The sequence below is a fragment of the Suricata suricatta genome, chromosome 4, assembly GCF_006229205.1.
Source record: "Suricata suricatta isolate VVHF042 chromosome 4, meerkat_22Aug2017_6uvM2_HiC, whole genome shotgun sequence".
NCBI classification, from domain to species: domain Eukaryota; kingdom Metazoa; phylum Chordata; class Mammalia; order Carnivora; family Herpestidae; genus Suricata; species Suricata suricatta.
Window position 1 is genome coordinate 94,502,268 of NC_043703.1, and position 62,550 is coordinate 94,564,817.

Genomic DNA, 62,550 nt, shown 5'->3' on the forward strand with positions numbered 1-62,550 from the left:
AATGCCCCATATATTATGGGGTCTTCCTACTCTGGCTGGTAGAAACACAAACTATTCCCAGGTCTATGAATTGTTCTGCTTACTTCTCTCAGGTGGTTCTTTCTCTGACCAAGAGTAGCTTCCTCTTATACATACACAGGTCAGTGCCCAGCCAAAGAGTCAATGAGATCCCTCTGCAGACTTTTGGAGCACTCTCTCTCATTCTCTCTCTCACTGCTGCTGCTGCTCACTCTTCTCTAGTACTCTGCTCCACAAATTCTAGCCACCCTAATCTCCCCTGGCTAAGTCTCTATCTCTGCAACTCATGGAGACCTGCTTAGTTTACCCCCTCAGTGATGTGGACTGAAAATTGCCTCCAAGAAGTAAGTTCATGCAATTGTAGGGTTCACCTCATCCCTTTCTCTTGAGGATTGTAGTACTGTACTACCTGTCTGAAAAAATTGTTATTATATTTTTGTCCATTTTTCTAATTACTTAGAGAAGGAAGACAGATGTCTGTTAGTCCATCATGGCTGAAAGTGAAAGCTTAAGAATTTTAATCACAGGACAAAGGTTATTTTATTCATCATTTTAGATCACTGTGGTTGCTTTGTAGACAATAAATTATATGAGATAAGATTGGAAAAAGAGAGGTCAGTTACAAGGTTTAGCAGTCATCTAAGGCAGAGATGATGGTTGCCTGGTCTAAAGAAGTTGTGATTATTGACATTTGAAAGAACAGATTTGAGATGTATTTTGAACATAAAATGGATAAGATCTGCTGATTACTTAGATGTAAGAAATAAGGTGAAATGAGGATACAAGGATGATTCCCAACTAAGAAGCCCAGCCAACTTTTACTTCCTTTATCCATTTTTAAATCCCAAATTTAGCTTCTCATTCTTCCCTTACCACTCTGCCCTTTGAGCCCAATCTCTCTCTTTCTTACTCCCTTCTCTGAAAACAGAAAATGTATAATAGTCAATCCAGCAACTATGGAAAGGATAATTTATTGGTATGTACCACATGGGCATTGAGCCCCAGTAGAGACAACTTATTTAGTGGCCTACAACAAAGAGGCCCCAAGAAAAGAGGAGGATTTGACAGAACTAAGTCAAGCAAAATGTGTAGGATCCATGGTTATAACCCAAATAGCAAGATTTCAGACAAACAAAGACCATTCAAAATAGGTCTCATAAGACAGAGTCCTCCTGTTGGTTGAGGCTCTGGTTGGGTGAAGTTCAGAGCCACATGGTTGGTCTTACTTTGGGTCTCATCACAGCAAGTATAACTTTCCTAGATGTGAAGTGTTGTCCTGTTTAATCTCAAAAGCCTATGGCATTTGTGTTCAAAAGAAGAGTCACTTCCTTTGGGAGTACTGACCTTCACCTGGAAGCTTTATTGTGTAAGATCCTGAAGCACAGGGCCCAAAAGACCAGGGAGATATAACTCCCTTGTGTCAATGCTATGAATAAAGTAACCCAGTCCCTCCTGAGACTAGGCAAGAGACTAGGGGGTGAGTCTGGGAGTCTCTGGATCTTTTGTTGTTCTCTTTAGTGCCACACAGTTTATCAGTGTATTCCATAATTGCTTTGTGATAGCTGAGTTTTTATACCCTTAATTAGACTATATTTGTTTCCCAGGTTTGCCATTACAAATTACCACAAACTGAGTGGTTTAAAATAATAAATTTGTTGTCTCAGAGTTCTGGATGCCAGAAATTCAAAATCAAGGTGTTGACAGGGCCATGTTCCAAGACCATTCAGAGACTGCCATAATTACTTTATTAGATCAATTCTGAGACACCCTCAAATGTAAGGCCAAATTTTCTTATGGAATATGTAGGGGAGAATTTCTTTCTTTGCTGCTCCTAGTTTCTGGTGTTTGCTGGCCATCCTTGAAGTTGGCCTGTAGCTTCATCAATACAAACTCTGCCTCTGTCATGACATGGCTATCTTTTCCCAGTGTCTCTATCTCTGTGTCTCTTCTCTTCTCATCAGGATGCAATATGAACTCATCTTAACTAATTAAATTGGAAACTACCCTATTTCCAAATAAAGACAGTCACATTCTGAGGTACTGGGAATTAGGACTTCAACATATTCCTTTGGGGGACATAATTCAACCCATAACAACCTCCCTTAAGGAGTAAGACCATGTTGCACAATTTTTTTTCACTTTATGGACACTTAACTCAGGACATTCAGCAGATTTCCTGCTTTCAGTGGATGTGAAATAAAATCAAGAACTATAATAAAAAGAAATGACACAAATTTTAGGTAAGGCAGGAAAATGTATTCAATTGTAGTGAAATTATATTTTGATATTAATTGATGTGTTTTCCTATAATTCTTTTTATTTATCTTATGGCTTTTTCCCCATTTTTGAGATATGGATTGTCTTAGAGAAGGTTGTTACAGAAAAATCAGAGAACATGAGTTTTAAAAGCTTAGGACCAGGAAGAAGACAAAAGGATTTAGAATAATATTTGGTTCATCAAAGCCAGTTCATCCCTTTTCCCTTCTGTCAACCTAAGATTAAAATCTACAGAACTGCGCAGGGAAGAGGAGGAGCAGCTGAGAGGAAGCGGGACATTATTGGTTCCTGAGCAGGGGTCCTGTGGCTTATCCTCAGGGCTAATTCCTGGGGCCCATGAAGGAAGTAGAACCTTCCTAAGAAAGGTACAGGGATTTAGAAGAAGAGTAAGGTTGTACCTTGTTTCCAGGGAGGTCACAAGACTTGTAGGATTTTCCTGTCCAGAAGGGGTAGAGGTGCAATTAAATGTCTTCTGTACCCCTGAGAGGGATGCACAAGTACCTGAGATAGAACCAGGTTGGAGGGGCCAGAGGTGAGGTGTAAGGGGCTGAGAATGACTTTAGGACTGAAGATAGGCATCTCACTGTCCCAACTGAAGACAGACAACTCAACAGATGCAGGTACAGGCAGATAGTAACTATCGGCCAATGTCCCCTTCTCCACCCAGGTCTCAAGTCAACCTTAAAGATGGCTCTCTGAATTGACATACTATGTTTCTACTCCTATATAGAAGGAAGCTCATAAAATAAATTATGTTTGGTATCTAAAAAATAAAGTTTATTTCTTTCAACCTTTAATTTGTGGTCTGAGGTTTATTTCAGTGACATAAAGAAAATAATTATTCTAAATGTGCAAGTTGCTTCTTATTTGTAGGTGAGCAGTAGGAACTGAAACTGTCCTCTGGGCAGCCAGGTACTCCCAAGTGTGACTTAGCATTTTCCCAGACTACAGAAATTATTGCCGAAATTTCACTGATTGGGCCTTCAGGAGGGAGGGAAAGGGAAGTGGAAGAAGGAGTGGGTGGGGGTAGGGGTGTGTGATTAAACCACTCAAGTTATATTTTAAACTTTGGATATATTGTTCTGAGAGTGACTCTGGACCTTTTAGAGGGGAAGTTCTGAGCAACTCTGAAACTGGAGGCTCCTGAAGGAAACTCAGTTGTTACCAAGGAGCAGGTGTGCTGAAATTGTGGACTTAATATCACCAGTTCCTGTTCAGAAAGCTTCAGGGAAGAAGAGATAGTTCCATGGGATAGGCCATGGGTCATCAGTTAAAAATAATCTATTTTGGAAAAAATATGACCTCACATTTGAGAGTTTCTCATCATTGGTACAATAAGGTAAAATATACCAGTCTCTGAATAGTCTTTCTTTTTGGGGGTAAAGAAATGGAGAGAAAAGTAGGCAGAAAGAGAAGAAAGGGAACAGAAGCCATCTGAAATAAATGATCTCATTAAAGGACTTTTGGAGGAAAGGTCAGAGTCAGTTTGAGCCTTTGAAATTAGACTAAGATTTGAGTGTTGCCACTCGCTAAATAACCTTGGGCAAATATTCTTAACTACTCTGTGCCTTGAGTTTCCAATTGGCAAAATGGGAGGTGTTATGGGAAGACCTGATGAATTTTTCTATGTTGGCTCTTAATGTTTATTTCTAAATCAGTTGTTCATCATTTTCACTTTTTTTAAATAACCCAGTATGGTTGACAGTGGCTGATGTAGTCCCCAACCAATGACCCCTATTTCCTGGTAGTCACAGCCTTGTGTAATCCCTTCTCCTGGAGTGTGGGTTGGACCTAGTGAGTTGTTTCTAATGAGCAGAGTATGGAAGAAATAATGGGATAACACTTATAAAATGATTGGCTTCAGTCTTTTGTTCATTCTCTTTGTCTTTCTGTTTCTTTTGGATCACTTGTACGAGGAAGCATGCTGCCCCTCAGTGGAGATGGCCCTGCGGTGTGATAGAGAACTGAGGCCCGCGGTGAAGCAATACAGAGAAACTGAAATTTGAAATGACCGAATAAATGGGCCCTTCATTCCCAATCAAGTCTTGAGCTGATTGGAGCCCCAGGAAACAGCGTGGTTGCAATCTCATAAGTGATCTTGAGCTAGAGACATTCAGCTAAGCTGGTGATACCTGACCCAAAGATAATGTTTGAGATCACATTTGTTGTTTTCAGCTTCTAAGTTTTGGAATAGTTTGTTATGCAGCAATATATAATTGATACATGGCTCATATCCATCTCACAGTAGGCCCAGCTGTGTTCACCTTGTGGTTATTTTTCCAGTTTCAGAATGTATGATTAGAATAGATATATTTAGCAACTGGCAGAGTCCCCATGGTTCTCTGACACATGGAATGAGGGCTATTGTGGTAGGAAAGACCAAGTGAAAGCCACTAGAAACTATCTTCACCTATGAAAACAGTAAACTAAAAGCAATGCTGCATTCTTGGAGGAATTGCATAGATTGATAATACTTGGAAGAACTTAAAAGATGCAGGAGTTGTAATTCAACCAGAATGACAAAGGACTGTCATAAATTTAATAGGTTGTGGCATCAATTGTAGTTGCTTTTCCAGATGTGGTTTTGTTGCTGGAGCAAATCAACAGATCTCTAATATGCAGCTATTGATATGGTAAGTGCTTTTATTTTTGTACCTGTTGGTAATGACCATCAGAAGGAGGTGGCTTTCACCTGGCAAGGCAGTAATCAACCCTCTCTGTCCTACCGTGGGGTCTCTCAACTCAAGTCATATGTCACAATCTCATCTACAAGGATCTTGATTGCCTTCTTCGATAGGATATCACACTAGTCTATTACTTTGGTGATTTTATGCTTACTGGATATGGCAAGCAGAAAGTAGCAACTCTTTTAGACACATCAATAAGACATTTGTGTGCCAAAGAGTGGGAGATAAATTACACAGAAATTCAAGGAACTGCCACTTTGGTGAAAGTTCTAGAGGTCCAATTATCTGAGAAATGAAGAGATTTCTCAACTAAGATGAAGGGCAAGTTGCTGCACCTGATTCCTCTTACCATTAAGAAAAGGCACTATGCCTACTGGACTTCTTTGAAATTTTTAAACTTATTTTTGAGAGACAGAAAGAGACAGCACGAGCAGGGGAGGACAAGAGAGAGAGGGAGACACAGAATTGGAAGGAGGCTCCAGGCTCTAAACTAGCTGTCAGCACAGAGCCCAATGTGGGGCTTGAACCCACAAACCGTGAAATCATGACCTGAGCCAAAGCCGGATGCCCAACTGACTGAGCCACCCAGGCGCCCCTTCTTTGAATTTTTGAGACAACATATATCTTATTTGGACATGCTACTTTGACCCATTTACTGAATGCCTGAAAACTTGCCCATTTTGAGTGAATCCCAGAATAAGAGTAAGCTCTGCAACAGGTCAAGTTGCTATGCAAGCTGTTCTGCTAATTGGGCCATATGACTCAGAAGATATGATAGTACTTGAAGTATTAGTGTCACATAGGGATACTATTTGGAGCCATTAGGAGACCCCTATTCTTCAAGTGAATCCCAGTACAGATGCTAAGAGGTTTTTTTTTTGTTTGTTTGTTTTAGCAAAGCCATGCCTTTCTCCTTTTGGGAACCATTTTTGGCTTTTTACTGGGACTTTGTAGAGACTGAGTAGTTGACCATGAGCTACCAAGTTACCATATGACCTGAAATGCTCACTATCAAAATCATCTGATGCAGATCCTGAAGGCACAAATAAATTCCCATGCCCCCTATTCCTGCTACATTTCCTTCTTTCTCTTAACCACTGTGATGGCTTCATGATGAGTTCCCTAGGATTAGTTGACTGAGGAAGAAAACACTTGAAGTTGGTCTACAGATAACTCTTCAAGATAAGCAGGCACCATCTGAAAGTGGACAGTTGTAGCACTATAGTCTCATTTTGGGACATCCCTGAAAAACAGTGTTGAAGGAAAATTTTTCCCATGGGCAGGGCTTTCTTTGTATAGGACAGATAGTTGTTCATTTTGCTTGGATTAATAAATGGCCAGACATATGGGTCTACATCAACTCATGGGCTGGGGCTAATGATTTGACTAGATGGTTGGGGACTTGGAAGGGACACATTGAAAAACTGGCGACAAGGAAATCTGGGGAAGATATATGTGGATAAACCTCTCCAAATGGACACAGAATATGAAAATATTTGTGCCCCATATGAATGCTCACTGAAGAAAGATTTAAATCATCAGGTGAACAGGATGACTTATTCAATGGATATCAGTCAGCCCTCTTCTCCAATCACTCCTGTTATTGTTTAATGGGTTCATGAACAAATGGCCATGAAATCAGGATAGAGGTTATGCTGGGCTCACCAACATGAACCTCATCATCCAGGGCTTTCTTGGATAAAGGCACTGCCGAATGCCCAATCTGCCAATAGCAGAGACTGGCATGGAGACTCCCAAATGGCATTACTTCCTAGAGGATCAGCCAGTCACCCGCAGGTTAATTACATTGGTCTGCTTCTATCATGGAAGAAATAGCATTTTGTCCTTATTGCATATGGATTTGCCTTTTCTGCTTGACTTCTCACAATACTTCTGCCAAAGGTACTATTTGTGAACTGATCAAATATTTTATCCAAAAGCATGGTATCACTTTGACCAAGGAACTCACTTTATATGAAGTTAGGCAATAGGTCCATGCTCATGAGATTCACTGGTCTGACCATGTTATTTATAATTCTGAAGCAGCTGATGTGGTAGAATGGAGTGATCACCTTTTGAAGGCTCAATTAAGGCATATAGTAGGTGGCACACTTTGTGGGGCTGAAGCGAGGTCCTCCAGATTGTGATAAATGCTGTAAACCAATATCCATTATATTGCTGTCTTTCCCATAGCAAGATTCACAAGTGTAGGAATTAAAGGGATAGAAAGTGAAGTTATTGCTTTCATTATTACCCCTAGTAACCTTCTAGTACAATTTTTGTTTCCCATTCCCACAACATTAGGCTCTGCTGCTCTGGAAGTCTTAGTTTCAAAGGGAGGAATGCTTCTTCCAGGAGACACAGCCATGAATCCAACAAACTGAAGTTGAGACTACCACCTGGCCACGGTGGGCTCCCGAGGCCACTGAATCAACAGGCAAACAAGGGATTTACTAGATGACTGTGGGGATTGATCTTGACTATCAAGAGGAAATTAAGTTGCCACCATACAATAAGTATTTCTGGAATGTGGGAGATCCTATAAGACAACTTTTAGTATACCAATATTTTGTGATTATTAAGTCAATGGAAAACTCCAACGAACTCCAATTCAGGTAAGACTGCTAATAGCCCAGACCCTTCAGGGATAACATTCAGAAACAGACAAAGAAATGTAACCAACTGCAGAAAAAGAACTGTAATCTTTTATGAATATTTTTCCATATATATATTTATGTATGCATGTATATCAAATATTTTTGTTTTCCTCCTTCTCTTTCACTTCCTTATCTAAGATGTGTTATGTATAATTAACATCATGTCTCAATATTTAATCTCTAAGATATCAAAGAGTGATGTGTGAATTAGATGGTATAAGGATAAAGATCACTCAACATAAAAAGGACTTTTATTCTCCTTCGCTGAAAGGATTAACACAGGGGCTGGCAAACTATGGCCCAAGGGCTGGCCATCTGTTTTTGTAAATAATGTTTAGTTGGAGTATAGCCACATTCACTTAGTTACATATCGTCTATGGTTACTTTCATACTACCATGTTAGTACTGAATAGTCGCAACAGAAACTATGTGGCCTGAAAAACCTAAAATATTTACTATTTGGCCCTTTAAGAAAGTTTTCTGACCTCTGGGTTAGCATGTTACTGGTTTTGTGGGGATAGTTGTGTTAGGTAGAAGCATGAATTCATTATTATCTTTATTTGGAGATTAAATATAGAGTTAAACATGGGTGCCAAGTTGACGAAGGACAGATTGTGGTGGCTTTATAAAGTGTCATGTTGGGCAGACTATACTACATTTCTCAGAATTCCCTTTCTTATATATTTCCAGTTAGGTTGGACCACAAGAGAGATTCTTGTGGGCAATTTGGTGAGTATAAGTGAAGCAATAGCTTACTTTTTTGTAGTATACATACATTGTCTGCTGGCTCTCTTTGGTGTGGGACAGTGGCCAAGATTGGAACTGCTCCATCATCTCCTGGATCCTCTTTCAGCTTCTCTTTCATTCAGAGGAGTTATTAGATGTTTGCATTCCTGTTGTGACATTCACTATTGATTGCTAGTATATACTCAGTGTGTGTGAGTGTGTGCATGTAGCTTGTGCTTGTGCATGTGTGTGTGTGTGCATCCATGTGCATGTGTGTGATTAGCTCCATAACGAAAAACTGAGGCTTCTGTATGACAAAGGTCAGAAGCAAGAACTGACATCGGTTTTAGCCTATCTTCATATGCATCAGCTTGTCCTCTTCCATTTTACATCCTGACTGTCTGCCCTGAGGACTTCAAGTTCCAGTATCAGATGCAATGACAACAACCTTAGCCAGATCCTACAAATGCATCAGGTCAAACTTCTATATATATGGATGACCAATCTGTTATATACAGATATTTCATAAAGGAACAACTTCTCTGACTAACCCCTAACTGATATGCCCAATAATCATTTATAAAGGTTAAAATATTAAGTAGGTAAGTTTTATTTTTTTGCTATCCTTCTGTTGTTAATTAATTTATTTTTTAAAAGATTTTGGTTGTTTTAATTTTTTTAATTTTTGTTTATTTTTGAGAGAGGGGCAGATAAAGAGGGAGAAAGGGAGACACAGAATCCAAAGCAGTATCCAGACTCTGAGCCAAGAGCACAGAGCCTGACGTGGGGCTTGAACCCACAAACTGTGAGATCACGATCTGAGCTGAAGTCAGATGTTTATTCAACTGTCACCCAAAAAAGATTTTGTTTTTAAGTAATCTCTATACCCAAGGTGGGGCTCAAACTTACAACCCTGAGATTAAGAGATGCATGTTCTACTGACTGAGCCAGCCAGGTGCCCCTTCTATTGTTAATTGCTAAGTCTTATTGGATTTTGCTAGATCAAAGCGCTGGTATGAATACTGCTTTTTAGAGTTTCTGAAGGTTTGCTTTATAACCTAATACATGGTCAATTTTTGAAACTGTTTCCACATATGTTTCAGAACAAGGTATACTCTCTGTTGAGTTTGAAGTTCTATAGAACTTGTTACTATGCTATACAAATTCTGCATATGCTTAGTTAATTTTGTCTATTTGATCTAATTTTTAAAAATGTGTTAACATCTTTAATTATGATAGTGGCCCCATAATTTCTTTTTATATTTCTGGTATTTTTGCCTTATACATTTTTGAAATATATTGTTAGGTACATAAAAGTTCATGACTAATATAGCTCTTCATGGACCATACATTTTATCAATATGAAATATCTATTTTTCACCCCTTTTAATGTTTTTGTACCACCTTACCACCTGTCATTACTACTAATTAGTAATTGAAATGATATGTAAAATGCTTAGTGTCATGCCTGAGAGATAATAAATAGTAGCTGCTGCCATTATTATTATTATCATAATAATTATTATTATTATCATAATAATTATTATTATTCTGGGTCCCCCTGTGTACAGGTTGTCTTTGGGTAGACAAAGAGGGAAAGAAAGGACTGAAGGATTCTAGGCTAAGAAAAAGAGTAACTGCCTCAGAGGCACTGCATAGTGATGCTTAGGGCTTCTTTCCCCCTGAACAATGTGATGGAACTCCAGGGAAGAGAGGCCCTTAGGCTTGGACAAATCACCAGAAAGTCTACCAGGAGAGGTCTTCTAAGCAGCCAAGAGAGAATATCAGAAACATATTTTCTCGTTGGATTTTGGCCTTTCTACTTTCGAGGCCCAGCTGAAACCAGGGATGGAAAAAAAAAGCAAAACAAGGTCAGGCCCAGTAGTAGACATATTTCTGGGGTTGGGAGGTCAGATTGATCTCTTCTGAGGTCCCCTCAGATTTGGGCACAAATAGGCCTATAAAAGCAATGCCCAAAGTAGTGGTAATTCTCCACCCAGTGGAATTCTCACCTCTGCCAACTTAGATGTGTTGAAGATTCTCTTCTCACTGCCCCATTCCTTTCATCTGCATCTCTCAGGTCTGCCCTGCAGTCGAATCCATTTTTATTTTACTAGATGTCCTCATTTCTGTTGTGATGTTCACTATCAATTGCTAACTGTCCTCAATGTGTATGTATGCTTATGCACGTGTATGTTTGCCTGTGTGTATGTGTGTGTGTGTCTGTTTGTCTGTCTGTCTTTACGTATGTATGTTTTTAAAACCCCTGAGTCAGGGTAGCCTTGCTAACTGGACACTTGATTGTTTAAAATCCTTTGACTCCAAAACCCCACCACCTGCCTAAAATTCTTCTTCAGTTCTCTTTAACTTGCTACCTGAAATTCACAGAATCACAAAAGATTAAAGCTTGAAGGTACTTTGGAGATTAACTAGTGCAAGGATCTTATTTCACTAAAGAGGGAAGTAAAGTCCAGAAAGGTGAAGTGATTTGCTCCAAATCACACAACTAGTGGTACTGGTATGTTTTTTAATATATTACCTATCATGTGTCAAGTATCTAGGTAGGTATTTTACATGTATTTTCTCTAATTCTGATAATAACTCTCTAAAGTAGGATTGATTCCCTTCATTTCCAGATGAGGAAATGTGTTCATAGAGGTTAAGGGATGTGACCAGAGTTTCACAGCCAGTGACTGCAGAGCCAGGATTTGAACCCCGGTGTAACTCCAGAGCCCATGCAGTTTCCCAGAGCACCTCTTAGTCAATCATACTGGTGGGAACAATGAATTTAGGGTGGGAACAACCCTAACAAAGACCAGAGAAAAAAGAGTGCAAACAGAAAGTCAGGCACAAAAGAAATCGAAGTGTTTGGAGATGGGAAAAGGCTCAGACCCACACTGAAGCTATCCCCTGAATGCTGTGCATTTCTCCAAACGACCAGAACTGTGATACAAAGTGCTGTTTCCCCTGAGTGATATTTCCCAAGTCTGAGAAGATGTGATGCACTAGGAATTCTTTCAGCCTTACCATTTGAGAATAAAGAAGTAGGGAAAGAAGGGAAGGGGGTGAAATTAGAAATTCAAATGGCAGCTGATGAAATCACTTTGGACTCCACAGTTATTAACCCCAAGTTGGCTCATTCCTCTAAATCTTGAGCTCCCTCTCAAGTGTACTATACATTAAGTGCCAGAAAGTATTGATCTCTCCTATCATACAGCTAGTACATCTCTCCACCACTGAAATGCAAAGAAGCAATAAATGCTGAATAAGATATTTCTTCTGGAAAGACTAATAGTGAACACATTCTAAAGATGAGGCAGCAGTGCTAAGTATCTTTCTGAAAAATGGAGACCTCCTATAGGAAGAACTACCCTAGAGGATCTACTAGGAAATTATTTTTTACTATGGGGATTCACCCCAAGCTCATTTACTCAAATAATAAACTCTGATCTTGTCAGAATACATTATTGCAAAATGTTCCAATAGCTCTTTAGAGCTTCATTTGAAGACCTTGACATGAGTCCAAAGTAAATCTCTGCCTTAGAGTTGTATTGGTAGAATGAATAAGTGCCACATGGTATTCTTTGCAGAGAGGTGTTCGTTTGATGAGGAATTGGGAAAAGCTTTTTCATAACATTTTTGCAGCTCTTTGTAAGAACTTTAGTAAATTCTGGCTTCTGTCCTTGGTCAGAAGTTAACCACTGCTAGTTAAGATAATCAGTAGTATAAAAAACAATGCTTGAGGTTTAACTCAATAGAGGGTGGGAACGGAAGAATGCAGAGAGAGCAGAGACCAAGTGCCAGACATAATTGCCAGGGGCAAAGTGAGTGTGGTTGGTCTCTGAATAGGCCATAGGCCAGACAGTAACCAGAATGATTTTGGTGTTGCTTACTTGTTTAGAGGATTCCTGGGGTAGAAAGAGATGCATAGCCTGCTAAAGCCCTACTTGATTTGTAATCTTTTAAAAGATAGGACTAGTGAATAAGAGCTTGACTTACATTACCCCTAAAGTGAGTCCTAGCACCTCACTCAATTACTAGATCTAGATGATTTCACCATGCAGAACACCTAGAGTGGAGATGTGGTCAAACGTACCAATGTCACAGGAACAAACTGTGAATCTTCCCCCTTGTTTTCCTCCATAGATTTGAAAACACTTACTGGGCAAATTTGAGAAAAGCAGAGAAAAGCAGACACTCAAAACCTTTGCAGGCTCTTCAACACTAACCCTGGACTTACACTAATTTACGGGGACCCAAAACCCCATTAACACTGAGCCTTATTTTTTTTTAATGTTTATTTGTTTTTGAGAGACAGAGAGACAGAGCGTGAGCAGGGGAGAGGCAGAGAGAGAAGACACAGACTCCGAAGCAGGCTCCCGATGCGGGGCTCAAACTCACAAACCACGAGATCATGACCTGAGCCAAAGTCGGCTACTTAACGGACTGAGCTACCCAGGCACCCCAATACTGAGCCTTATAAAGGAGAGTTATTACATAGAATTTAACACAATCAACACATGGTTGGTCCTGTGGGACCCAAACTCTTTTCCCATGGCTATTTTCCCATGATCTAAAGATGTAGATAAAATTAGACAATCTCAGCAACTGGAAGCATCTTTACATTGACTCCTTGACTCAGGAACTATGAGCTTTTATAACAGAGAGGGCCAAATGTAAACTCTTGGAATACCCCCTCATTGGCAAAATACTTACAGAAAAGCAATATTATTGTATGACACCCATTATCACCTCGCAATACATTGCACAATTGTTTGTTTGTATATGGTCTTTTTCCTTCCCTAGAATATAATCTCCTTGGGGGCAGATATTTTGCCTGTCCTGTTCACTGTTCTATTCTCAGTGTTGAGGACAACTACTGGCACATTATAGATGTTCAAGTAATATTTACTGACTACATAGATGACTAAATTTCTGAAGGAAATTTCAGAAGTCAGTGCCATCATCAAAGATTTGAAAGATGCAGGTGTGGTGATTCCTACCACAATCCTATTTAAGTGAATATGAATGGGTCTTGGAATATAAAAGTGAATAATCATAAACTTAATGACTTGACATTTGAAACTATAACTTTTGTTCCAAGTGCAGTGATCTTACTGGAACAAAAAAAAATGCTACTGACACTTGGAACATAGCTGATCATTTAGTAAATGATTTTTTTTATATTTCCTAGTCCAATAAATATAAACACTTCAGACAGGCTGCTTGTAATTGGCAATGAGAACAGTATAATTTCACTGTCCTACCTCAGCTTTACATCAACTTTTTGCCACTGTGCTATATTTGCTAAACCAAACCTTGACCATCTTATTATCCCACAGGACATTATCATGGTGTGCTCTATTGATGACATCATGCTTATAAGGCTGTGTATTAATTAACTACTTTGCATATTAAACCACCCCAAAGTTTAGTGGCTTAAAACAAAAATAAATATTTATTTCTCACAGTTTTTATGGATCAAAAATTTAAGCAGGAAAGGGCAGGGAGGGCTTACCTCTACTGTGATAAAGGGGCCTCAGCTAGAACGCTCTAAGCCTGGAGATGGAATAATATGAAGACTTCTTCATTCATGTGTCTGGCAGTTGATACTGGCTATTACCTAGGAAGGTTCCAAGGGCAAATTTTGAGAGAGAAAGAAAAAAGGGGTGGGAGGAGAGAGAGAGAGACAGAGTTAAGTTGCATGCCTTTTATAGCTTAGTCTTGGAAATCACATAGCATCACTTACTTAGTTGGTTGGAGGAGACACAAGCACCCACCCAGGTTAAAGAGGGGGAGGAAACATCACAACCTCTTAGTGGGAGCAGTAACAATCACATTGTAAGAAAAACATGTGAGGTGTGGTAAATATAAAGTGTGGATATATTTGGAAAATACAATCTGCCACAGATTCAGAAGTAGCAGGTACTCTAGATACATATGCATGCCAAAAAGTGAGAGATCAACCTTTGAAAATGCAGTGGTCTACTAGTGATCAAATACAGCTAATGAACTATGACTGGATCCCAGTTTGAAAAAAACCTTTATAAAACACTGTAGTCGCTATCCATAATTTCTAACTTGAATATAAAACAAATTTTCTGTTCTCCTACTGTTCTGTATAGGTGTATCTGTGGTGTTTAAATTCAAATTTTATTTCATAGGTTATAGAATATCAATATGAAGTTGTATTAGACTAAAGAAGAAATGGGCAACCCAGAAATTCTGAATGAAACTTTGGATTGTCTTCCTTCAGAGAGGAAGTGAGTACAGCTTTGGTTATTATGAAGAATAGATGTATTATATTTAGTAAGTGTGTGTGTGTGTGTGTGTGTGTGTGTGTGTGTCTAAGTATGGAAACAAGGGTGCATGTGGATATTGAATATTCAAAGGAGTGGTGGTACCTGATATTCTACAGGAAAATTAATTTCTTGCTTAAAATCCATTTCTGTTGCTTGCAAACAAAAAACCCAACTGACATACTTCCTCAAGTCAGAGAGAGCAACACAGACACAGGATGTGAAGTAAACTCTATCATCCAGACCAACAGTGGGGATAGAAACAGCAATGGTCATCAGTGATGATGGAAGATTTTGCTATCACCTGAAGACAGTAGGAAAACTGCACCTGTAGCCATTATAAGGATCAAATGAGTCAACCTTTGAAAAGCACTTCCTACATTGGCTAGGTAGTAAAAACCATGCAAGTGCTGTTCAATAATAACAAATTAAAGAGTGCTTGCAAGAAAAAATTAAACAGCATATAAGTTTGGATTTCCACAAGGAAAAAGAGGGAATTGGGGATTAAATATCCCAGTCATTCTGTGATGATCATTTAGAGCCAAAGATACTTTTGCTATCTCTGAAAGGGTTATCCATGCTTTAGATTGCCTTCTCCTGGCAGACTAAGGTTCCTCACTCCATCCTGCTGCCATCACCTTCGTCCGCCTATCATCATCTCTGCCTACATGACTGCACTATCCTAGTAATTGTTCACTGTAACCTCCACACTCAATCTCCCTACAACCCATTTTTCACACTGCAACCAGGATGATGAAATTGAAAGTCTAACTCTGACATTCTCCCAGATGAAAATCCTCCATCGTTTCTGCATTACTGATGACAGTCAATGTCTCACTGCTTTTTCAATTCTCTTTCTAATTTTGTAAAGTTCACTTCAAGTGACCATGCTAAAAGAATAGCAGGATCTAAATATTGAGCATATCTCTAGGGAGTTTACCATTCCTCGTGAAAAACAACATCAACAAAATTAATCTAACATCCATTTAATGACATATGTATTAGTTACTATGCAGTGTGGCAGTTAAATATAATCACTCTGAGTGCATTAGGGTATCAGGGTTCAATGAGAAAAGCAGACCACCTTGAATAATATGGAATATTATAGCAATAAGACCTTTCAGAATTAGGGGGGAAATTGGAGAACTAGAGCCTAAAATACAGAGCTAGAGGATGAGAGAAAATTGCTAATCAAGTCTCCTAACACATTGGCATGATTGAACAAGTTACGGTCTACTGGGGGAACTTGGGAAGCCAGGCACATCAGCTGCTGGAGTGGGTCTGTGACGAGCTGGTGGGGAAATCTATAGTAAGCTATTGCCTTTGCACCTGAGGACAGGCCTGGATTTCTGTTGGTCGGCAGTATCAGCAGCTGGAAAGAAGAGCTGACATGGGGAGGGAGGGCCAGGCTAAACACACCATCACTTCTAACATCTGTCATTGCATCCAACCACAACTTTCAGAGAGTAACTGCTGTTTCACTTCTGCCTTCTAAATCTTGTGCACATTTTTTGGGGACAACTTTAACACAGAATCCAAGGAAAGAGATTCTGGACAAAGTTTTCTAGCTTAGCCACGATGATACAGTACAAATTCATTACTCAATAAACATTTAGATAAATGACTCATTTATATTTATTTTAAGCCATTTAACCAAATTGCTAGGTTTTGCCTTCTTGTTCTGGTTCATGGACTCTTTATGCAGGACAATTTTTACTGTTTTCTCTGATTTTAGATATTCATTCATCATCACCACAATCATATTCATATGCACTGTCTTAGTTAACTTGAGCTGCTGTAACAAAATATCATAGACTACATGGCTTAAAAAAGAAAACATTGATTTCTCACAGTCTGAAGGCTTGGGAAGTCCGAGATGAAGGTGACTGCAGTTTTACTATCTATTGAGAGCTCTCTCTTCCTGGTTTGCAGATAGCTGCCTTCTTGCTGTGCTATCACATAATGGAGAGAGAGATGACTCTGGTCTCTTTGTCTTCCTATAAGAACACCAATCCCATAAGGGAGCTCTATCCTCATGAGTTCATTGACACCCAACTCCCACTCAAATGCTCCAATTCCAAATATTATCACATTGGAGAGTAGTGTTTCAATATATGAATTTGGCAGGACACAAACATTCAGTCTGTAGTATGCATGCACACATTTACATGCACACCGACACATACACCTATACACACACACACACACACACACACACACCAGATAGTTATGGATCTTTTTAAGGTGTGTTATAGATTGGGTTCACTAGAAGAAGATCCTGAAATGGGGATTCATGTTCAAGCGATTTGTTGCAGGAGTACTCTTAGGAAAGATCAGTGAGAGAAACAGGTTAGGATAAGAGAAGAACATGGTCTCAGCTGGACGCTAACCTAAATCCGATCCCCTGGAAAAGCTTTGGAGTGTAAATTGCACCAGATAGCCCCATCTCAAGGCAAAGGCACTGGCTCTTTGTACCCTCATGCCAGTCAGTCACTGGCTGAGGTCTGTTGGTGGGGTGATGGGTGGATGCAACGCATTTGGCTGAGGGCAGTTCTCCAGAGAGCAGGCAGCCTTGGGAGTTATAAGCCCAACACTTACTTTGTAAAGAGGATGGAGTGAGGCCCAATCTCATTCACGAAGAGGTACTTTAGGAGCAGAAACCTCTATATAGACTGGGTGGGAACTAAACCAGCTGAAGCAGAAGACCCACAACAGAATCGTCTGCTCTATTCCCTTTGTTTCTGTTGTGACCTGAGACATGTCACTGATTCTGTAGGAGTTTGGTGTCTTGGCTCCTATTTCTAGATACCCCTCTGTGGCTCAGTGCTTGGTTATAGAGGCTACATTTTCCATTGGATTCATGGTTCCTATTTTCTCTCTTGTGTTACTGGCCTCAGGTTGTCTGGGGCTCATGTTTGGATGTCCACTTCTATTTCACTGTCCATCAGGGTTCTCAGTCTCCCTCTACCCTAGTACCCTACCTCCCATCTCAGCATCATTATGTTTAACATAACAATCACACCCATAAAAAGACAGTTTCCACACATAGCTTGTCTTTCCCTCATTCCACAGAACTGCCTCTGTGGTTTGCTTACTTGCCCTGATCCTATTATTTCTCTCCTTTTTCACTCAGTGTAGATTATTTATTGCTCTGTAACAAATGATCCACAAATGTAATAGCTGAAAACAACAAACATTATCTCATCATTTTGGGAGCTGGAAATTTGAGAGCAGCCTAGGTGGGCAATTGTGGTTCAGAGGGTCTCATAAGGTTGCAGTCAAGATGTTTGCCATGCTTATAGTCACCTGAAGGCTGACTGGGCTGGAAGAACTGATTCCAAGATGGTGCCCTCACACAGTACATTTGACAGAAAGCCCAAGTTCCTTGCTGGCTGTTGGAAGGAGGCCGTGGTTTCTCACCACATGGAATTCCCCATAGGGCTACTTGATCGTTCCCAGGACATGGTAGTTTACTTTTCTCAGAGTGAATGATACAAGAGCAAGTGATTCAATGTCTTTTCAGACCTAGTCTCAGAACTTATAGACAGTTACTTTGTCAAAATTATCTGTTAGACATGAGTCATTAAGTCTAGTCTATACCCAAGAGGAGTGGAATTAAGCTCCATTTCTTCAAAAGAGAAGTATTAAGGAATTTGTGGACATGTCTTAAAACCAACACATACACACCATATTAGCAGGGCCCTTGGGCAGCTATTCCCTGGTCCTCACCCACCTAGGATACTTGCAGGTCTGAGGTAGCAGGTTCTGAACCAAGAGAATGAGATTTACCTCCATGAAGGGAGGGCATGTAATCACATGGCCACTATTCCAGGACACCTAAGAATTAGTGAGAGGAGAGGGATGCACAGTGAGGGAAAAAAGGAAAAAGAAAATGGGCTCTGGGGTCAGATAGATTGGGTTTCAAACCTTCACTATGACATTTCTAACCTAGCTTGGACAAATCATTTTATTCAAACCAATAAATTTTTTTTGAGTATTAATTGTGTGTTAAGCAGTGCACTAGATGGCAGGGATAAAGTGAAGAAAAAAATTCACTTTTATGGTGCTTATATTCTGGTTAATGACTATTAAAAAGCCATTTCAATTGTGATGGAGGTTATGTGCTATTAGAGCAAAACCCAAGGAGATTTAGCCTTATCTAAAAAATAGCAGAAGACCTCCTTGGAGAAGGGACATTTTAAGTTGAAATTTGGAGAATAATTAAGAGTCAGCCACATGACAGGAACAGTTAGTGCAAAGGTACAAAAACCCTTGAACTTCTAAGGAGACAAAAGAAAGTCAGAGGGACAGGAATATTCCTGGTGAAGGAGACAGTGGGGAGAGATGAGATTGGAAAGTTGGCTAGAGACCATACTTCTCTTGAGTCTCAGAGGCCACATTAAAGATAGGGACCCATATCTACAGGTTTACAACAATGATCAGGCCAACTACTGACTTTTAATGTTCCACTAATAACTTGGAGCAAATAATTTAATCATAGCTCCATTTTTAAAGCTTTTTGTTTTAATTCCAGTATAGTTAACACACAGTGTTATATTAGTTTCAGGTGTACAATACAATGACTCAACAATTCTATATATTACCCATGCTCATCATGATAAGTATACTCTTTAATCCCCATTCCCTATGTCCCCCTTCCCCTAACCATCAGTTCATTCTTTATAGTTAAGAGTCTGTTTCTTGGTTTGTTTCCCTTTTTATTTTTCCTTTTTTTGTTTTGTTTCTTAAATTCCACTTATAAGTAAAATCATATGGTATTTGTCTTTTTCTGACTCTTTCACTTGGCATTATACTCTTTAGCTCCATCCATGTTGCAAATGGCAAGGTTTTGTTCTTTTTTTTCTGGCTGAATAATATATATATGTATTTATATATATATATATTATAAATATGTATTATTACACACACACAGACACACATACCATGTTTTTCTTATCCATTTATCTTTTGATGAATACTTGGGCTGCTTCCATAATTTGGCAATTGTAAATAATGTTGCAATAAATTTATACAGAGGTGCATATGTCCTTTCAAATTAGTGTTTTCATATTCTTTGGGTAAATACCCAGTAGTGCAATTACTAAATCTTAGGGTAATTCTATTTTTAATTTTTTGAGGAACCTCCATACTGATCTCCACAGTGGCTGCACCAGTTTGCATTCTCACCAACAGTGGATGAGGATTCCCCTTTCTCCACATCCTAGCCAACTTTTATTGTTTCTTATGTTTTTGATTTTAGCCATTCTGACCAGTGTGATGTGGTGTCTCATTGTGGTTTTGATTTGCATTTCCATCATGATACGTGATGCTGAGCATCTTTTCATGTGTCTGTTGTCCATCTGGATGTCTTCTTTGGAGAAATATCTGTTCATATCTTCTGCCCATTTTAAATTAGATTATTTGTTTTTTGGATGTTGAGTTGTAGAAGTTCTTTATATATTTGGATACTAACCTTTTACTGGGTATATCATTTGCAAATATCTTCTCCCATTTCAACTATTGATTGTTTAAGTAGAGTTGTGGCTTGAGGAGAGTTGTACAAAACCTTGAAAATGAGTTAAAGAGGAACAAAGTGGATGCCCATCAGTGGAGCACTATAGGAGTCTAAGTGGGGAGGTGATGGTGGCAGGGGAAATGAGAGACCATTAGGAGAGTAACAGATAGGACTTGGCCAATGACTATGGGCTGGAGATAGGAATCAATGAACAGAGTCCAAAAGGCAGATATTTTAATGGTGATAGTGGGTGATGGATGGGTGGGAGTAGATTTTATACATTCTGCTTTAGACAAGAGTTTTAGGGACTTGTGATATATGAACAGGAGTGTTGAAAAGGCTTGGAACCCAGAGAGGGCTGGGCTCTGAATGAAGCTGTGAAGATTTGGTATATACATACATGCTGCAATATCTTCCTGAATGAATGAGATGGCCATGATTAGAGTATAGCAAAAATCCAGGGAACTCTCATATTTAAGGAGCACGGAGAAATGGAACCTGCAAAGGTCCCTGAGCAGAAACAGAGATGGGAGGAGGAGGAAACCTGGGGTGGGGGAGTGTAAGGTCTAAGCTAAAGAAATGGTGTTTCTAGAGGAAAAGTTAAGTGGAATTAATTGTTTTAATTAGAATAAATATAATCCTTATCTCATAGGACTCTTGTAAGGATTAAAAGAGAACACAGGCAAAAAATATTTTAGTAATTCATAGAGGTTTGTAATGTTGGGTGTTCTCTTTAGCAGAGAATGGGAGTGTATGGGTAAGGTTTGGGGGAGAGAAGAAGGCCAGAATGTTCCTTCTGAAGTAACTTCCCAACACCTGATGCATCTAAAACAAACTTGCAGGCAATTATTGACATTTGGAGCCACCAGCCTTTGATACAGTGCACTATAACTTTGGAAAACATAAAAAACAATCTCTATCTGCTTAGTATTGCTTAAAAAGTCTTTCCAAGGAAGACCCACAAAGCCATTCTATTCTATAGTAAAAAGTTTTAAAATGTAAATACCCAGGGCAGTTACCACAGCAATGTGAAGGAGAGAGTATAATTATGCTATCAGATCCCCCCCCCCACTTTTTTTTAACTTCAGAAAGCACCCAGAACCAAGAAGGAGCAGGGAGGGGAGGGAGAGTTTGGTCACTGAAGGAGAAACAAGAGAGGTAGGAGACACCCAAGGCGAATTTCACTGACTTCTCAGTTTCACAATTTTGCTTCAGGCAGGATGTGTTTATCTTCGTATCTGTCCAGAAAAAATACAACTTTTGTGCACATGTACATTACATCTCTCTGGGTAGCTGGTGCTAACCCTTACCTTAGCAGAAAGAATGCTGTCTCCTGTGTGTTCCATTGGAGTGTATTTTTCTCTGCCAAACGTAGGTGACCTAATGTCTAGAATCTAAATGCAGATTCCCAACCTCACCTAATTTAGGGCACTGAGGGTGTGGAGTGGACCCAGAAGTTACCATGCTGAACCAGTGCAGGAGTCACTTAAGTTGGCCCTTTAGGAAGGGTGCAGCTGGGAACCCACCCTGGGAAACTGACCTCTGCTTCACCTGTCCAGTAAGCACTCAGGAATGTGCCAGGTTGGTAGGTTTACTTGAGCCTAAACTAGAGTTTCCAGAACAGAGCAGAGGGCTAAGAGAGTAATAAACCTCACTCTCCTCCCAAGGAAACAGGGAGAAGGAACTTCTGAATACATGCATGGGCTCCTCAGGCAAACCCATGGTATGACAGCGTGGGCAGCGGGGCCATTTTCGGGCACTGAGGCCAAGGAAGACTCGGTGAAGGCTGGGAGATTGCTGGGTCTCCATTCATGTAATCTGTAACTAGCAGTGTCCTTTGTCAGGGCCTATGAGGATATTTCTCAGTCAATCACTGTCATATGCACAATCAAGGTATTTCTTTATGCAACCATTCCTTTTCTAGGGACCCTATATATCCTTGCAGTAAATTAAATCCAGGAGGCTGTTTGTTACCATGGGATTCTGAATAATTAACTGAAGATGGCCCTTTAATTCTCCTCAATTGTATTTGCACCCATTAAGCACCTATTATGTGCAGTCTGATTGGAGACCAGAGGAGCAGAATAGTCCTTGCCCTCAAGGGGGCTTGTCTCAGTCCAGTTGGGAGATGTTAGGCTCAACCAGCAACCCTCTCTCAATGCCACACTTCTCTCTCCACGTGCCTTTCTTCTCCAGTACCCACTCCCCTCTCCCAACTCCAGCTCCTGGACTTGCAACAGATCTGCTGAAGCAAGCTCTGGGGAGCTTCAGACTCACCCTGGCGGCTGGTCTGCCTCCTGCCTGAGCCCAGCTCTGGTAACTAGATGCTAGCGCCATCTCCTCTGTGCCTCAGTACTGCCTTGGACTCTGCCTTGTATCTGTAGGACAAACCTCTGCTTTTTCATCAGAACAATGTCATCAGCTCCCCATATCACGCTGGCATGAACCACTCCAATACACAATTACATCGTGTAGTGCTAATGTTGACCTGGCTCACCCCTGTCTGTCACCCTCCTGCTCTGCCTACAGACTGAATTTCTGATGTCTGTAGCTGGGTCTAGACTCTTTGTATGTGACTTGCCTTCCTGTTCCCAATTCTAGTGAACAGACCTAATTCTAGAATTTGCTCCTTTAATAATCAGTCCTACCCCATTTCAGTTAATCATAGATGTGCAGCTGTTTCTTGAGCTATGTCAGGGAAAAGGGAATTTAAAAAAAGACAACAAATGCAAGACAACGTGCACACAAATGTTCAATGGTGTGGTACAAATGTTCAATGGTGCGGTACAGGGCACGTACACACAAATGTACAACATGTGGTACAGGGCACACACAAAACGGAATGTCTCCAACTGAGAGCACAGTGCATATTCTGCTGGACCAGACCTGTATATGCTAGAAGAGGAGTTAGTCATCCAATCATGAGGTTGTATTGTCTCCGAAGATGCTCCCATAAAGCAAGAGAAAATAGAGAGAAAGAACAGCAAAATGCTGAACTCCTCAGCTAAAAGACAAACAAAAAACCCCAAGGTGGCTGGCAAGCCATGCGCTAAATTCCAAACAAGTAAAAGATAATTCCACCCACTGACTGGAAGAATGTTGGTCCCAGGGACTACTTAAAATGCGAAGTCAAAACAGGAATTCATTAGCCTTTCTTCAAGTTTCCTGACTTGGTTGACTATCCTCCAGCCATCCAGACTAGAAATCTGGTGTTAGAACAAAAATGAAGACTGACTCCAAAGACTGAGCACAAAGTGGAAGTCACTACTGCAGAGCCAGGGATGAACCCAGCAGAGCCTAGGTTCTGGAGAATGAAGTTGCAACAGGTCACAGAGCTTCCTGTATTGTGAAAGCAAAATCTCTGAGAGCTGCTGACAAGGACTTGATAGAGGTACATTCTGTCATGTGCATGAAGCACCCTTTTTGGTATAATGACACTTGGCTGCTTCTGTTGTGTGTCTCACATGCTGAGGAGGGCTTACAGCATCTGCCCCTGTCCCCCAGCGGGCCTCTTCTGCTGTCAACAACGGAATCACACTATTGCCTTCTTCCACAGACACCTTTATCAACTGAGAATCAAATCACTTGATCACCTATGTCTTTTCATTTCTCATTTGTCTCTTTCCTCTTCCATCCTACTTGTGTTGATTTAGTTTAGTCCTAATCGCTTCAGATTTTAGTGCACATCACTGTTTCTTTTAAGTCTGTGTGCCCCTGGCACCCCATTGTTTACACATTCTCCCACCACAGTGCTTGGTTTGTGGCTCTTGTCTCTCTTGACTGGTGAGAACATAGATGATCTCATGTCTTAGTTTTCCTTATATGTTCAGAAACTATTATAATCTACATGTCCAGTAGGCATTTAATAAATGAAAGAGAATGAATGAAGACCTGTTGGTATTTCTTCACAAATTACACCATCTTCACATCATATATGTGAATAAAAGGAGTGTGCATTTTAAACTGAGCCATTGATCTCATATGTATGACTCAGCTCATCAGTAATCCTGGATGGTGATGGTAGGAAGATTTTGCTATAGGGTGAATAAAGAGTATTTTTCCTCATGAGCCCTATTTCAGCCTGTCTTGTTTATCAAATACTTGGGCATTCAATTCTTATAACTTATGAATTCCTATATATTCATCATCTGGGAAAATTCATAGAACCTACTTGCGAATGGAAAACAATTTGCTGGTATTTTTTCCCCTTTTTGGCACATGAATAAACGGAATATTCTGACAACTTCAGTATCTCTTGCTTTGCTGACTGCCTTGCCTAATATTTGTCTTCAGCAATTTCACTGTAGTTATTTTTTTCTCACAAAGAAATACGTTTCTTCACATTTAAGAGGCACAAATTGTTGCTCCCACTTCTCAAAAGGAGATGTGGTGTTTCCAGATTTAGAAAGACACTTCCAGCTGCCAGCTCTGTCAGACCCTGCCTTGGCTTAATGAGAAATGTTTCTGTTTTTCTTAGGCACAGAAAAAAAAAAAAAGTAAAGCCCCCAAATTATTTAAGTATCTTTTGGTTTGGTTTAGAGGCCAAGAGAGGCAGTTACATGAAATCTGGAGTAATGAGCTTGGGTTGAAGACTTGGACTCACTACCAAAGGCCGTGCTTGGCTTTCCACAAATGGGAAAGCCTCTGCTTCCTTGCTGGTATAACAGAGAGGTTGATCTATATAGTTTTTGGAGTCTGTTCTAGTTCTAAAGTTCTATGATTTGACATACTATTCTCCTCTATTGCTACATAAGTTTGGGTTGTGTATGCCCTCTCTAAGGGAGAGAGACTATGCTTTATTGTAAGAAAGTGGCCATGGACAATGGAAATGGATTTTTTGACAAATTTTGACTCCCTCTTCAGCACATGGGGAATGACAAATGGGTAACACAGACAGGAAATGAAGAAAGTGTGGACCAGGGCGGGCTTCCTCTCCTCTCTGGGAAACAGACCTGATTGGCTTTGGAAGGGGCCTGGTTTGGGGTCTATCTTGTGGCTACTTTGGAACCTCTATTGACCTGGTCACTCAGGTTCCATGACATTCCTTCACAGGGCAGGATTTTTGGTATGTGGACGTTTCCCTAAAGGTCTAGATCTCTGGTCTCTGGAACACCTGAATTGAATGAGGCCTCGAGAAAGGAGAGTGTTCTCATCCTCCTTGAACTTCCAGCTACCACTTCCAAATTGGCTGTGAACTTCAGAATCAATGGTGATTCCTTGAGGTAGAGGACTGGTACTGGACCACTGGTTTCGGGGCAAAGTAGGCACACTAATCTCAACTCTTTCTGCCACAGACCTCGGCCACTGTAGCATTTCCTTTTGCTAAAGAGTTTGGGGGACTCCCTGTTTTCAGCAGGTCTTCAGGGAAGCCAGAGCTGCAGCAATGGTGGTAAAGAATGTTTTTTTTCTGGCAGACAAACGGGTTTTCTTTGAAGCGATCTGGGTAGGCACCCATGGGTTTCTGGAATGTATCACAGGCAGGAAACCCCAGGATAGGAGAATAGATTTCCTGCCCTTGGAAGGGGGGGGGGTGCAGAATTTTATTGATTTGATTATGAAAAAGAAAGATCTCATGTTGAGCTGCAAATGGGTGAAATAGGACATTTAAATTGTACCATATTTAGTTTCTCCCACAGATTACAGTTACTCATTAAGTGCTTTTTGACTGACTGAATGAATAAATGAAATTCATGTCAGCAAGAAACTGAGGAGAAAGGAGTTCTGCTGGCCATTAGCTGTTGGTCTTGATTCATCCTCTAAGGTGCAGCTGGTGCTAAACAATGGGCAGGGTTTCCAAAGAGTAAGTGAAAATTGGCCCATTTCTTTACTTTCAGGTTTTTATTTCATTCCTTAGCAGATGCCAACCAATCTGAAACCTCCTCTTCCTTTTCTTCCCACTTTCTCCCTTTTCTATAATCCAGTCTTCTACAACCTTGGCCTTCACATTGAAAAACTGGTCAAGAGGAACGAATGTTGGGGTTGAAGGAAACCAATCAGATTCTAGACTGAGCCTGAGAGCATTCCTTTGTGTATCCCTGCATACATACACCTTGAGCCCCGAGAAGGTGAACAGGCAACAAATTTTAAGGACTTAGCCTTCAGGGTGCTGAGTCACGCAAGTCCTTAGGGTTGCCTGGGCATCATACAAAAGGAGCTCCAAGTGCAGACTCAAGATTTAGTGGCTTGAAACAAAAGCCATTTTATTATATTTCACTATTTTGTTGGTTGGAAATTTGGCAGTTCTTAGTTGGGTGATTCTTCTGCTCCACTTAGAGTTGTCTGGATTTGCTCAGGGTATTCAGTGGCAGCTGGTCTAAACTGAAGGGTTCAAGATGGCTTTTCTCACATTCATGGCACCTTAATGGAAGTGGCACTGACTGAAAGGTTAGCTTGACTGCTCCCTCGTCACATAATCTCAGGGACTTTCCACACGGCCTCTGCAGCAGGGGAGCCAGAATTCTGATGCAGCTACTCAGGGCTCCAAAAGAGCAAGGAGGAAGTGGCCTGTTCTCATAAAGGCTAGTCCCAGAACTAACACATCTTTTTCAGAGTACTCTAGTGGCTAATATTACAACCTGACTGGGCTATAGGATCCCCAGATATTTGGTTAAACATTATTTCTAGGTATGTACTTTGAGGATGTTTCTGGATGAGGGCATTTGAACTGGAAGTTTGAATAAAGCAGACTGCCCCTCCTAATGTGAATGGTTACCAATCAATCCATTGAGGGCCTAAATCTAACAAAAATGCAGAAGAAGGAAGAATTTGCATTCTCTGCTTGACTGCTTGAGCTGAGACTCTAGTCATCTCCTGCCTTCAGACTGGGACTCACACCAACAAGTGCTTCTGGTCCTCAGGTCTTTGGATTCAGAATAGAACACCACTGGCTTTCCTGGACCTCCAACTTGCAGATAATAAATATTGAGACTTCTCAGCCTCCATAATCATGCAAGCCAATTTCTTATAACAAATCTCTTTCTTTTATAGTTATATGTACTCTACAGATTCTATTCCTATGAAACCCCTAATACAACTGTTTCAGCTTAGAATCAAAGGGAGAGGAAATAGAGCCCATCTCATTAAGGGAGGAGTATCAATGAATTTGTAGCTATCTTTAACACATCCGGGGTCTATAGGTTTCATGCTAGTGCACACACAACTGGGATTACCCCCTGCTGGGAATCAGCAGAATGAGGACCTATGATTCTTCATGCCAAGGGATACCTGGCATGGGAACATTTGGGTCTATTGAATCAAAACTTGACTAGACAGAATGGAGCAGAGGCTTGTGTGCTATTAGATGTGACACTTACATCTGCAGAAGGTTCTGGCTCTAATTGCCTGACTTAAGAAGAATTTTGAAAGTGTAATCCCTAGAATTAGGCTTTTGGATGATTTTCATTTTATCTCTGAACTGTGTTTTCCCATGTTGGTAGCGACAGAGAGGAACACTGGCTTCTTAGCCTAAATTAGCCATTTCAGTGTGACCTCAAGTCCTTCATTTCGTTTTTATACTGCTAAACTCAACCCAACTTTTCAATAAAGCTAACAGATGCAAGAACTCTCAAGGATAGGGTGCTGGACTCTTTGTACCTTATCTCCAATCATCCTAGTAACTATGCACCATCCATGTGCTAGCCCCATTTTGCAGATGAGGAAGAGCAGCTCAAAAAGTTTACACAGAAAGGGGCATTCTTGCTATTTGAACCAAGGCCTGTTTGGTTCCAAATCCTTTTTCCACTACCCCCATGTGATCTTTGGGAAATCAGAGAGCCTTAGTAAAAATCCATACTGGACTGCCCAAGAAAGCACAAAGCCAACAAGGCTAGACTGACCAGCCAGCAAAAGGTCACAAGATTGAGGAATCTTGAGATACATAAAAACATAAAGGAGCAGATTTATTTGTGCTTTTTCAGAACTATTTTCTTTTTATAAAATACCTCTTTGCTAAATTACTTTGAACAGATAGCCCTACTAGGGTATTTAAGGATGAGCCAATATGCAAAGAACTGTGAAAAAGAATCACCTTGATATTATTCCCTTCTCACAGTACCTAACAGCATTAGTCTGGGTCTTTGGAAAAGATGGTGTGAAAGGAACTGGGGAGGTTGCTAGTAAGCCTGGAAGAGTCAGGCTGCAATGTAATCTAACCCTCTAGTCAGTGAAGGTGAGCAAGGTGGAGGCATCCTAGATGGCTATGTTGTTTCAGGGAGGCTCAGTTTAGCTGCTAGAGAGTCCTTGAGTCAAAATTGGTCATCAACTGAGTCTGTATCTTCTTGAGGAATGGGCCTATGTCAGAATTCCTGTCCTGCTCAGTTACTGGCCAGGAGTGGCCTATGGATTACAGAGTGTGGCAGTTGGGTCCTTGGTCCATTGAACACCCAGAGTTGGAGGCTTACGAGGTGTGTTCTCATGGCTGCCACATTAACAAAGTTATGAGCATATATGAGATGCTTAATAAATGCATGTGGAAACATGGTGTCCAAAGCAATCTTCTTTTTTTTTTTTAATTTTTAATGTTTATTTTATTTTAAGAGAGAGAGAGAGAGACAGAGAGACAGAGAGTGAGTGGGGAAGGGGCAGAGAGAGAGAGGGAGACACAGAATCTGAAGCAGGCTCCAGGCTCTGAGCTGTCAGCACAAAGCCCAAGGGTGGGGCTTGAACCCATGAACCACAAGATCGTGACCTGAGCCAAAGTTGGATGCTTAACCAACTGAGCCATGCAGGTGCCCCCAAATCAGTTTTCTAACACTCTGTGAAATTCCTATTTCTGTGTTTTCACTCAACTTTTCCTGTTTTGCTTGCTCTTCTCTTCTGTATCTACATCCAGGAGCCAGCTCAGCTCCCATCTCCAAGATGTCTTTTCTAACCCCCACTGCCAGAAGCAATCTTGTGAATTCTTCTAGGCACCCATGATACTATCTCTATGTTTTTATCATTGCATCTAATATAGACTAATGCATACTGGATGTATCCATTTGTATAGATGAGATCCTCGAGACCTAGGGTAGGGTACTACCTTTTGTGCGCCCCCCAACCCCCAGAGCAATCTAGTGCAGGGCTTTGCACATAGTAGGTGCTTAATAATTAGTTGTTGAATTTGGTGAGACTCTTGAAATAGGATGTACCTGAATATATCTTTAGGAAGAACTAGTAGTATAGTTCTGCCCAGAGTCTCTTATAAGAACTTGAAATAGTGTGTCCAAAACTGACCACCTTATCATTTCCCTGAACTTACTTCATGCCTTCTATTTCAGTGCTCACTGCCCATGCTCTAGTCCCTAAGTCAGTCAATCTTAACATCCTCCTTGGTTGCTTCCCTGGGTCATACCCTGACTTATGGGGCTACTTTGGAAGGGTCTGCTTGGTCTTCTTTCCATCCTTGAAGTTTCCATCCTCTCTCACCTGGACTATTGTACTGGCTTCCTTGTGGACTGTTCTGATGTGTGCCTTCTCCCTCTCCAAGCCCTTCCATTATCTTACTCACTAATGTGCAGTTAGTAAGGTGCCAAAGGCACAGAACATAAGGAGACACAACTCTCGAGATCATGGAGGTGCCAAGAGAAAAGGCCTCCTTAAATTTTGCTCCCTACATGCTTCACTCACTTCATTCTAGTCTTGGGCCTACCAGAGTCCAACTGTGATAATGACTTTCCTTTACTGAAAGTTCTACTAGCACTCTTCATTGCAGTAGATCCCAACCATGTCTGTGCATTGCCTGCAGACCTTGGTAAAAAGAGACTCTTTGACCCCACCCCAGATTGAATCACATTGGTAGTAGGTAGGGTTGACGAATCTGCACAGCCAGGTTTGGGAACCACTGGCTTATAGGACTAAGTCTAGACTTTGGAATAATATTCACGCTCCCTCCCAATTTGGTATCTGCCTGTTTCTGGCTTTATTTTCAGTCAGTTTCCTCTTGGGAGACACTCAATAGGCCAATCATACAAAATCGCTCATGCACCCAGGTATGCCCTGCATCTTTGTGTCTCCATGCCTTTGCTTGGGTTTCTCCCTCTGACCAGAATGCTTCTCTTGGTCTTGCCCATTCTCCTAGGCAAAATTCTACTTGGTCTTCAGGATCCACTTCAAATGCCATCTCATCTCTGAAATTGTTTAGGATCTTTCCTCCTGCCTTTTAACAGAGCATTTCCATCTCTGCTTTCATGTATTTTACTTATAACATCAGCAGCACCTCTCATGCCATGTCACATTGGTTCTATGAGGGCCCCCCTCCCTGCCCAGGTCCTAGGGGCCAGGAACTGCTTCTTTATATTGGATATGTAGCATCTCCCACCTTGCCTAGAGCACAGTGAGCATCTATTAGTTGTTTCTTGAACTAACTGGAAATAAGTATAACTAGTTAAATTTAACCTTTCATAGCACCTAACATAATGCCTTGAACATAAGTCTTTAAAATATTTGTCAAATAAATAAATGAACAAAGGAATAAATATGGGCCAGAGTTTAACATCACCATTGAGTCACTTCAAGGGAACTTGTGTTTTGATATCACACAATAGAGCTCAAATGTCAGTGTGCATAAATAAGAATCATCTAGGATGTTATTAAATATTCAGACTCCTGGCCACACTTCCAGAGACGCAGATTCAGTAGGTCTGGGTAGGGCCTAGGAATTTACATTTGTAAGAAGTATCTCGGGAAATTCAGGTGGCCCACAGACACTGGGTCTTCTTTAGCAGGTGGTATTTACTCTCTAGAGGGATTCTCAGACCAGCTGTATTCAAGTTCAACCCTTAATGTTAAAGATATTGTGGAGTGTTGTCAGGAAGACATGGAAAAGGCAGCAGGCTCCATGTGGCATCTGATGGGTTTCAGACTCTGGTAAGGCCATTCTTAGGCAGTCATGGAATTCTGCAATAGCAGGAAGAATGGCAGGCCCTGCAAGCTTCACTTTGATTGCAGAGACCCTGGTTTCTGGCTTGTGCCTATTTTCTGCTGTGACACACAGCTCTGTTTGAAAAGCCCCCAGCTCCTGATACTGATTGGATCTTGGCAACTGCCTGGCTTGCTTCTACTCTCTAGGTACAGCCTCTGTGGTGGTTCCCACAGAGCTATTGTTTTCATCACTTCATCACTTCATCATTATACTTCCTCCAGCCTTACCTGAAAAGGGCATATTGGGCAGGTCTGATGGAAGGAGCCCAGGAAGATGAGCCACCAGCTCTAAGTCTTAGTCTGAACTCAGCCACTAACCACTCACCAGACTTAGTGCAAGCTACTTAAAACCAACAAGAAGACACTTAATGACCACCTGCTATGTGCAAAGCATTGTCTGCTGATCCCCTAGGATCCAATTCTCCAGGTGTGAAGTCCCCTGCTATCCTAACTGCTCCAAATTGAACAGAAAGCCAACAAAATAAAGCTAATTTCATTTTAACCTTCTCTTGAGGTCCAGGAACCGAAACATCCTCTCAGAACAAAAGGGTGACTAGAATGTTGTTGGTAAAAAGGACCTCTGAAAGATCCCTTGACAGAGTTGCTGATTCGTCCTCATACTCTCTTCTGTCCTCAGCATTCTTCCAGGCTCTGTGTAGAGATGGAAGAAGCTGTGTGTGTGCCAGAGAAGGGCACTTCTGGGAAAATGGAGCTTGCAAGCAGAGCAGAGCCTTCTGTATTCAGGGAAAACCCTGGACAGGGAAGCAGCACTTGGAAACTGAAAAAGGAATAGGACTCGAGGGGGTTGGAGGAAAGAAGACATCCACACACACCCAGTTCACCAACACAAGCATAAGCCACATCGATTCATCATTGAGCATCTCTCCTCAAATCCAAGGGGAAAGAAGGCAAGTCAGTACAAACATGAATAACCCTTACAGTATGAACCCAAGAGATTAGCCAGTTTTTGAAAGACACATGGGTCAGGGAAGATCTCCTTAGCTTGGTGCACTATACCCACCCACCAGCAAACCCCCAAGCCTCACCCGTCCCTGGACCTGTGTTTCCTTTCCCACACCAAGTGGGTACAACCCCAACTCTGGCATTTTGATCCTGTACCTACACTTCTTACTGAACTGTCCTTGGCCTTTCTCAACCTTGTGTCCTTTCTCAGCTTAGTTTCTGTTCCTCTCCTCCAGGAAGTCCTCCCTGTTCTACCAACTGGCAGCAAGTAGACACCCGGCTGAGCTCCAGTCTAATGCCTCCTACTTTTCCACTCCTAAAGAATCCTTACATACCTTCCTCAAGGGCCACCATATTTGGAAGGATGTCATCTATTGATCACATTTCTTTTGTAGATGTTGACCTACTAAATCATGGCAGACCAGGCAATGATGTATTTCCCCAATTTTATCACTCAGAGAAGATCCAACCTCACAGAGAGTACATCTTTCCCACTTAACCATCCTGGTGCTGCTCTTAGTACCAAAATCATCTCTTACCTCCTTTTACCCTTTCTCTTCAGATTAAGTGTTAAGAAAACATTTAACTTACATACTGCACTCTTATTTGACACCATATGAAAAACAGTTGTTCCCATATTCTCCAATAAATGAAAACGAGTGGATGATCTTTGAAGAAATTTCTATTGAAGTAGACTCAGAAAGATGTTAATCAAAAAACTACCCAGATCCAATCATTTAACAAGTTAGTAATTTTAAACCTTTAAGAGAGAGATGCTTCTGAGGCTATTTAACTCATCCAGGGCATAAAGGAAAAAGCCTCCTCGTTTTATGAAGCCAACGCATGATTGGTACCAAAACTCACAGAGATCAAGCACACACCACACATTTCATACAAGCATTGCCCAGAACACACACACACACACACACACACACACACACACTTTAACACTGCACCACACAGACTCACACCATACCTACACCACACACACACCACACACATATCACATACACATGTACATGTACACACACATGTACACCACACTAAGGTATTCTCACTTTTAAATATGATATTAAAATTCTAACTAAATACTAACAAATAGAATCCAGTAGTCCATTAAAAAAATAAACTGTGAGGAAGTGGGGTTCTTTTCAGGGTGATTCAATTTTAGAAAACCTAATAGTGTAACTCACCCTATTAATAGTCAAAGGAGAAAAGCTATGATTACCTTTGAAGATACAGAAAAGGAATGTAATAAAATTGAACATTCATTTATAGTAAAACAATAACAATAATAAGAGCTAATATTTATTTTGTCCTTATTGTGTCCTGAGTACAGTCTGACATGCTTTGCATGTATGTCCTTATTTAGAGAAATGAGAAGGGGCCAGTGATGAAGGTATTATCTATCATGCTCATTTTACACATAAGAAAACTAAAGCTTGGCAAGGTTAAGAATCTTGCTTCAGGTCACAGAGTGAGGAAGTGGGTTGTATATACCTAGCAGGTAGCATATTCCTAACCACTGTATCAAAATAGGAATTTAGGAATACTTCCATAATATAACAGACATATGTATACCAAGTTATAATTTGGCATCATGATTAATGAGAAAACAAAGGAAACATTTCCACCACAGTAAAAACTAAGACAAGCATGTCCACTATCACTGCTATTATTTAGCATTTTTCTGGAAGAGCTAGCTAATACAATTATAAAGGAGAATCAATAAAGGGTATACATATTGTAAGAATGGAGGCAAAATTCTCTTTACTGCAGATGATATCACAATATATCTGAGACCCAAGGGAAACAACTGAAAAACCATAAGAAACAATATAAGAATTCAGGGAGGTGGCCAGTCACATATTAATATTAATAAAGAGTCAGTAACTTTCCTGCATGCAAACAGCCACCAGTGGAAATTTTAATGGAAATAAGGATCTTATTCACAAAAGCAATGAAAAATGAAATACTTACAAATAAGTTACCAAATCGTATGTGTCATATTATATGAAGGAAAAAGTACAACATTGAAAGACATAAAAGAAGACTTGAATTCATCAAGAGACAGCTCCATTTTTTAATGAAAAACGAAAGAATATAAAGTGCCAATTCTGTCTTTGTTATAAACTCAATGCCGTGCCATCAAAATACTGACAGAACTTGATGAAATTTAAACTTAATCTAGAGGAATAAACTAGTGAGAACAGTAAGGAAAATTGTGAAAAATAAAGGAGGGAAACAAGCCCTACCAGATAATAGGATGTAGTAGAGTAACATTGACAGTGTGGTCCCAAGTCAACAAGAAACTGGCAGGACAGTGAAGGAGAATACGGTGGCCCAGACATAGACCCCCAAACATGTGGCAATTGACACATGCTGCAGCATGTGATGTAGGTATCATTTCCAATCTATGGGGAAAACAGATCCATAAATAGTCTTGAGACAACTGGTAGCCATTTGGGAAAATAATACTACTAGCCCGTCACCTCATTCCTTATACTAAAATACATGTTGAAGGGACCAAAAATATAAATGTACAAATGAAGTCATAGCTTTATTATGAGAAAATATGGGTATATATATATATTTATAATCTTGGGATGGATAAAGACTTTCTAAGCATGAAAATTCCTAGACTATAGGGATGTCTGGGTAGCTCAATCGGTTGGGTGTCCCACTTTGGTTCAGATTATGATCTCACAGTCGCGAGTTCAAGCCCCATGTCAAGGATCTGTGCTGACGGCTCAAAGCCTGGAGCCTGCTTGGGATTCTGCGTCTCCTCTCTCTGCCCCTCCCCCACTCACACGCTGTCTCTGTCTCTCCTTAAAAAATAAATAAACACTAAAAAAAATTCCTAGACTATAAAAAGGGGAAAGTAACTACATAAAATAAGCTTCTGTGTTCAAAAGATAAAATTCCAGTTATAAGATAATTAAGTCCTGAGATGTAAGCCTGATGGCTATAGTTGTAAATGCTAAGTTGTAAACTTGAAAGTTGCTAAGAGAGTAGATCTTCAAAGTTCTCACTGAAAGAAAAAAGATTAAAAAAATAAAAAAATAAAGAAATGTAAAATAAAATAATGAGTTATAAACTTTCACATAGATTAGAAAATAATAAAAATAATAATATCCAATGGACGAGAAGATGAGAACCTGACAATTATTGCCAGTTATCTCATCAATTATTGGTCAGAATCTAAATACAAAAATCATAATTTTTTTGGAAAAGTTTGGCAGCATGTACTAAAATTTTGAAAATCCTTAGGATGTTATGGGTTAAATTGTGTCCCTTCCCCACAGGGGGGAAATATATATATATATAGTCCTCACTACCAGCATCTCAGAATGTGACCTTATTTGGAAATCAAGTGATTGTAGATGTCATCAGTTAAGATGATGTCATAGTGGAGTGGGGTGTGTCTTAATCCAGTATGACTGGTATCCTTATGAGAAGAGAGCCACATTGAGGCGGAGACACAACATAAGAATACCATGTTACATGAAGGCAGAGATCCGAGTCGCCATTTCTGCCAAGGAATACCAAAGATTGCCAGCAAGCCACCAGAAGCTAAGCCACCAGAGGCAAGGAAAAGGACCCCCTAAAGGTTTCAGAGAAAGCCCAGCTTGATGTCTTGGTTTTGGATTTTGAAGCTTCAAAACTGTGAGACAGTACATTTCTGTTGTTTTAAGCCACTCGGTTTGTGGTACTTTGTTACAGCAGCCTTAGGAAATTAATACAAAGGACAAATTCCACATCTAAGAATTTATTTTCCCTGAATATTCAATTCTATGTATATAAAGATGGCCATTTCTTTGTTAGTTGCAGCCCTGAAACATTAGGTGCTATGCAAATATCCAACAGCAGAGAACTCTTCAAGGAAATTATGCTATTTCTTTAATGGAATACTAAATGGTGGTTAAAACTAATAAAGGAACTAAAAATATGTGAATTCAGGAAATGGCCAAGACAAGTTGGTAAGTTGAAAGATCAAGTTGTGGGGTGCCTGGGTGGCTCAGTCGGTTAAGCATTGACTTCGGCTCAGGACTTCGGCTCAGGTCATGATCTCACAGTTCATGGGTTCGAGCCCTGCGTCGGGCTCTGTGCTAACAGCTCAGAGCCTGGAGCCTGTCTTTGGATTCTGTATCTCCCTCCCTCTAACCCTCCCCTGCTTGTGCTGTCTCTGTCTCTCAAAAATAAATAATAAAAAACATAAAAGAAAATTTAAAGAAAGATCAAGTTGTACAGCACAAGTCATATATGAGACTAAACTTACCTTTTAAAAGTCATAATAACATGCTAGGATGTGGATAGAAAAAACACTGATGTACTTTTCACAAGTTGCTATTTGATGGTAGAGGTGTAGATAATAGGAGAGGCTTTGCTTTTTCACATTGTATATATCTAAAAGGGTTAATATTTTAAACTTGACACCTGTTGCTTTTGTCTTCAGAAAAATCATTTTTATTATAAATTCTGTGAGGGAATTCATACCTCACCTTAGCATCCTTCTGAGTTTTCATATCAACTTCCTGGAGCGGCTATAATGATATCTCACCTTTCCAGAATTCAGCTTTCTGACAATCTCCCCATACAGAAGGTACCATACAGGAAATTCAGTGAGGAAATTCAGCAGAAAGTCCTATTTGCTTTCCCTTATGTCCTCCACCAAAGTCTATTTACCTTCATTTTACACCCAAGATAGATACCCTAGTTATTCTAGTTATTCTTTGAAACTATCCCTTCAAAGAGGGGGAAAGGATTGCTCATGGTTAGTGCTCTGACCAGAAAGAGGGAGGTTTCACAAAAAATACAAAAAGCCATTACAAGCAATTACATATCTACAAATCTGAGTCATTTAATATGGTAATAAACCATCATACATGGCTCAGCAACCTCTGAAGTCATCTTTCTATTGTATTTCTATTACAAGCCAATATATAATTGATGTGACTCAGTCAGGAAAATGTTAACTTATGTTCACTGTTTAAAAACCCAGGGAAGAGTGACACATTGGATGTAGATTGCCATTTGAAATGGTTGACATAAAAGCTTCAGGGCTTGAAGAAGCAAATGCTATCTGGGAAATTTCCACCACCCAGAAAGAGTCATTATCCAAGCGCTCCGGACAGTTGAGATTTTCCTCTCTCCTCTTGTCTTCCTAGAGCATTTAATCAAGGCCACCCACAGCCCAGAGGCTTTAGAAGTACCCAGTTGGGCCATTTGCTTAACAGTAAACAGGGAGGAGATGGACAGGGAGGGGAAGGTGCTAGGTGAGGCTTCATTTGCAGACCCTCCCCTGAGACAGATGGGCAGTGAGGGGCTGCCGGGGAGGGCTCCACAGCGGGAATTCTCCACCCTCCTCTTGGACCGCTCTTCCTTAGTTAAGCCCAGATATGTTTGGTTAGGTTCTAAAATAAATAATGCTTGTTAAGCCTAATTAGCATGTAACGCAAAAACAATTATGCAAATCATTTTAAAAGATCAACTTTATTATAAATGTTTCTTAACTTCAGGAATGGCTCTTCTTTCCAGTATGCTCAGCTGTCAGAATTCACTGTTTTTCTAGTCCTCTAGGGTACTTTAATCAGCTCCCTCCAGGGAAGAGAGTGAGAACACTGTCCGTTAGAACATTTCCTTATCAGAAGAGATCTACACAAGGGTAGGGCATGGGCAGCATAGTTGCAGATGCTATAATTAGGCCAAAGTGCATGCACCACACTCCCCCATTACCTCCTTGTTCTAGAACCAGAGGTAAGATTGAAGTTAGGCTGGAATTTAGTGTGCAATCCACTTTTTGCTTTTCCTTCTCATCTCTTTTTTAAAAGCTGGTAACCAGCATTAAAGACAATGTGGTCGGTATCCTTATAACTAAAATATAGCTTCATTTCTGCTCATGGAAATATGTAGTCAATTAGCCATAATGTGGTCCAGGCTCCCTTTGATATTCTAAAATAAAAACATTCCAAGTTATTTACTTGAGAAGAGTTATTTCCAAGCACGCCCAGTAGCTGCTGTTTTTAATAATGCTGCTTTTAATGGGTGTGGGGCATTCTGTGTGGAGAGGGGATGTGTGGCTCAAAGTTCTGAACTATTATCACTGGATTGTTGGAGGAATAATCATGAAAGTTTGCATTTAGATAGAACTATTACTGAACAGTGTTCACTCACACATATTTAACAATCATTGTATTCCTTTCTCTTTTCAGGTCAAGGAAGAGAAGCATGTGGGGAGATCCCTTATGAGGATGCCTTGCCCTGGAAATTCTTCCCACAAGAGCAAAGAAGGGAGCTAACCTCTACATTGAATTGTCTGAGGAGTAGTTCCCAAATGCTTATTCTTGAACACAGCAGGACCAGATGTTCAAGGGTATCCTGGAGAGCATTAGTTATGAAAATTGATTATCCACCTTGATTTGGAAGGAGTAGGGGTGGGGTGTGACACAGGTAGAGGTGATCACTACAGATTTGAAAAGCATGGCTTCTCATTTGTAAGCAGACGTTTAAGACTCTTTAGCATGTCCCTGCTGTGTGAGTTCAAGCCAATAAATCACCTTCTCTGAGCCTCACACTGACCATTTATAAAGTGATGATGGTAACAGTTAAGTTCTATCTCAAGTGTTGTCTTGAGAATCAAATGAGATTATGTATGCAAAAGCAGTTATTAATCTGTCAAATACTTTGCAATTTTGGCTAAACTTAGATACTGAAATCCTACTAGAATTTGTGCTAAGTCATTTGAGGGATTAAAAAAAAGAAGAAGAAGAACCAACACAAACAATTGGATTGGAAGAATTAATATTATTAAAATGCCCATACCACCCAAAGCAATCTACAGATTCAGGCAATCTCTATCAAAACACCAACAGCATTTTTCACAGAACTAGAACAAATAATGCTAAAATTTGTATGGAATCAAAAAAGACCCAAAATAGCCAAAGAAATCTTGAGAAAAAAAAGAAAAAGCTGGAAGTTTCATAATTCCAGATCTTATGATATACTACAAAGCTGGAGTAATGGTACTGGCACACAATAGGCACGTAGATCAGTAGAACAGACTAGAACACCCTGAGATAAAACCATACTTATATGATCAATTAATCTACAACAGAGGAGGCAAGAATATACAAAGGAGAAAAGACAGTCTCTTCAAAAAACGATTCTGGGAAAACTGGACAGCTACATGCAAAAGAATGAAATTGGACCATTTTTTAATACCACATACAAAAATAAATTCAAAATGTTTAAAGACCTAGTTGTGATACCTGAGACCACAAAAATACTAGAAGAGAACACAGGCAGTAATCTATCTGACAATAGCCTTAGCAACATTTTTCTAGATATATCTCCTCAGGCAAGGGAGACAAAAGCAAAAATAACTATTGAGACTACACCAAAATAAAGTTTTTTGCACAGTGAAGGAAACCATCAACAAAAGAAAAGGCAACCTACTAAATAGAAGTTATTTTCAAATGATATAACTAATAGGGGGTTAATATCCAAAATATATAAAGAACTTACACAACTCAACACCAAAAACCAAATAATCTGTTTAAAAAATGAGCAGAGGATCTAAATAAACATTTTCCCAAAGAAGACATCCAGATGGCAAATGGACACATGAAAGATCTCAACATCACAATCTTCAGGGAAAGGCAAATCAAAACCACCATGAGATATTACCTAACACCTTTAAGAATGGCTAGAATAAAAAACACAAATAATAGATGTTGGTGGAGATATAAAGAAAAAGAAACCCTCATGCACTGCTGGTGGGAAGGTAACTTGGTACAGCTGCTATGGAAAACCGTATGCAGGTTCCTCAAAATTAAACATAGAACTACCCCATGATCCAGTAATTCCATTACTAGGTATTTACCCAAAGAATATTAAAGCACTAATTCAAAAAGATATATACACCCCTATGTTTATTTGTAGTATTATTTACAAGAGCCAAGATATGGAGCCAGTGTAAAGTGTCCATCAGCAGATGAGTGGATGAAGAATACATATATGATGGAATATTAGTCACTAAAAAATAAGACCTTGCCATTTGCAACAACATGGATGGATCTAGATGGTATTATACTAGGTGAAATAAGTCAGTCAAAGAAAGACAAAAACCATATGATTTCATTTATATGTGGAGTCTAAAAACAAAACAAACAAACAAAAAGCAGAAACAGACCTATACAGAGAACACATTGACAGTTGCCATAAGGAAAGGGGGAAAATAAATGAAGGAAACTGGGAGGTACAGGCTTCCAGTTATGGAATGAATAAGTCAGAAGGATAAAAGGTACAGTATGAAAATATAGTCAGTGGTATGGTAATTGGGTTGTATGGTGACAGATGGCAGCTACGCTTGTGGTGAGCACAGCATAACACTTGTGGAATCACAATGTTGTATACCTGACACTAATGTAACATTATGTGTCAACTACTTCAATTAAAAAAATAAGAACCAGCAACATATGGTTTGGGAGGAGTTTTCAATCTAACTGGAGATACAAGGCACACAGGAAATGGTGTAAAGCTATATCTAATAGCCTATTAAGCCTTAAGTCATTTTTAGTGTGTACTCTGCTAGGGTAAGCCATTTGGGTAACTGAAAAGTATTATACATAACATGGATACTTTTCTAAAAGGGCTTCCAGTTTTAGTGAAGAGAAGTGTTCCACCAATAAGGGTTACTTAAAAGGCTGTAGGAAGAGATGGAAATATAGTGGATTTGGAGTTAGAATAGCAAAGGGGAAAGAGGGGATTTTAAGGGGAATAGCAAAGGCTAAGCATAGCAGCAGAAATAAATATGGGGTAAGGAGCACCAACAAGAAGACCATCCCGGCTGGAAAGGTGGAGCCCATTACAGAGGGCCTTAAAAGCTCAGCTGAGAAATTTTTACTTGATATATCCACGTATTTTATATACATGAGAGGAAGCTATTTATATACCTACCTTTGAAACGCTAGGTAGGTTTCCAATATGACAGCAACTAGCACTTGAAACATGGCTAGTCTGAATGAGATATGCTGTAAGTATAAAATGCATACTTGATTTTAAAGACTTATTACCCCAAAATTTACTAAATTCTTTTATGATGATCATTTGTTACTATGATAGTATTTTAAATATTATTAAAATTATTTCAACTGTTCCTTTTCTTTTTAATGTAACTGCTAGAAAATGTAAAGTTACATATAGGAGTTGCATTACATTTCTATTAGACAGCCCTGTTCTAGAATGTCAGGATGGGCTTTAAAAAACTTTATTTGTGCCTAGAGGGCTCAGCTGGTTAAGCATCTGACTTCAACTCAGGTTATAATCTTTCAGTTTGTGAGTTTGTGCCCCATGTTGGGCTCTGTGCTGACAAGGTCAGAGTCTGAAGGCTGCCTCTGATTATGTGTCTCCCTCTCACTCTGCCCATCCTCAAGTCATGCTCTGTCTGTCTGTCTTTCTCAAAAATAAACATTAAAAAAAAGAATTTTATTTGCATGAAGATCCAATAGATACAGGAGCCTTAGGAGAAGTAAGGAGGCTTTGAAGTAGATGGTTTGGGAGATGCCCAGGAAGCCAGAATTAACAGTATTATATATCCTTCCACTCACATTCTACACACCAAGAAGAGCCATGGATGACACTGAATTAGAAGAAGGTCAAGGCAGTGGGATTTGGCCTTGGAATAGTGCATATAGATTGGTATTAAGGAATATTTTGTGTGCAATACTGAGGGATAGCCTTCAAAGAAAAGAACCAATAAACAAGAGCTATAGCAGGAGGGCCTATGTCTAAGGACCAGAGCCATGAAAGTCACAAACATGAATAAGGGACAGAGACACCCCCCCTTCTATATCAGGAAAATATCACTGGTTATAAGGACCACATGGTCTACCACTGGGCAAGCCCCAGAGAGCAAAACAGCCTTTGGTCACAAGAAAAAGGTATAGAGGTGGCTCTAGCTACCTGGAAGTAGAGTGGAGCACAGCAGCTCTGACGAAAAAAGAACAATATTCTCCAAGGAGACAAAGCAAGCCCCCAGAAAAGAAAGAGGCTTACAGTAATTTGTCTGTTTGGGTGTGGAGTCAACAGTGATTTCTGGGGCGCTTGGGTGGCTGTCAGTTGGGCATCTGACTCTTCATTTAGGCTCTGGTCATGATCTCATGGTTCATGAGATTGAACACCAAGTCAACTCCCAGCTGAGCATGAAGCCTGCTTAAGATTCTCCCTCTCTCTGTCTGCCCCTGCCCTTCTCATTCTCTCTCTCTCCAAAAAAAAAAAAAAAAAGTGATTTTTTTTTTAAGTTTAATTATTTTGAAAGACACAGAGAGAGAGAGAGAGAGAGAGAGAGAGAGAGAGATTATGTGAGTGGGAAAGGGGAAGAAAGAGTGAAAGAGAGAGAATCTCAAGAAAGCTCCACCTCAGCAAGGAGCCCAATGCAGGTCTCGATCCCATGAACCATGAGTTCATGACCTAAGCCAAAATCAAGAGTCAGATGCTTAACCAACTGAGCCACCCAGGTGCCCCCCAGAAAAAAATAATTTCTAGTGTTACTCACAAGCTATAAATAGATATTTAAATAGATAGATAGAATATCCTGATATCATGAGGAAAGATTTGCTATTTGTAATATGACTGTGCTCTAAAAAGAGTGAATTGTGTTAATGAAGAGGCATTTGTTCTGAGCACTTTGACAGATATGTTTTTTAAAAATTTGGGGTAGAATCTAGCTGTAACTCCCTTTACACCTCCCCCCCCACCAAGCACCCACCCTTATTCAGGGGCAGATGTCAGCACTACAAGAGATTGGGAAGAATTTGGAGAGGTGGTAGGCAGAGAGGAGGGAGAGCAGAGGGGAGGAGCAGCTGGTGAGAGGAGAAAAGGCTCCCCATTTTGTGATGCGATCTTCTTGTAACCACACTCTTATAAAAATTTGACTACACTCACCAAGATTTGGCATGAGTAGATTTCTTGGAAAAACCAGCAGAAACTGAATTTTGCCTCTGGGGTGATCTAGGGAGAAACATGGAACACATTCAAAGGCCCAGCCAGACCTCAAAATGAAAGTCCCTCTGTTTCATTTCATATTAGTGAATAAGACAAAGAAAATAAGAGAGAAAGAGGAAAGATAAGAAAAAAAAGAAAAAGAAAAAAGAAGAAGGAGGAAGGGAAAGGAAGAAAAGGGAGGAGGGAAGGAAGAGGGAAGGAAGGAAAATGAAAAGAAAAAAGCAAATTGAAAGTTTGAAGTTTAGAGATATAAAACTTGTGCCCAAGGATGGCGTGTGAGCGGAGCTGGCCCTCTTGGCCTCCGTCCTTGTTCTGCCCACCTGGGCCAAGCCAGACCCTGGCTGTGTAGACTGTGCTGTTTTAAGGCACTGTTGTCTTCCTGGGAAGGTACACTAAACTTTTCCAAAGCTCTTTTATCGTATCCTTTTTAAAAAAAATTGCTTTGAGTTTTAGTACAGCCTTCATCAGCTCAAAGACCATAACATTGGAAGACTGAGAAGTGAAAGATGCCGGGTCTCCAGACTGAAGAATCAGAGTTGCCTCAGATGGAGGAATTAGAGGAAGAGGAGGAGGAGGCTGGAAGGGTCAGAAGAGGGAGCCAGGGAAAATGGGAGGGGTGGGATCATGACACTTGCCTTCCTGTTCTCCGACTCATCTGTTAGTATTGGAATGAGTAGGCTTCTGGAATTCAGCTGAGCACTGAGATTTTTTTCCTGCTGCTTTTGGGCTCCATGTGTTAACTGAGGATTCCCACACAGAGCTCCTCAGACCTCGAGCCAGCTCTGCAGCTGGCAGTGTGCATTTCTGCCTGGCACTGGGGAAGGAGTGGGCAGGAAAAAGGACCTCAGGAAAGGGGAGGGATCTTAACAGAGAACACGAAGTGTCCTAAATGAAGCTCTCTCTGTTTGAGTTGACCAGCAAAACCGTGTTTACTCCAGCAAGAATCACCTTGGCAACCAGCAGAGCCAAAGAAGTCCTAGTTTTGAGGAATGTGTTGTGATGGAAGATCTTAGAGATGTAAATATGAATTCTCTACGTGCGTGTGTATATACACAGATAATACAGTGTGTGCATTTGTGTGTGTGTGTGTGTGTGTGTGTGTGTGTGTGTGTTGGGCTCTACCCATTTTCTTAGTAAAGAAGAAGTCATCAGTATGACAGAATGAGATTTTCTCAGCCTATTTCTCAATTGCCTGTATTGTCACTCTGCTGCCTATCCTTTGATAATATATTGGGTAACAAAGCGTGGTGAGTTCTGTTTCAGAATATGGTACTATGGTCAGTGTGGTAGAGGGTGAGGGAGAGGCTGGACAGTTGCATTTCCCCAGATCATCAGAACTTTCTGGGGTCATCATGGACTTCAGACCTGGGCCTCGGCTCATCGGGTCAAACAGATACAGTTCTTTTAAACAGTAATCAGGTTCCATGGTTTCTAATCACCAGACCTATTGGTTATTTTTCAGTAATAGTTGTGAATAGTACAATCCAGACTCTTCTCAGAAGGAAGGAAAGTGAGAAATAACATTTATCCCAGGATAAGCACAGAAGGTCAGGATAAAAAGAAGGAGTTATCCCAAGAAATACTGTTATTTTGCCATAACAACCATCTCTGTGTTAGAGTACACCAGCCAAATAAATGACCAGGGACATTCACACCGGCACACGTTCTTATGGTCAGTATTGAAACACAAAGGCAAATGCTCACTTTGGGACTTTCTCTTACCCTTAGATTACAATCTCTTCTTTTTTAAATGACCCAAGGGGAAGGGCTAGATCTAAAGTGGTATTATTTGATATATATCCAGGAGATATTTGAAATATAACAATTAGACTTGAACAATTGGATATGGGATTGAGGGGGAAAAAGAGGATGTAGAGTGGTATACTGATTTCTGGCAGGTAAGAAGATTGGGTAATTATGCCACTGAGATAAAAATTAAAGACTCAAAAACAAAGAGGAAGTGGAGGCACTAGCACACAGGGGATTCCACCAATTTCCTGCAAGTTAGAAAGCTAATGGAGGAAAGAACTGATTGCAGTGTAGAAAGTTATGAATCTCAGAAAGGAACACTTTCCTGCACATCTTGGACGAGGTGTCTTCTGAGATATTTGGCCTATTTTTAAAATTGGTTTGTTACTTTTCTTTTTGTTGAGTTTTAAGAATCATATTATATTTTGAGTAATCGTTATTTTTTAATCAGATAAGTCTCTTGTAATCATGCTGCCCCGTCTGTGGCTTCTTTATTTATTCTCTTGACACTATCTTTCACAGAATGGAATTTTTTGGTGAACTGTAATGAAGTTAGAGCCTTTCTTTATTTCATAGAGTACACCTTCGGTGTTATATCTAAAAAGTTGTTGCCAAACCCTAGTTCATCAGGGTTTGCTCCTAGGTTATCTTCGAGGAGTTTTATAGTTGTGTGTTTCTTTCTAGGTCTGTGACCTTTTTAGAATTAATTTTTAGAAAGTGTGTATAGTCTGCATCTAAATTCATACTTTTGTATGTGGCTATCCAGTTGCTCTCTTGTGATTTTTTGAAAAAAACTATCTTTGCTCCATTGTATTGTCTTTGTTCTTTGTGAAAAATCAATTGACCATGTTTGTGTGGACCTATTTCTGGGCTCTCTATTCTGTTCCATTGATCAATCTGTCTATCTTTTTTCACCAATACCACATTGTGTTGATTATGGTAGCTTTATAGTTAGTCTTAAATTTGGGTCATGTCAGTCTTCCAACTTTGTTTTCTCCTGCAATACTGTGTTGGCTATTTTGGGTCTCAGTTTCTCCATATAAACTTTAGAATCTGCCAACATCCACAAAATAATTTGCTGGGATTATAAGTGGGATTGCATTGAATCTATAGATCAAAGTGAGAAGAACTGATATATTGACAATATTGAGTCTTCTTATCCATTAATATAGAATATTTCTTCATTTATTCAGCTCTTCTTTGATTTCTTTCATTAGAGACTCATAGCTTTCCTCATATAGATCTTGTACATATTTTGTTAGGTAGGTACCTAATTATTTCATTTTGAGACATGCTAATGGAAATGGTATTGTGTTTTTAATCTCAAATTCCACTATTTCACTTCTGGTATATAGGAAAGTGACTTTTGTAAACTAACTTTGTATCCTAAAAGCTTGCTATAATCAATTATTAGTTCCAGGATTTTTTTTTTATTCCTTCAAATTTTCTACAAAGACAATCATGTCATCTGCAAACAAAGACAGTTTTATTTCATTTTTTCCCCTTTTCTTCTCTTGTCTTAATGCATTAGCTAAACCTTCCAGTATGATGTCGAAAAGTAGTGGGAGTGGGTGAGAGAGGACAATCTTGCTCTTTGTGGTAAGGCTTTGGGTTTCTCACCATTACGTATGATGTTAGCTATAGATTTATTGTGCCTATTCTTTATCAAGTTGAAGAAGTTTCCCTCTATTTCTAATTTACTAAGAGTTTCTATCATGACTATGATTTTGTCAAATGCTTTTTCTGCATCTATTGATACAATCACGTGATGTATTCTTCTTGAACCTATTGATATGATTTAATACATTCATTGGTTTTTTAATGCTTAGCCAGCTTCACATACTTATACAAATCCCACTTAGTTGTGGAATGTTTTTCTTTTTCACATTGTTGGGTTTGACTTGCCGACATTTGGTTGAGGATTTTTGCATTTATGTTCATGAGAGATATTAGTCTAACAGAAATGAATACAAATGCTCACGAAAAGATATGATGTACTTAGAGTAATTAAAATCATAGAGACAGAAAGTAGAATGGTGGCTATCAGAAGCTGGAGGGAGGAGGAAACAAAGAATCAGTGTTCAATGGGCTTAGAGTTTCAGTTTTATAAAATGAAAAGAGTTCTGAAGATAGATTTTGGTGATGGTTGTACAAAATTATGAATGTACTTAATGCCACTGAACTGCACCTTAAAAATAAGTAAGGTGGTAAATTTCGTGTTAACCACGATTTTAAAAATTGAAGAAAAAAAAGAGAAACAGATACTAGAATGTTCAGAGAATCACTATTTATGATTCAACATCCATCAAATATCCAACTATTGACTGGATAAACTGTTGTATATTTACAGTGAAATATTATACAGCAAGTAGAAAGAACAAACTATTGGGTGTCTGGGTGGCTCAGCTGGTTATCCATCCGATTCTTGATCTCAGCTCAGGTCAAGATCTCATGGTTTGTGAGTTTGAGCCCCATGCTGGGCTGTGTGCTAGCACAGAGCCTACTTGGGATTGTCTGTTCGCTCTCCCCTGCCCCTTCCCCTGCCCCTCCCCTGCTTATGTTCTTCTCTCTCTCTCATACAAAAATAAAAAACAAACTATTGCTACATGTAAAAACAGGATGTTTAGTGAAAGAAGCCACAAATGAAAGAGTACATATTGTACGATTCTACTGATATTAAACATAAAAATAGAGTAGCAAAAGTGAATTTGTGTTCTTACAAGTCAGGCTAGTATGTACCCTGATGGGAAGGGGGGAAGGCTAGTGACTGGAAGAGGGGTAAGGGGCTCTGGGATATTGGCAGTGTTTTGTTCTTAGTCTGGGTATTGGGATGGTTAGTTAGCCTGAAAATTCAATGGGCTATACATTGATGTATTATGTAAATTATACTTCAAGAAAAAAGTCAAAACAACAAAACTAAACACACACACAAAATGACTTCTATATAACTTCACTTTATTTTACAGATGTGGAAATTGAGGCTCAGAAAGGTTAAATGATATATGTATTGTCACATGATTGTCAAGAAACAGAACTGAAAATGACCAAGGTGTGGGGGCTGCAAGTTCTGTGCACTTTCGCTTACACCTCGGAGTAACTGTTGGTTATTTCCCTAGGAGATTTAGAGGTTTTCAGTTTGTTTGTGTTGTTTTTCAGGGGGGCAGAGTGCGAGTGAGTAGCGGGAACCAATGCAGAGGAAGTGGACCCATGAGCAATATATGTAAAGCACCTTGGTCAGAGCTCAGCACATGGCAGAGCCTTCATAAACACTACTTTTCCCTCACACACACCCTCCTTTCCAGGGAAATGACATGGAGAGAATGTTGAGTGCTGGTGGCTTTGGAGTAGACACGCTCACTCCAGGACAGTGACTAGCCTAGAGTCTTAGGCTTCAGTGCTGAAGCTTCTTGTCTCCACCACCAGGGCAAACTCTATGGGGGGGTGAACAAGTGAAAGGAAACCTTCTGACTTAGGCCAGCATTCCTTGCTGCCTTGTAGGACAAGCAAGGAGCTGACCTGTGGGGTAGAGACCCAGTGTGGGAAGGAGGTGTGTGGTGGTCCCGATACCTCCTGTGCAAAAAATGCGTGTGTGTGTGTGTGTGTGTGTGTGTGTGTGTAAGGAAGTGGGCTCCTTTATGTGCTCTGCACTGACATTCTTGCTGGTCACTCCTTTGGTGGCGTCTGAGTCAATCTGGGCAGGGCAGAGTGTACGCACTGATTTCTGCTTAGACAAAAGATGACTCTGTGCTCTAACCTCCTCAGCAGCCTTAGAAACCTGTGTTTTTAGGTCTGGAAGCTAGTGTCGTCCCTTTATCCAAACGGCGGCAAAGGTTTTCCGAGGAAGCGTCCTTGCCAGCCATGGATTTCACATCATGACAGCGACACCTTGTGGCCTAGCATGAAAGTCCAGCCCGCCCCCCTTCTGTATTGGCTCTGGGACGGGGGGGGGGGGGGGGGGGGGGGGGGGGGGGGGGGGGGGGGGGGGGGGGGGGCGGGGGTGAGGAGTTTAGGGAGGTTCCAGACCCTGCCCTTTACACACAACTTCCAGAAGTCCTTAATCCCTACACTGCCAGTTCCGCACAACTCAGCCCTTAATCACATCCTGTCCTGGGTTGCCCTCTGTTTCATGTGTAATCATTTAAAATCATTTTGTCTACCAAATTAGACTAAGGTTTTGAGGCTGGAATTATTGGAATCACAGACCTTTTAGAGTTGGATGGGAATGTAGGGTCTTCTAATCTGGCTCAGGGGGTTTTCAGATGGGAAACAAAGATGCTCGGGGGTGAGGGGAATTGCCCAGCTACTTAAAAGTGAGGTTTGGACCAGGGCCCCAATCTCCTGAACACTTTCAGTCCAGTGCTTTCCATGGCACCATGCTATTTTGTGTCACCCAGAGTGCTTGCACATAGTAAGGACCTGGCACACAGTGGGTACTCCATAGATACCACCTGACTGACAGATTTTTGCCCTTGCCACCCTAGTTGCCACCAAAGTAACTTTTCAATTGTCATCTGGGCCATCATCCACTTTTGGGTCTCTTGAGAGTTCTAATCAATTAAAGTGGCCACTTTTGCCATAGTAGGCCACTGTCATTTCCATTTATAAAGCACACAGTGTGGATTCAAGGAAAGATGAGATGCAAAAGAGATACACAATTTGAAGTAAAAGTCTGAATGCCAGTCATCCAATCAGACCAAATGGCTACAGGAGACTCCATAAACTCTAGCTCAGTCCTTCTCAAACTTAGATATGCATCTAATTTCTTGGGAATCTGGTTAAAACACGTGTTACCCACATGTTTGGAGTGGGACCTGAGCTTCTGCATTTCTAACAAGCTCCTAGATGTTGCTGATCTGTCTTTTGAGAAACAGGGATGCAGGTAACTATCCCACCTGGCCAAGGGCTTCTCAAAAGGCCACTAGCCCAAACTGAGCCTCTCCCTCCACCTCAGCCCTGCTGACCATGGCTTCAGGGAAAAAGGAAAGGAGCTAAAGCAATGGTGAGCATTGTAGTCCCTCAGTGAGTCATTCCAAGTCCCTTTCCTCACCTTACCCCCCAAGAGTCTGCTCTCAGACGGTCTGAAAAGAAGATAAGGTTGAACCTGACCAAAACACTGCACAGAAAAGGGAAGATAGACTTGCTGTTGACATACCTTACCGTTTTCCTGAGGAATAGCCTTGCTTGGTTGCCATTTTGTATCTGGGTGCTGTGACACCCCTATAAAGCACAGTGTTCTCTTTTTAATTAGAAAATATTTTTTAATTTAGATAGTTTAATTATAAGACATTTGTAGATTATTCATATTTTCCATTTTACTATTCTTCTCCCACCACTAAACACATCAAAAAAAATCATTAATGCTAAATTGAAGAAAGGAAGTACATGGGAATTTACTAAACCACTACTTATGGTTGGTTTAGTAACCACATGTATGACCAAAATTACGATGAATATTTTTATGCATAACTCATTTAATCCTCACAATGCCCTCATAAGATGGTGTTATTACCCTATGCTAGAGAGGAGGACAGTAAAGCTCAGGGAGATTGCATAAATTACCCAGGACCACCCAGCAGCATTAGGAGCACAGATAAGTTTGAATGAAAAGTTTCTTTCCACTATAATGATAATAGAAACTACTATTTGTGCTTACCATGAACCAGACACTGTTCTAAGCATATGCATGAATTTGCATAATCTTTACATCAACTTTAGGAGGCAGATACTGTAATCACTCCTGTTTTACAGATGAAGAAACCAGGGCATAGAAAAGGCCAAATTACTGGCCCAAGTTCACACAGCTAATGAATGATGGAGCTGGTATTTCAATCCAGACAGCCTGGCTCCAGAAAACTACTCTCAAACACCATTCTATATTGTCTATCAATTTCCAACCAAGTTTTTAAATCTCACAATCGATCGAGTGGAAATTGCCTTCCTCATTGTTACATTACCCTTTCTTTCTCAATGTATTCTACTCCCCCTGGAAAAATCCCATTTACCACACTAGTAAACGCCTACATATTTGTTTTTCAACTGGGAATGCCTAGGGCTTTGGACTCTTTTTGTATCTGGCAAAGGCTGTACTCTCCTTGAAGAACCTTCCTCCCCACTGGCTGGAAGTTGGAAAGAGTTTGGAGAGTCATGTGCTTCTCCACTGACTAATCGTTCTATCCCACCTTGTCCAGCTGGCCTAAGATGGAAAGCAAAAAGACAGGGCTGGCTGGCAAACTGAACAAACTTCGACAGTCTGGCCCTATAGGAGTCCACTCTACAGACATAGTAAATGCTGGGTATGCACACAGGACTCTTACCCTACTGACCAGGAATGTTTTGTCACTCTATTTTTTTTTTAACTCATTTCCTATATACCTATCACACTCCTACGTCTTGTTTTCCTGCCTGAAGGACTCCCACGAGGGCAGGTAATTTCATATTTCTGTGTGCACAGAAGTTGCAGCTTTGCATACCTATCCTGGCTCTTCCCTGGCTGTGAAACTATGGGCAGGTTATCTGAGCTTTTTGAGCTCTAGTTTTCTTATCTGTAAAGTGGGGATAATGAAAATATACTTCAAAGGATTGCTGCATAGGGTTAATAACTTATCATAGGTCCATAAAAAGTAGCTATTTATTAATACAATTTATAAATACATTCCTTCTGAGCGAATGAACCCCTTGAATGAGTATAAAGAAAGGTTAAGAAGGCCAACCCGAGAGGCCCCAAACTAACAAATAACTCCCTTAACTTCTTTTAAAAATGCACATCTATATACTTACTATTTTGGGTAAGAACTGGGTAAAAAGAGAACATTAATGGTTATGGGGAGGCTCCCAGGACAAGCTTTCTCAACATTATATCCTAGCAGGGGGCTAGGCTAGCTTAGCAACTGATGGTAGAACAAGTCTCTCAAACTCTCCTTTGCCTCAATCCTGACACAGCTCTGAATTAAGCCCAAAGCTTTCCATTGGAAACTTCTAGAATGACAGGATGTTTCTCTCTCTCTCTCTCTCTCTCTCTTTGAGGGGGTGGGAGGAAGCAGAGGAGCACTTTCTTTGAACAGAGCAAAGTAACTTATTTGTTGTTGCTTTTGGAGAGAAAGTTGTTATTGAAGGAACTTAAGGTACTGTGGTAATATGAGTATGCCTACAGATAAGACTGAAAACACCTTTGGAAAGAAGAAACAAAATCTGAAAACAGAAAATAGTTTTTCTTGTCTCTGAAAGGATAATAGCACTAAAATGATTGTTTTTTATTGGTCTTTTTTAATGCTTGTTGTGTCTAATGAATGGGGCATTTGTCTTGAAAACCAATTTATTCTCCAAATCAAGATACATCTGGTTTATTGACTGCAACATCCCTGCTTTTTTTTAATGGGTTTTGTTTGACTTGTAAAAATGAAATAAAATACAATTAACATCATCCATATGCTCAATGCAATGAGCACATAACTTGGAAGTTTTAAACGCCTGGGACTGGGTTTCTAATGTGATTACAATGGGTCGTAAAAGTGGGTGACAGAACTAGTTTCCCAAGTTAGGGTGTCTATTTACCATCTACTGGCATCTATGACACTTTGGAGTAAGACAGTAATCATCCGGGAAGAAATGACTACTGTTGACTCATCAATCCATCAACTTCGCACTAATTACAGTGCCTCAGTTTCCCTATTTTATAAAGTGAAGACTGCCTCTCTGGAGTGTTTGGAAAGCTGGGGGAGATAATAGTCTTTGAGTGCTTTGAAAATACAGAATATATTATAAATGCTAAATAATAATAATAACAATAATAATAGGGAGTCGTTAATAACAGGGGTCCTTTAATAATACTCATCAAGTATAATAACATTACTAACCAGTGGGAACAAGACAGAGTGAGTCTCTTCTTAATCATTAGTTTGTATCATGGGAAATTGGTGGGGGATTGGCGCCTCGTTCAAGCTGCTCATGATACCTCAGGAGGCAGAACCCCCTGCTCTCTCCTGCACTCTCCAGGTAACGCTTGGTTGCCTTTAGGAAGACATGCACGCGCAACTGGAAGGTGGGGAGGACACAGGCATTACAGGTCAACTTCTGTGCTCAGAACCTGATTTTTATTTTTATTTTTTAAAAAATTTTAAATGCTTTTTATTTATTTTTGAGAGACAGAGAGAGACAGTGCGAGCAGGGGAGGGTCAGAGAGAGAGGGAGATACAGAATCTGAAGCAGGCTCCAGGATCTGAGCTAGCTGTCAGCACAGAGCCCAACGCGGGGCTCGAACCCATGAACCGTGAGATCTGACCTGAGCCGAAGCCGGACGCTTAACTGACTGAGCCACCCAGGCGCCCCAGAACCTGATTTTTAAATGTCCATTGCTAACTGGCTGGGAAAAGAAGGAAAGGTACTTGGGGAGACCCAAAAAGTTGTAGACATGGTGGTCTGGCCCATGCACCAGTGTGACCACCCAATGCTGCCACGAGATGGCGACAATCCAGCTGGAAACGCCAGCCCGGGGGTGGGTTGGTTTCCAAGCGGGAAGGGGCTTCCTTTCTCAGACACAAAGAAGGGATCGTTCGAACCTGGAAGAGGCATTTGGGGACACTACGAGCGGCGACTAAGTCCCTTCGCTGCGACTAATCTTCCCGGAGAAGAAGTAGGCAGCTTCCTTTTCGTCCACCCCGTGGCTTTCTACGTCACGGGGCTGAAACGCTTGGGGGTATATTGTGCAAAAGCGCCCAAGAAATTCCAGGTTTGACCTCTCTTTCTGCCCAGAGGCCGTCCAGCAGCTTCCCGTACCGACGACATTCCCGGGATTCCGGCAGGGGGAGCGGGTGCTTCCCGGGGCGGGGCGCAGCCAGCTCGGCGGAGCACCCGCCTTTCCCGGCCCTGGACCCGACTGGGCACGCGGTTGGGACCTGAGCTCGGCAGGGCGAACCCCACCCGTCCCACTGCTGCGGCCTCGGTGCCGTGGAGGCTCAGGACCCCGGACCGGAGCACGGAGAGCGCTCTGTTCCTAGGCTCTGGAGCCGGGCAGCAGCCGCGAAGGCGCCCGCTCCTCTCCCGCTGTACATTTGCCTGGGAAAAGTCTGCAGGCCTTCCGGGGTTTGGGGCGGGGGTTCTCTTTGTTTTCTTTTCTTTTGTTTCGTTTTGAATGTAAGGAACCGCCACACCCGCGTTTGTCTCGGGCTAGAGTAAACTTGCTTTGAAACCTGGAACTACTGGGAAACACAGATTCCGATCGATCTCCAGGTTCTAGAGAATGAGGTTCCAAGTGAGGTGTATGGATGGAACCCTGCTGGGCTGTAGAGCCCTAGGCCTGACGAACCTGGCCTCCATCTTCCAACCTTGGGCTTGACGGTGGCAGCCATGGTCTGACCCCTGCTCCTCCAGCCAGGTCTTGGCCAGCTGTGGGAAGCATGGGAAAGAAGCCCAGAACAGACTCGCTGGCCCCTGACTGGCCTCGGCCTACCACTTATCTGTTCACCCTTCTGGAGTTGGGGTGGGGGTAATGATAACAGCGAGCACTGATTGAGCAGGTGCCAGGCACAATTACCTCATTTAAGCCTCACACACCATTACTATTAACATTATACAGATAAGGAAACCAAGGCTTAGGGAAGCTAAGTAATCTGCCCAAAGCCATACAACTCTTGAATAGTGGGGTAGGAATTTGAATCCAGATCTACATTCCTCCAAAGCAGGAGGCTATAGTATCTCCTTAGTTAGCTCTTACAGCCACACTGGGAGACAGTGGGTCAAGTATACACGTACTTAGTGCTATGATTGTGCTTACACAGTGGGGCAGACAACCAGGGATGTTTTGGACTTTTTGCTTTTAAATGCTGGGCTCGTCTAGCCAGCTTTCTTTCCTTCCTCACACAAATGTTTACTGAGTGTATATTATATAGTTGGCACTTTTCTAGGCGCCAAGATATTGCAGTGAACAAGATAGACCACGCTTACTATGTGGCCTTGGGCAAGTTGCTTAATGTGCGAGTTAGTAAGCTATTGATTCCCATCCCAACCCACCTTCTGTATATGGCTTTGAAATGCTGCGGCTGGATCTCTCTAAACCACATTTCTCTTTTGCTGCTGCTCCTGTTAAGTTTTGCCAATAAGGGCGCTAGAGGGGGACTTTAACCAGGAGGAGGAAGGAAACCCTCCTTGCTGGCTCTATTCCTGTCAACCTCACAACAGCATCCACGGTGGGTCCTGGCCTCCAGTTTTCCTCAGCAACCCCCCCCTGCAGTCTGAGCCCAGGCTCTGAGCCCTTCCTCTAAGCTCCTAGATTTTCATAACCCTTCCTCTTTCCTTTGTTTCCCAGTTCTAGGGTGTTAGCTGCTTTCTCCATTCACTATCTCTGTGTTACTTTAATTCTCCTCCCCCTTTTTACATACAACCTTTTGTTGATTTTCCAAACTGAATTGTTGTTCTCTCTCACTAACCACACGACGTATACTTAGCTTCTGACAGAAAAGAGAAGGTGCTTAACCTGGAGCACAGGCGCATAGGAAACAATTTTGTTAACGAGAGAAAGAGAGACATCGATGTCGTGGGGACTTATTGTCATGTGTCTGTTAGTTTGGGTGTGCTTCTCTGCAAGGCAAGGGGGAAACCAGGGCTGCTTTTTAATGTTTATTTATTTATTTTGAGAGAGAGAGAGAGAGAGAGAGAGAGAACATGTACCCACACAGAAGAGGAGGATGGGCAAAGGGAGGGAGAAACAGAATCCCAAGCAGGCTCCCTGCTGCCAGTGTAGAGCCCGATGTGAAGTAATGTTCCCTCCCCCCGGCCCCAGTCCTCTAATCCTATAACCAGTGGTGTGCTGGTAAATATTTAATAACCAGGACTCCAGAAAAAAAAAAAAAAAAAAAGAACCCTGATTTGTAATGTGTGCTTATTTTCATAATATAAATAATTTACCATGGATAATTTCCAACATGACATCACTGAAGTCAAGCTGGTACGGATGAGGGACAGAGGCAGAAAAACATTCACCTTCAGCCTAGAAGGCTGACCTGCAGTCTGCAGAGTTGTGATAAGGATCAAATAGGTGTTGGCTTCTACATTCTTCAAGGGTCTCATGACTGCCCGTACATCTCACCGATAGTTAACATTGAGCTAAATGATAAGCACTGGAAAAATCTTGCAAAAAGTAGTTTTATGAGAGAAATTCACAGAAGACATTTATGATCTAATACTCATTGCATGTCTTCTCCCCCTTGAACACTAAGCATATAACCACCAGGTTCATATAGCAAAAGTGCAGCTCTTTCTGCCCACTGATCCTGTCCCTGTGCCATAATGAAAGCACCTTTTTGCATGTGTCTCAAGAATTCTTTCTTGCCTATTCACTCCCAACCCCACATCAGTATGAGCAGTTCCAGTATACAAATGCCTGCAGCCAATTCCCTATAATAAATTCTCTCTGTTGAAGGACCTAGTTTTCTTTCTCTTTTTATGACTGGGCCCCAACTTAAGCTTCTGAGCTTAGTTTTTTTTTTTTAACTGTAAAATACAACTACTAGCATTTCTTCCTAACTCACAGAGTTGTTGCATTATATGAGATGACACAAATTAAATATTCTGAAAACTACTTTTAAGAATTTGGTACTATAACACAGTTCCTGGACATTTCTGCTAGAAGGATATAAAGCTGTGATGAAAAATATTTGTCAGCAAAATATTTTAGTGACAGCTCACAGAAGTGTTCCAGGTGCTTTTAGAACCTAGGGTGACCTCAGGCCAGGTGTGGAACCTGTGACTCAAAATCAGCAGTGGTCATGGCAGTAACTGGGTTATGATATTACAACCTGTGTGTGTGTATGTGTGTGTGTGTGTGTGTGTGTGTGTGTACTTGTTTTTCAATGACCCTCTGGTTCAATATTGTGCAAATCAAGAAAATACACAAAGCCAAGGGGAATACAACTGAAGTCATCAAACTACCACCACATATGCAGGGCAGCATAGGACTTACACACAATGTACTACTCAATTGTATAAAGGAAAGGAAACTTCTTATTTTCCTTTAGCTGATCTAATTTTCCCATCAAGCTCCCTACCCATGAATAGTAAGAGAAAGAAACAATCTCTAAACTTGCAAATCATCAGTATCTCTATTGGTGCCATCTAAATAATCTTTTTTGAATGACCCTAAGTTTACATAAATGCTTAGTTCTCCCCACTTCCTCTTCCACTCCTTTTCAAGATGATGTTTCAGGATATGTGGGAACTTATATGACTTCATGGCACAAGGAGAGAAGAAGACTCAGACCTCTGCTTCCTAGCCTGGCTTGTGGACTTGCTTCATCCAGTCTTTTGTGTCTCACTGGTACCCATACCTGGAGTCTGATTTTTAAAAGCACTACATACTTAGGCATCTTCCTCCTGACTTGAAATTGGCTATTCTCTCAGGCCTTTGTCCCTTTGTGTCACCTTGCTAAGGTGTTTAGGGACTCTTAGATACTCTGTATGCTACACGGGCTGTAGGGGAGCCAAGTATACAGTCTCTGCTCTCCAGTCTTCTCTGAGACCACACTGTCACTCCCCATCTCTGTCGGATGTAGAGAAGATAAAGGCTGGGCTTCTAAAAGCCTGTGTCTGTATCATGCCTGGAGAATGGAGTAATTGAGTCCTAGTGATTTGGGCACCTCAGCACCTAGCCAGATGTCTTTCTACAGTCTCCTCATCTTGAGGCTCAGCTAGGAAGGAGAGCTTAGATCCCTGGCATTGGCTTCTGACCATCTCTATCTCCCTTTGGATTTCCTGTCTCTCCTTTCACACACTTCTACCTCTTCAGAATGAACAGTCCTTATCATAGCCTCCTATCCTAGCTATTAGCCATAGCCAATCATAAAGTGCTAGTGGGGACACCATGCTTTATGGCTAAATAGCTGAAGGAGTATCTGTCTTCTCTACACTATGGAAGAAATTCTGGTTAATAAGGGAGCCTCAGTAAAACCAGGAACCTTGGGTTATAAAGGGTGAAAATATTCTCAAAATATTGTTTACATTATATATATACTTCAATACAATAACCAACAAAAATAGAGTATAGTAACATTCTCACCAATGTTTTACTATTATAAAAATAATAAAGTGTATTTTTATAGTTAAAAATCTAGGTCCTTCTGCTTACTAAAGTCATGCACACTTATTGTAAACCAAATAATCAAAACAACTAAAAAATATATTTCTAAATATTCAGTGAAGAGAGGAAAGTTCCTCAGTTCTGAGTTGGTCAAGGGCCAATGTGTAGAACAGCACAATCTACAATGAGATTCTTCCCTTAGAAAGTGCCAGAGTCTCTTCAGGGGCTAATGAAGTATTGTTCTTTTTAAGCCACAGAGACTCCTGTACAGCAGTAGGAGCCCCAGAGCATGGTTTGGGGGAAGTGGTGGGCATAATCTCATCTTTTTCAACTTCTTTTCTTTGACAACACCAAACGCTGACAAGATTGTGGAGCCAAAGGAACTCTCCTTCATTGCTGGTGGGGATACAAAATGGTACTGCCACTTTGGAGGAGAGTTTGACCAGGTTTTTTTTGGTGTTTTTTTGTCTTATTTTTTACAAAACTAAACATACTCTACCATTTGATCCAGTAATCATGCTCCTTGCTATTTACCCAAATCAGTTGAAAACTTTGTTTATGCAAAACCCTGCACACAATTGTTATGGAAACATCAAGATGTCCTTCTGTATGTGAATGGATAAATAAACTGTGGAATATTAATAAAATGGGATATTACTGAGCAATAAAAAGGAATGGGTTACTGACATTTCTCCAAGCAAGATGTACAGATGGACAACAAGTACCTGAAAAAATGCTCAACATCACTAATTATTAAGGAAATGCAAATCATGGGGCACTTGGGTGGCTCAATAGGTTGAGCCTCCAACTTCCGCTCAGGTCATGATCTAGTGGCTCATGAGTTTCAGTCCCATGTCAGGCTCTGTGCTGACAGCTCAGGGCCTGGGGCCTGCTTCAGATTCTGTGTCTCCCTCTCTCTTTGCCCCTTCCCCATTCACACACACATACTCTCTCTCAAAAATAAATAATAAAAATATTTTAAAAAAGGAAATGCAAATCAAAATCACTAGAAGATATCACCTCACACCCATTAGGATGTTTACTATTAAAAGAAAAACTCACAGAAAATAATAGGTGTTGGTAAGGAGGTGAGGAAATTGGAACACTTGTGCACTTTTGGTGGTAATGTTAAATAGTGCTATGGAAAGCAGTATGGGAGTTCCTCAAGAAATTAAAAATAGAATTGCCATATGATCCAGTAGTTACATTTCTGGGTGTAACTTCTGGGTGTATACCTCAAACAACTGAAAGCAGGGTCTCAAAGAGATATTTTACACCCATGTTAATCGCAGCATTATTCAAAAGAGCAAAAGGGTGGAAGCAGCCATGTGCCTAATGATGGATGGAGGGGCAAACAGAATGAATCGAATAGTATTGAGCCTTAAAAACAAAGAAAATTCTGATGCCAGCTACAACACGGGTGAACTCTGAGGACATTCAATTAAATGAAATAAGTCAGTCACAAAAAGACAAATGCCATAGGACTCCACTTACATTAGGTACTAGATTCATAGAGACATAAAGAAAAAGTGTGGTTGCTAGGAGCTGGCGGGAGGGGAGGATGAGGAGTTGTTTAACGCATGCAGAGTTTTAGTTGTGCAGGATGAAAAGAGCTCTGGGGGTTGGTTGCACAGCATTGTGCATGTACTTAACACTACTGAACCATATGCTCAAAAATGGTTAGAATAGTATATTTGTTTGTGTATTTTAATACAATTTTTAAAAATTCAGCAGCAGTGGTCCAGGTGGTAGATGTATTAGTAATCATATTAGGTATCAAAAGTCTCTGGGTTTTGTTCAAGAAATGAAAAAAAAAAAAAAGAAACTGGGATCAGGCTGACTGAGGTATGATGCATTAACCACGTCATTTGTTATTTAGGTTTTTTTTTTTACACCCACAGACCATTTTTGCTGGCCTCTGGATTTGCTTAGAGTGACCAGAGTAAGATCATCTGTATTAAAATTGCCAATGCAAAAGGAGAAAGACTTTAGAAAGAGCTAAAATAAGAAAGCTGACATATGCCATATAACAACTTTCACAGCAGTAGCAAAAGGCCAGAGGGCCACAAGCCCCAAGAAAAAAATGGACTCTAAATCTACAGTTAGGAAGTATATTCATGAGAAGAAAAAGGAGCAAGAATATCCTTCCTGGGTAGGAGGAAGGAATTAGCCAGCTCTAGGGTACTTTCCCAGGACCTACTCATTCCTCTGCATTATTTTTGAACAACTTATGAATGAGCCACAATACTCAGTTGAGCTAAAATACAACTACTGCCACCACCAACATTAAAAGATTTGTACACTTGAGCACCAGAGGGGGAAATGATGAAAACAGAAGGAATGGCTATAAAATACTATGACGCATTCCCCCCATAAAGAAATCAGAACATTATATATCCAAATGAACATTGTCCTTTAAAAAAAAAAAACAAAACAAGGAGAGAACCAAGATGGCGGAGAGGAAGGGAGCTCTGTAAACTCCGTCTGCCCCATCTATCGAACTGAGAAGGACATTACTCTCATCTGCAAGAGCGGAAGGAGAAAATACGGACTCCAGAAAGAAGAGAACCTCAAAGAAACCTGAGTGAGTGAGTGCGAACTGGGGAGATTGGAAAATGGGCCAGCCCGAGATGGGTAGGGGAGGTGCCCCAGCCCAACGTGGGGCAAGCGTGCAGAGCCTGAGAGACAAAGGGAAGAGACAGAGAGACTGAACACGCTCATAGTACTGTCTCTGGGGGAAGAGGTAAAGAAGGCTTAACCGCACTTGGAGAGAGAAGCTCACTCCATAGATAACTGCTGGGTAGCCCAAATCCTGAACCCAGGTGGCGCAATGGAAAGAACAGCTTCCAGCCCTGTGCCATCTCAGCGGGGAGTCAGCAGCCAAGGCATCAGGGGCGCTCACTTCGACCTCGGTTTTGGGAGTGGGAACACGCACCTCATCTCCATGGCGCATCTCGCTTCCAGCATTGGCCTTGCGAATCCTGAATCCCAGGTGCCAACAGGGAAAAAATAGCCCCCACACCTACGCGATCCTGGCAGTGGGGTGGCAGTCTTGGAGGCCTGGGTGCGCATTCAGGCTGCAGGAGCTTCCAGCTCATTTCCGGCAGCGCATGTGCCTCGGGCAACAGCTGCGCGAAGCCAAGAGAAACTCATTCATCCCCCAATGCGATCACGATTCCTGGTTGGGAATCGCAGTTGTGTCTGTGATGGCAGGCACTTCACCTCCTGCTGTGCATCTCACCTCAGGCAGCACACCTCGCCTCAGACAGGGGCAGCCAAAATCCCTGCCTGAGCCAAGACAACCTGATTCCTCCTCCTAAGAGGCCAGCCACCAAAGCAAATACATCTCATCTGTGGTAGCATAAAAGTGCATGGACTGGAACTTTGAACCCACGCGGGCCTGGAAAACACAACTTGGCTCAACCGTGGCACAAGGAGATCGGACTCATTAGAGTGGCCTACAGTGCCTAGTTCCAGCGGAGCTTGGCATGCTGCCTATCTAATCTCTGCAGACACCAAGGCGGAGCCTCTGATAGCAGCCTCCAAGACCTACCACACCAAACCACGTCTATCCACGAGGGGGAGTTGATACTTTTTTTTAAATAATTTTTTTCTTTTTTTCTTCACTTTTTTCTTCTTTTCTTCTTTTTTGTACTTAGTTTTTATTATTACCTTTTTTTTACTTAAATTTTTTAAAATTTTTACTCCTTATTTTCCTTTCTCCTTTCTCTCTTTTTTTTACCGTCTCACAATCCAGATATACTCTCCTGTATCTCATCCTTACTTCTCCCCTCAACTGATCATACACTTTTAGACTGTCCACTGTCCTTTGTCGTCTCTGACCCCCTTTATTTTTTTTCTTTTTTTCTTCTTCTCTTCTTTTCGTCTCTTTGCTCTCCATTTTCTTTCTTTTCTTTCCCCCTTTTAATGTGTTTGTTTGTTTGATTTGTCTGTGTTTGTGTGCTTCTGTTACCTCAGTGTTTCTCTGTCTGTTTCCCTTCTTAGGGCTACACCAAGAAACAAGCCAAAGTGTGCATGATGGCAAATCCCAAATATTGCTGAGTAGGGAAATAAAATATTCAAAGGCACAACAAGAGAAACTGAGAGACATCATTAAAAGAATATTTCCTGAAACGACAGGCCCTGTACAGTCAATAAGTCTCCTTTAACAGAGAAATATTAACAGGTGTACAGTGCACAAAGAGCTTTCTAAAGGTGACAAGAGTCAGAAAACTAGCAAAAATGACAAAACGAAGGAACTCTCCCCTGAAGAACCTCTAGGAGGAAGTCACAGCCACAGAACTGCTCAAGGCAGATCAAGACAACATACCGGACCAAGAATTTAAAAAACTTGTCATAAAACTAATTGCTGGGGTTGAGAAAAGCATCAAAGAATCAACTGAGACAATGACTAGGCACTTTGAAAATAGGTGTGATGAGTTAAAAAAAAGGCTATAGATGAGGTGAATAACAAACTGGAGGCAGCCACCTCAAGGATTGATGAGGCAGAGAGAAGAATAGGTGAATTAGAAGATATAGTTATAGCAAAAGAGGAAGCTGAAAAAAAAGAGAGAGAAATTAATCCAGGAGTAAGAAAGGAGAATTCGAGACCTGAGTGATACAATCAAATGGAACAATATCCGTATCATAGGAATTCCTGAAGAGGAAGACAGAGAGAAAGGTGCCTATC

The 62,550-nt window shown here is 40.8% G+C and overlaps 1 long non-coding RNA gene across 1 annotated transcript; it reads right to left on the reverse strand.

Moving 5' to 3' along the window:
- Positions 1-10,377: 10,377 nt before the first annotated feature.
- LOC115289801 lies at positions 10,378-43,114 on the reverse strand. Its single transcript, XR_003907813.1, has 3 exons — positions 42,986-43,114; positions 13,884-13,988; positions 10,378-10,452 (listed from the first exon to the last, which is right to left on the reverse strand). It is a non-coding gene; the product is annotated as an uncharacterized LOC115289801 (long non-coding RNA).
- Between the last annotated feature and the right edge of the window lie 19,436 nt (positions 43,115-62,550).